A 72089-nucleotide genomic window follows, 5' to 3' on the forward strand; every position below is an offset into this window, starting at 1 on the left:
TCACTGCTTGCCAGGATTAGAGAGAAAACGACTAACAACTCCAACGACATGAGCAATATCCGGCCTGGTGCAAACCATAGCATACATCAAACTGGCAACTGCAGATGCGTATGGAATCTTCTTCATTTCTGCTTTCTCTTTCTCACTTGTAGGACATTGCTGTGAACTCAGCTTGAAATGACTAGCAAGTGGAGTACTAACAGGTTTGGAATTACTCATGCTAAACCTCTCTAAAACCTTCTCAATGTACTTCTGCTGCGACAACCACAATTTTTCATTCTTCTTGTCACGAGTGATACTCATGCCAAAGGATTTTCTTTACAGGACCCAAATTCTTCATAGCAAAGGATCTGTTCAAGTCTTTCTTAAGACTTTCAATCTTCTTAGGCCCAGTTTGGATAAATAACTTAATTAAGTTACTTTTGAAGAAATAGCTTAAATAATAAATGCTTATATTAAAAGTAGCTTATAAATAAGTTATTTTGTGTTTGATTTTTTAGTTCTAAAAGTACTTATTTTAAGAGAAAAGTGATAAAAAGATTTTTATTATGAGAGAAGTCATTTTTTTAACTTCTCCTTAAGCACCAAAATAGCTTTTTAGAAAGTTGCAATTTTATTTTAAAAATTGTACCAGACATTAATACTACACCTTTTCATAAGTTAAAAGTTAAAAAAAGTCACTTATGAACCTATCCAAACGGGCCCTTAGTGTCATGACCAACAATCAACATATCATCAACATAAAGCAAGAGAATTATAAAATCACCATCAGAGAATTTCTTAACATATACACAATGATCAGAAGAAGTTTTACTATACCCATGACCTTCCATGAAGGAATCAAACTTCGTGTACCACTGCCTTGGCGCTTGCTTCAACCCATATAAGCTCTTCTTCAACTTGCATACAAGGTGCTCCTTTCCTTTAACCTCGAAACCCTCTGGTTTCTCTATATAAATTTATTTATCTATGTCACTGTGAAGGAATGCAGTCTTCACATCAAGCTGCTCAACCTCTAAATTCAAGCTAGCCGTCAATCTAAGCACAACTCGAATAGAGGACATCTTCACAACTGGAGAGAAAATCTCCTCAAAATCAATACCTTTCTTTTGCTCAAAACCTTTCACAACCAATCGAGCTTTGTACCTTGGTCGTGAGACATTTTCATCCGCTTTCAATTTGAACACCCATTTATTCTTGAATGCTCTCTTACCCTTCGACAACTTCACCAATTTAAACGTATGATTCTCATGCAAGGATTTCATTTCTTCTTGCATGGCCTTCAACCAATATCCTTATGCTCATCAAATATAGCTTCCTGGTAGCTCTCTGGCTCTCCAGTCTCAGTGTTCATCACATACTCATGAGGAGAGTATTTCGAAGAAGGATGACGCTCTCTAGTAGATCTTCTCAATTTAGTCTCAACTGGTGGTTCAGGTGGAACTTTAACATCTGGCACCTCAGGTTGAGGTGTAGGTTCATAATACAAATCATCACCATCATTATCAACGTGTACATCTCCCCCATCAACAGGAGGTCTAGTGGAAGGACCAGGTTCATCATCAGCAGAACGTCTAACAGTTATTGGCTTATCTGTCTTCTCAAGATCTTCAATAGTTTGGTCTTCAAGAAAAATCACATCTCGGCTTCTAATTATCTTCTTGCTCACCAGATCCCATAATCTGTAACCAAAGTCTTTGTGACCATAACCCATGAAGATACACTGCTTTGACTTTTCATCAAGTTTAGACCTTTCATCTCTTGGAATGTGAACAAAAGCCCTGTAGCCAAACACTCGCAAATGACTATAGGAGACATCTTTCCCTCTCTAAAATTTCTCTGGAACATCACCATTTAGTGGAAATGAAGGAGAAAGGTTGATCAGATCTACTGTAGTCCTCATCGCTTCACCCTAAAAGGATTTAGGCAACTTTGCATGAGAGAGCATACACCTGACTCTATCATTGATAGTGCAATTCATTCTTTCTACAACTCCATTATGTTGAGGAGTCTTAGGAACCGTCTTCTCAAGTTTGATCCCATGTCCTTTACAATACTCTTCAAACAGACCCTTGTATTCACCACCATTATCTGCTCGAACACATTTCAATTTTCTTTTTGTTTCTCTTTCAACACTTGCATGAAAGTGTTTGAAGATACCGAGCACCTGGTCTTTAGATTTCAAAACAAAAGCCCACACTTTTCGAGAATAATTATCAATAAAAGTAATAAAATATGATGCACCATGAATCTGAAATCACTCAACAAACATATCAAGGCATCGAATGAAATTAAAGTGAATTAAATCTAGCTATTTTAAGCCCCAAAAAGCATGTTTTTACACTTAAGCACAAATTAAGGGAGAATTACAAAACCATGCTATTTCATTGAATAAATGTGAGAAAAGTTGTTAAAATTCCCTAAATTAAGCACAAGATAAACCACAAAATTAGGGTTTATCACACCACCTAGTGTCTTAGCATCCATAGTACAAACATTAGTGTGAACTAAATCTAGAACATGTGATCTCCTATGAGGTCCAGAACTATGAAATGATACTTTAGCATGCTTTTCAACAAAACAATGAGTGCAAGTATTTAAAGTTGTACCTTTCACGGGAAGTGAGTGTTTCTTGGCTAAGACGCTTAATCCTTTCTCGCTCAAGTGGCCAAGACATATGTGCCACAAATCAGAAGAGGAATCATCAGCTACATTCACCTCTTCTTTGCACAACTCTGCTTGCAACCGATAGAGAGTAGTGAGACTATTGTCTTCTTTAGTAACAATGAGATCCCCTTTGGTAATCTTGCATTTTTCACTACCAAAGGAAGTACAATATCCCTCTTGATCCAATGCCTTCGCTGAAATGAGATTGAACCGCATATCTGGCGCATGCCTAACATTCTTCAACTGCAACTTGCATCCCATGTTAGTTTCAAGCCACATATCACCCATACCAATGATATCACACACTCCTTTATCTCCCAATTTGATCTTGCCAAAATTTCTAGCAGTATAGGAAGTGAAAAATTCACGTTTTGGAGTGACATGACATGAGGTACCAGAGTCCAGAATCCAAGTAGAATCATCACAGACAAGATTCACATAATTTTTATCATATGTGATAAGAACATCTTCATAAACAATAGCAGCAGTTTCTTTATCACTATCTTTACCTTTGTCTTTGTTTTTTTCCTTTGATTGTTCTCTTTTCAAGAACCTACAATACCTCTTGATATGCCCCGGCTTGCCATAATGGTGACAAATGAACTCCTTTCTTGGCTTGTACTTTCCTCTTGACTTGCTTCGACTCTCTGACTTGTCAAAACTGTGAGGTTTTCTTCTTTGACTTCTTCCCCGTGACTCTGAAACAAGTGCTTCCGACTGGGAGGAGGCATTAGTCAAACTTCACTCTCTTCTTCTGGCTTCTTCATTTAACATGCTCTCTTTAACCATTGCTAATGTCAACTTTTCATTTGAAGCTGAGTTAGTCAGTGTCACAACCAGAACTTTCCAACTATCAGGCAAAGAGCTCAACAACAACAAGGCTTGCAATTCATCATTCAAAGTGATTTCATTATTTGTCAGTAGGTTCACCGTCTCCTAAAAAATGCTCAAGTGCTCCAGCATTGATTTACCTTCAATATACTTCATATTGACAAGCTTCCTAATCAAGAATGCTTTGTTTTGCACATTCTTTCTCTCATATAACTCCTTCAATTTGTTCTACATCTTCTCGACATTCGTTTCGGTATCAACATGTGGATACATGCTAAGATCAAGCCATTGCCTAATCAAAGCAACTGCCTTCCGATTCAGCTTCTTCCATTCAGCATCGGATTTAGTACCTTTGGATTTATTTCCCTCCACAGGATCATACAAGTCCTTTCTATACAACATATCTTCCATGAGGGTCTTCCAAATTAAATAATTTTGGGAATTCAATTTGACCATATTTGGTCCATGAGTATTTTTCTCCATTTAATTAGCACAGAAATAAACAACCAAAGCTCTGATACCACTTTGTTAGGAAAACTCAACAAAGGTTCAAACAAGAACCTGTCTAACAGCAGAAGCACCAAAAATAATTTTTTCACAACCTGTGCGATTAAATAAGCAATACCAAAGATACTCCAAGCAACAAATATAATGGTAGAAATTAAATAATCAGACACAAGAATTTTGACGTAGAAAAACCCCCAAAAGAGGGACAAAAAAACCCACGAGACCTAGTCTAGAAAAATCTTCCACTATCAGAATAATGGTACACAAATAGTCTTCCTAGTAGCACTAGGGTATCTCAACAATCAACAAAATACATCATCAAAACTGATGGAATCAACATAAACCCTCTACAAAGTGGGTATCTCAAATCATCCAAAAGAGAAGGTAATACAACTAGCAAGTTATATCCTAATGTTCATCTCTACACCAGGAATAACATACTAAAATTTTATAAGAAATGGAGCAAGTTTACCAGTTCAATCGGATCAAAGTTGGCTTGCCCTTTTCCCCCAAATTCTTCTTCTCCTTTGACGACTCACTGTTCCCTTTTTTATTTTGTTTCAAAATGAAAGAGCCTTGCTCTCGTTCTCTCTCCCTCCGTGGCTTTTTAGCCACTTCTTTCATTTGTTTTAAAAACTGTGAGTCCCACTTAGTTGGGGACCCACCAACAGTAATCTTCAATCTAATATACCAAATATCACTCCTATCTCAGGAACACATATAAGCCTCCCTCCCATTGATCCTAATGGTAATCCAAATCAACTTTATAAATTTCCTCATGACAATACCTCTAACTGATAATCATCATCCCATGCTTAGAAGGTCTAAAACTAAAAATTCTAAACCAAAAGCCTGTATCACTAAGACATTTTCTGACGCCTCTATAAAACAGCCACCTAAAAATTCCTCTACTGCATTAGCCATTTCACATTGGAAGAATTCTATGCAATAACCTAACACATTAGTCATAGTGAGTTCAGTAGTCTAATCCGTTTAGTCACCACTGAAAGAAATAACCTAACCTAATAGATCAATTAAACGTTAAATTATTTTGTTGGACTCTATAATTATACCAAATTTATAATTAGGTCTCTATATTATTTTTTTCTTTTAATTGGGTCCTTATTAGTTTTATAATTATTTTGTTGGTCTCTATAGTTATACCAAATTAAGTCACAACAGAATATTTTTTGCGTAAAGTAAACATATCTATAATTAAAAATCTAATTAAATATCTTACCACATATTTTTTGGGAGAAATATTCTATTGCTTTAAACATTTTTGACACAGAAATAATTCTAATTATAAAATTAAAAAATAGTATAGAAATTCAGTTAAAAAAAAATATACAACGTATTTGAAAACTTGTAATGGTATAGAATTAAATTTCAATATTTGGAATGAATTAGTAAAACTACAGAATTGAATTGAATTCTAGTGTTTAAAATGTTTACCAAATAAATTAAAATTTTGTAGCGGACAACTTTATCCTTTATTAACATAATATCATATTAAAATAATAAATATGCTTATTTATTAAATTATATATAAAATAATTAAAAAATTGTATTTTTCAACTAACATTTTTTTCAACTAAAATTTGTTCATATCTTTTAAAAAAAACAAAAATTGACTTTGATTAAGTTAACCTCTTCAACAAAAATAAACAGATAGCAAAACTAACTATAAATACAAATTCTAGTTGTTTTACAAGTCCATTAAATTGAAAACATCATTAGAAAAATACTTTAATATAATTACCAATTATAAGAGTCTCAGATTATTTTCGAGTTATCACTTGAGCATGAATATCCAGAAATTATATTGTCATACCAAACTCTACAATTGATTCTATATATAAGTTGACCTATAAAAATCAACAAGTATACAAAATAGAAAAATAGATATTGTCTTTATTTTAATTTTTTTTATTTTTATTCTTCTCAAACAGGTTAAAGAAAAATAGGTTCACATATTTAACCAATAGCTGTAAAAAAAAATTCTCTACTAAAATTAGACTATACTAAATAATAGACTAAGTTTATTGTTTGCTATGGTACAAGTAATTGAATAAATATATTCAATTTTAACTAAAATTTAGAAAAGCACGCACGCATACAAAATTAACGTTGTATATATAATTGTGTTCTTGCATATATAGCATTGTCAGCACTGAAAATGACAATGTAAGATATTTTCTTTTGATATCTTGTATTATCCATATAGTTTTTTGGAAAAAAAAATTCACAGGAATCTGAGTATTTGCCACTTGAGATTTTTTTTTTTATTTGAATATATGTATCTTTTCATTTGTTAATGGTATTCGTGGCTCTGTGCAACAAAAACTGAATTGAATAATAAGAAAAACATAAACTCAAAACAACGAGAGTTGTTCTTAAAACAGGATTGAATAATGATATTCTAGCTCTATGTGGTTTTAGAGTTGTTCTTGCTTGAATTTTTTTTATTTTTATCATTATTGTCCATCATGCCTCACCAAAAGAACGAATTTTTAAAACTTAAAAAGAAGATACTATGAACAAAAAAAAAAAAAATGGAGATAGAAAAAAAATATACGAAAAAGATAAAGATTTGGAAGTTAGGATTTTATAAGTGTAAACGGATGAATTTGAATATTTTAGCCAAATTTTGGACACAATTTGAATTGAAATTATTGTGTGTCCACATCAGCATGTATCAAACTACCAACTTAAAACTTAGCTGTTCACATCCGAGACATTTAAACTTCTAGTAACTTTTGGACTAACGAAAATTCACGTTTTTTATAGTAGGGAATATATTTGGTCATTTTAAAAAGTGATATTTTATGCAAATTGAAAATTACAGGGACTATTTTAGGTATTACCTTTAATTTTAATATACATGTAATATAATTAATGTAACACCCTAACTTCTAGCATCACGATCGTACCAAAAGTAAGGCGTTATTAACCTAATTCCTTTTATTATCTATTTAATATTGAGCCTTTACGCGTAAATCTATCGATGGTTTTACTAAAACTATAAATTTTTCAACAAGTGCAAACAACACATATTCACATACTTAATATTAATAATACGTTATAGTAGTGTTATATACAAAAGAATTTACAAAACCTACCCCTCTGAATAAAAGTCTAACTAATAAGGCGAGGAAAAAAAAAAGTTCTAACAACTCAACTCGTAAACATATTCCTCTGTACTCCTGCAACTTCGCAATAAGCCTTCACACCTGTAGTTGAAAGGGGGTGGAGATAGGGGGTAAGAATTGGGGAGTTCTTAGTAGGGTCGGAGTTAGGAGTTAAGTTCGTTTCATTATGTTCTCAGTCAATAATAACAGTCAACAAAGTATAATCCAACTCAGCAATTACAGAATACAGAATCCAATCACAAGCACACACAATCATAGAAAACACAATCACAAACAAATATGCGCAAACAAATATGATGCATGTCTAGTCCTATACAGGCCATGAGCTCATGTGTCAGTTTGTTGCCCGATTTTCGACACTGGTCCTGAGATAAGCGTTTCGTACTGCCGCCCTTATCTCAGCCAACGTCCCCTCCATGAGCGTTACGCATCGCCGTCCTCACGGGAGAAACCTTCCTTTCGGTCTCCACTGAGCGTTACGTATCGCCGTCCTCACTGAGCCGTCCTTATAGTATCAAGTGAGCGTTACGTATCGCCGTCCCCACTAGACACTTGGCACTAAAGCCCAAACAGCACTCAATTTCTTTTCAAACTTTGCTCTCTACTCTACTGTGGCAGATTCCTTTAATTAATATATTCCCTTCTCTTATATTCTCTGCTCTCATGTGGTAGAGGTTATTTAGTTTCTTTTATTCTTTTAATTCTTTTGTTCTCGGTTATTTATTAAATTATATTTTTACTTAACTCAGCAACCTTTGTCTGCGTTTGGCTTCCAGTGTCATAACCTTTATAAGCAACCTCTGTCTTACAGGTGCGAATCTCTTAAGCCTATGCATGCAAAAAAAACCTCTATAAGCAACCTCTGTCTTACAGGTGAGACTCTCTCTAGCCAATGTATGTATTGATAACCTCTGTAAGCAACCTCTGTCTTACAGGTGCAACCATTCCCTGGAGTAGCCGATGTATATCTGGAAAGCGAATCTCAGTGGGCTCACCACCGTATCTTTACTTATCTCATTTTATTTTCGTTCTTTCTTTCTTTTTTTTCTTTCTTATCATTTCACAATATAAATTGTCTTTGCATTATTCCCCCGCCTTTCCCTAAGTATCTTATAGAAAGAGTATAAATGGTTCTTAATTTAGATTTGTCTTTCTAAAGTTTTTAGGACAGTTTTCTACTTACCCTTTTAGTATATCATAAATAAAATAATATATTTAAATAAAATACTAATATATAATATATTTCAAAAATACATTGATAATAATCTTAATAAATTAATAACAATAATAATGATTTTTTTTATTACCGAAAACTTATTAAATTAAGCTTTGTTCTTAATCTTTTATAAATTATACGGTATCTTTGAGCTTCCTAAAATATTTATATTCTTACCCCAACACATTTTATATTTTATTAAAATATTCTTACATATAATATAATTACCAAAATAACCTTAAATCTTTTATAAAATATCCCTTTTATTTATAAACTTTTTAATTATTACCCAAAATATCCAAAAACGTATATAATTACAAATAGTACCTCAATTTTTATATACAAATACAATGTTACCCTTCAAAAATAAAATTTAATTACTAATCTTTATTTTATACCAAAATCGGAACCCTTAACCTTTTTCTCTTAAAATATTACTTGTGCTTAAATCCATTCTCGAATTTTTCGATTACCGATTTTTTATAACTTTTAATCTTTTCTCTTGGCCATCAAATCTCACCAAATTTATCTCAAAATACCATACCACAACAGCTCCAAAATCACCAAAACACCCCAACTGGCTGTTCATACATAGCCGACCCAACAAATCACAAGCGACAACAATAATTTAACATAAACTCATTTAAATTTAAACAATAATCAACCAAATCAACATTCACTTATCAAATTCACATTTAATTATTCTAAAGTTACCAAAATCCTACCTCCGTACGAAATCAAACCAACAGAATCTTCGAAAAAGTTTTTTGACCAAGCCGCTGATGAAGAAGAAAACGTCAGGAATCGTCTGCGCATCCTAGAACTCCAATTGACTAAACTCAAAGAGATACGGAGCTACGTCACTGTCAACTTCTACTGGATAAAAGTAACGCCAATGTATAGAGAAGAAGGATACGAATACTTTTACCAGATTAGATTTTTTATTGGAGTTACGAATCTCAAAAAATTAGAGCCGGAAAGTCATAGCTTCCATGGAATCCCACACGGCCTTCTCTCTTTTTTTTTTGTTTTTCTTTCTTCTTGCTTCGCGGTTAAGAAGAGAAAACGAGATGTTGATGGTGATGATTAATGAAAAGGGGGTTATGTGTCATAATATTTATTAAGGGAATGGATATATATACATATGTGTCATTGTTATATTAATGCATGGGCATATATTTACATTACTAATCTTTCTTTTTCTTTTACTATGGTTCGGTCATGCAATAGTGATCCTAACTAAAGCATGATGATTAGATGTCAAAAGGTTATATATATATATATATATTAGGCCTACATTTTCTTACTTCTTTCCTTTCATTCTTTTATTGGCTTCGGCCAACTAATCTAAATGGAACAATAATAATAATAATAATAATAATAATAATAATAATAATAATAATAATAATAATAATAATAATAATAATAATTTTATTTATTAAAGTAATTTTTAATAAATAGTTTAAATTAATAAAAAAATAATTAATTTAAATTTTAATAATTATAAATTAATTTAATTATTTTTAATAAATTAATGTTTAAAAATAAGAGACTCTAATTTATAAAATAAATTATAATTTATTTATATTTATATTTTAAAAAATGTGGATCATTACCATTAAAAGAAGTATTCTTAGACTTGTTTAAAGTGCAAGATTTGAATAGTTGAAAAAAAAACAAATTCAATGGTTGCAAATTATATAAATAGTTATGCCTATATTTATTGTCATGTTAAAATCTGATAGAATTGTTTTTTCATATAAGAAAAATTAATATTCTAAATTTTGTTTTCCAAATATTCTAATTTGTGTACTTTTGTTTCTCTGTCACCAAGTGCCAATTATATTGTTCTAACTATGCACAAATCATTATTTTTGTGCAAACATGTATATATTATAACATAATTCTTCTCTTGTAAATAAATCCAGTTAATTCTCAAATTCATCTTTAAAAAATAACTAATTTTTAAATTAATCTTTAAAAAAATTTATTAGTCATATTAGATTTTAAAAGACATAATCATAAGTTAGATCAATTTTTCAATCAATTAGATAATGATATTACGTTAAACATTACGGACATCACAGACATGATGACAAAGTTAGTTAGATAATAATGCATCACATTAAGTATCTTGTATGCCATGATGACAACAGGTTAATACCACCTATCAAAAAATGATTGATTAATATGTCATGTCAAGTTAAAATATAAGAATTATTTTATGACATGTTAACCTTTCATGCACTACAAGAAAAACACACATTCAGGTACATTTGAAAAGTGTAGCCAAAAGTGAAAAAAAAATGATTTCTTAGGCTATGGCTACGCTTTCTGGGCTACGGCTATGTTTTTTGGGGTGATTTCTATTCGACCGTTGCCTATTCTCAAAGGCTATGCTTTTTTGCACCAAGGGCTACGCTTTTGGCGTTTGGGAATAGGGTGCGTTTTTCAAGTGATGCTGTCCAGGACCAAAGGCTACGCTTTTCAGCTTCTATTTTTGCCAGAATAGGCTACGCAACGCTACTGCATCACTTGTAAAGCGTAGCCACATTGTATACCATGGCTATTTTTTTAAGTGTAGCCTTAAGTCTCGTTATATATATATATATATATATATATATATATATATATATATATATATATATATATATATATATATATATATATATATATATATATATATATCTAATAATTATTAATACAACATAATAGTTAATATGATTACATGTATAATAATTCTGTATTTTTATTTAAATGAGTTGAATATTATAAAATAAAAATAAATACATAATTATACTAAATAATTTCTTTAAATAATAAAAATTATCTCTAACCAAAATATATTTATAATAATGATCCAAAAGTACTAGAATGAAGTTAATTGTAAAAATTCATACATCTCACAAGGACATTTTTTCAAGTACACAAGGACAATGGTGATCATGCACAGCCTACATGAGTAATACAGAGTGATAAAGGTTCAGTAGAGTTTCTACTTATCATATCACCAAGATGATGATGACAAACTATTACTTAACACCAAACAACATCAATCTCACATATGCTTAAATTCCACGCTAGGAGTGAACTTTCATTTACTTCCATATATCACTATCATTGACATACAACATCTGCACAAAAGCATTGGACAGTATCTGCTGTTAAAACTGAGACTTGTCAAGACTGTCAAAGTAAGGATGATCAAGTGCTGCCTTGGCAGAGATTCTCTCAGCAGGATTATACTTGAGCATTTTTTGCACGACAAAATATCTAGTATAGTCAGTCCTAAGTTTGTACAGAAGATAAGTAAACGTATTATTATAGCCAAATTAAAGGTAACATGAATTTTAGTTATTTCAAATGCTACAATAGATAATACTTCCCAAGCAACACCTTGTGAGCTACTTCAAATAACTTATAAAACTTTAGATATATTACTATGTAGAGTACTGTTTAACAAATGCTATTCAAGTACAGTCCAGACCAGTTCAACCTTTAAACTAATATTAGAACTGCGAGTTTCTACCGCTATTAGAATGTAAAGTGAGAAAGTGAGAAACTAATCATCTTGCACCCTTGCATCAATAACTTCATTGTGTTTAGGCCCTAACATTGTTGCTTTACAGTTATCTGTCCTCACTTTAGAGGATCCTATTCTTAGGAACTCATTAGAATAATGCTTTTATAGAGGAACACAAACCGTGAGAAGGTCTACTCCATCAGGTCCCAAAGTTGGCACAGTCCTCGCCAAGTTCTGAGGTTCCCACTTTGGGTAGGTATGCCAATCACGAAGCAAAGTAACTCCTGGCCATTGCTTCTCAGTTGGAGTTCCCAAAATCCTGGAAAGATCAAATTCAAAAAAAAGTAGTTAGTATGAGAGTGAAAAAACAGCAGAAAAAATTTTCTTTTCCTATGATCACCATATATTTCAGAGCAGATTTCTTTAACACTGGTCTATTCAAAGTTGTTATTAGATTCTTGTACATAAGGCTGAGTAAAAGAGCAGCAATGTCAAGCGGTTAATATTGCAATCTGGCTTTTCCACCAAGTAAGTTTCAAAGAAGTACATAAAGATATTAAAATCCTATATGTTTCTGACATGTAATATTATCACAGTCATACACAGATTAAAATCATTTTCAGATGGGGCACATGACAACTCAAAGTTTCTTTCCATTTCATTTTAATTTCGTGCATCAGTAACTTGCAAAGTAGTACAACACGAAATGAAAAATCTGAACAGACAATGAGTCTAACTCATTTATTGAACAAATTTTGGCATGAAACTGAAATGCAGAAACCATAATACCTGACTTCAATTTCTCATCCGGCCCAGTCAAGGGCTTTCTGAGCTGGTTCGGTCAATGGAGGATGCTCGGGGCTAAAGAAATACAAGTCAGATTTCCCAAGTAGCTCTGTTATTTCTTCTGGTACTTTGAAAAGAGAAATTCAATTGGCTCTCAAGAATTTTGCAGCTTTACTTGTTCCTAAAAGAATACAAAAAAAAAAAATTATTTTAGTGCTTATGAGTAGAAGAAAGGCACAGAGCTATAAATTTAGAAAATGGATTCATTCAACTTCATGAAATCAAGATGGAAGGACATTGCTGCAAATCAAATTTCATTTAGTATCTAATCTAAATTCCGACCTGATCTTCCCACGATCTACAACCATAAAATTTTAAGCATATTAAAATTCTAAACTTAATCCACCAAACTTTTAACTATAGCTGATGCATCTGCATTACTCAATAGTAGTCCAAGTTTAAAACTATTGCTTATTTAAGCATCCACACAACATAAACCACTAATTCACAAATGTGGTATAAGGATATTAGATAAACAAGCTAATATTATGAAATATTGAGTGTATAAGCATAAGGCCATGGCAAAAAAAGAACTAATAACTATGCAAATGAGCAGTTCCAAAAAAGGAACAAAACAATGCATCCAGCCATCATGATCAGATCAGAGTAAAGAAAAATAAGAGTCATAAGAGCAATGCACAATTTTCTAATAATCTGTTCTCATGAAGGCTCTTTAAAGGAAAATGATTTTGCACTCAGTTAATTTTTGGGTGGTGGGGAGGTGAGATAAAAATCGAACACAACCCTCGGATTTCATGGCCAAAAGCAAATTCATATACAGCTTTTGCAGCAAGCTTTATGTACATCCTTTGTGCACCATTTACAACCAGCAGTGAGGATCATTAAACGGTAATTGTAGATATGGATTCAAGTTAGATTCAGAATTCAATTATGTAATCTACAAACCAAATAAATTGAAGCTTGCCGAAGACCCCCCAACAAAATTCACATGATTAAATTTTTCAAAAAACTCTATTTTACTCTGTATTATAATTTAGATTTGAAACAATAAAAGTAGCATGCATAGCAATCACCAATTAAAAATTTCTTAGCTAAGACTACAGAAATTTGCTGCTGAAACAGCTAAGCTAAGACAAAATTTTTCCCATCAATTGTATGTTAAATTAGTCCGAAACTCTGTTTCAATTCCATGCTAAAGTTTTGCAAAAAAATCCTAAAAAATAACTAAAGTACTATCTCTAATTCCAGATAAAGTACTAGTAAGGAATGGAAGTATTAACATCAACAAAACACATTAACTTTCTGGTTCAAATATAGAACATATAATTTTAACCAAGCCTAACCACAACACTATCTCACATCTCCTACCCAACTTTTCAAGAAAACAAGACAACACATGATGATTTCATTTGTTTTATGCCCAAAATTCGAAAACAAAATGCAAAATCAACAAACCCTAACAAAGAAAGATGCAAAATCATAAAGCAAAATGCAAAATAAAAAAGAAAACTCTAACATAGTAAGAAGCAAAAATTACAAAAGATTGTAGAACTCCAAAAATCAGAACAACAAACCCTCAAAAAAATCACAAAACCAGAAAATTCATACACACCATTGTCTCGGTTCATCGTCACTACCATATCAGTTCTCCATCGCGGTGAGTGAAGATGAACCAGTTACAAACAAAGAGTGGGGAAAGAGGCATACCAACAGTCTCGTTGCTGCTTGATGTTTTGATTTGAGTTATCTCCTCCGCTGCTTGATACACAAAATCGCAAGAAAAGACAATAGACGAACGAACCTGGGGCTTGTGGTGAACGAACCTAGAAGAATGAGTTCTCCTATGCCACAACACAAAATCACAAAATCAATTCATGAGTTCACAGATTATCGTACCAAACCCCCAAATTGAAACCCTAAAATTGGAACCCTACATTCTCAAATTTCAGAAAACCAAATGAAGGTGGATGCATACCTTCTCGACGATGGTGAGCAAATGAAGAGAGGCTTTCAGTTGAGCGCAACGTCTTCCTGATGTGAGCGCACAACGAAGAGAAGCGACGGTGCGGTGAAGATGAGTGACGGCGTGGTGAGTGGTGAAGATGAGTTAGTGTAGAGTCTTCCTGGAGGTGAGTGGTGACGCCGTGAGTGGTGTGGTGATGGCGGACCCTTTCTCTGATTTGGGGTGATGAGTGGCGCGAAGAAGAAGGGAAAAGCTAACAAGGGTGATGATGAGTGTTACGTTTCATTCGCGATTTGGTGAGGGTTTTCGCGATGGTGAGGGTTTTCTTCTCTGAAAGGGTGATGATGACGAGCTTTGGAGGGAATGGGTAACAATTTCACTAAGTTAAGAGGGAAAAAATGTGAGCTGGGTGTGCGTACTTGCGGGGAAAGTTAAGAGGAAAAAAATTCACTAAGTATCAAATTTTTTGTTCTAGATACATTAGGCATCACTTTTAAAACGCACCCAAAACTTAACAAATAGGCTACCCTCTAAAAGCGTCCTCTTTGATACGAAAAGTGAACCTATAGATATCAACCTACGGCTACGCTTTATAAGTGATTTCTATAATACCTAAGGCTACACTTTTTAAATGATGCCGCAATTGTGTATCCTTTTCTCTTATAAAAAGGCAACACGGAAAAAAGCGTAGCCTATTCATAGAATAGGCTACGCTTTTCAAATGTAGCTTAAAAAAGTGTGGCTGAATAGGTATTTTTCTTGTAGTGTCATGTCATCGCACTACTAAAAAAGTTAGTTTTAGCGACAAATTTTTAGTGGCCATAATACAATAGTTACTATTAATTTTATTTAAGTTATGTTTTAGTGGCAATTATACATTTGTCGTTATTATTATATTTTATAATTGCAATGATACCTATTGCCACTAAATTATTACTATCTTTTTATTTTAGTTCTAATTTTTTTACATCAACAACGGCAATTACCATTATTGCCGCTAAATTTTTTATTTTATTTTTATTTTTATTTTCATCGTCTTCTTCCATCAATTGCCAAACATACTAAAAAACTCTCCCACCCTAAATCAGAAACTCACAACAGCACAACCTCAAGCATTCCCTTTATCGCCGACCACTGTCGCAGACCCTGCCATCGCCGACTTCCGTTCATCATTCAAACTGCATGGTTGTTCCTATTTTCATCCTCCGCCTCAGATCCGCATTGCTGTCTTCATTTCTTCGTTCGTCTCAGATTTATGTCGCTACGGCAGAACTGGCAACACTTTCATCTTGGCAGCAAGGAAGTTCGATGCGGAGGTTGAGGAGCTTCTTGATTGGATGCTCGCTGCAAAATTCCAAGCTTGAGCCCTTGTTCTCCAAGCTTCTTCTTCTATGCATCTCCTCCAATTTTGGCGCTGCATGTTTGCGAAAAGGTTCAGCAGTTTCTCTTCTCCTCTCTCTCTCTTTCTCAATTTTATTTGTTAGCAATTTTGAGTGTTTTAGTATTCAAATTTGAAGATGCTACTGCTAATTTATTGAATCTGTTTAGTTGATTACATTTCACTTTTTGCAACCCTAATTCTGATGTTACGCCACTGCTATTGTGAGTGCAGGATTTTGATGACATGGATAAGCGCTTGAAGGATATAGAAGATGAAACTGCTGCTATTAAAGAGATGCAAGCCAAGGTCAAGAAGGAGATGGGATCTGCTCAGGGTAGCTATTTTAATTTTTATTTTGTAAATGATTTCTCGTTCTGCATTGATCATAGCTTGAGATTTGTCATTTTTTGATAAATTTATCAAAAAGGAAATGAAACTTGCTAATGATAAATTTGTCATTTTTTGATGATATTGTATATAGATGCAGGTAGTAGTGTATGTTATTGAGAGATAAGCTAAGATCGATCAAGGAATCATTCATCAATAATAATGAACTAATCTTCAAACAATAATAACTGGCTTTCATTCCCTCTTTCACCAACTCATCATCAAGTCACTACTCATTTGTGCTATTCTTTAACATTTCATTGGCATGTTTCTATGAATTGTTCATTCCTTCGTTAATGATTGCTTCACTAAGTGAATCAAAACCTAGTAGTTCAACAATTGAGGCTCCACTGACTATACATGCTCCAATTTGTAATTCATCTAAAACTTCTAACAAGGGCTCACAATCCTCTAGTTTGATGCATGGAACAAAGATTATTTTTCTGATTACTATTAAGAGACAGACACTGCCAGCTGTATCATTGACAGATAATATTGAAAGCAAGGGATTAGATGGTAGCAACATGGCTTCCAAAAAGAGGAAAATAGCATGGTCAGAGAAAAAGGACAATCTGCTACGAGATGTTGTTCAAAGATTTGGTGAAGGGCATTGGGCTACCATTGCAAAAGGAGGCAACTTTCCTGTTAAGAGAACTACTAAACAGACAGATCAAGTAACTATTTCAACTTTAGCTTGCAAATTATGTGATCTTTATATCAACTGTTGTTATTTAGTTTCCCAGTATGCAAGTGAATGTTTAATTCAGTGTAAAGCAACATGTATGTGCAGAAGAAATATGTTATTAGAAGTGGCAATGGTTGGAGACAATAACAGCAGCCTGTATGTCTTAGTACTACCACTGTTACTACACTTTGATCTATGAATATGTTATTGTTGCAAAATACAAATGGCGTGTGATTTAAAGTTGAAAAGAAAGTTGGTATCTTTGATGCAGGATGCTGATGTGGAAAGATGGGTTCTGCCAAGGAAGGAGTGCAAGTTTGGTAGAAGACATGGATAGAAGAGGAGAGGATCCAGTGAAAAAGGCCTTCAGCAAGATGTCCATTCAGTTATATAATTATGGAGAAAGATGGGTACTGGGTAGGTCATTGTTTTGTGAAAATCTCCATGTTGTGTCTGTCTCTAATTGGGTGTCAACGAATTAATCTTAATCTTAATCTTAAAGTTTGGGTGGAAACAGATTGATGAAAAAGTTGCATCGCATAAGTGCCACAAGTGGGTCTTTAAAGAGCCCACAAAATGTGAGCCTAATATCTCCAACTAATGGCAGAGCTCCTTTGATGCTCTCTCGCTCTCATTATTTTCTTCTTTGCTTTTAGCTTCAAATAAAACAACATAACCCACCATTTAAATCTTGTTTCTATTGTTTATGTGTACCTATCTCATAATTGATTGATTGATTCATCCCAATTTTTTTTTTCTTTTTGGCCTTATTTATTACAACTTCCTCCTGAATAGACCAACCAGTTTGATTCTGTCATTCAGGTCACTCCACAATCATTTTTAGGCTTCCCCTTATTATTGCTCCTTAAACATTTATTTTTAATTTACCAATAAATTTAGTTTTTTTTCTCTGATTCTTCTTGGAGAGACTATTGTTATAATTCAAGCTGGACATGACCTTATAAATTGTGGGAACAGGTAATTTGAAGTGATTTGCTTACTAGAAATATTCGATAAGATAATTAGTTCAAAGAGGTTATCTATTCATTTATTTTTGCAACTGTTATGCCAATATTGTACTACAGTGTTGCCATGCTTTTGCAATAGATAAATTCCTATCATTTTAAGATCTATTAATTCAAATAATACGAAGAATAAACATGCACCTCATACTTTGCAGTTAAAATGCATGAAATGTGGAGGGAAATATGAGCGTCAGGAAAGGATGATGGATCTTACCGTTGAGATAGAAGGGGACATAGCAACTCTGTAGAAGCTCATTTTGAGTTCATAGACTTGTAGTATTTTTTGTTGTTTAGATTTGTAATATGATTTATTATTTTTCAAGAGAAATTTGTGTATCAATATTTTGAGTTTAATGAAATATCTCATTTTGTATTAATTAATTTTAATATATTTATATTATGCACAACAATAATCATTGTTAGCAAAAATAATTGAGATTCTAAAAAAAAGGTAGTTCGTTGCTTCTAAGAAAAAGAGTATAATATAACTAAAAAAAGTCTTAAGATTTTAGCGGCAATAGTAATGACCAGTAAAAGTGAATGAAATTATAATTTTAGAATTATTTTTAGTAGCTATATAAATTGCCGGTAAAATGGGTTTTGGCGGCAATAATAATGGGCGCTAAAAATGAATAATATTGCAATTTTAGAATTATTTTTGGTGGTCATATAAATTGTCAAGAAAATGGCCGCTAAAAATTACATACTTTTTGCAGCCATTAAAAAAATCTTTACCGGCAAATGTTATAATTGCCGCTAAAACCTTTTAGCGACAAAACATAAGACAGCTAATGTTTAATTGCCAGAAAATGTATTAGCGGCTATTTTTATTGCCGCTAAAAGCAAAATAAATGGCCGCTAAAAGTGATTTTTCTTGTACTGTCGTGCCACGCGACACTTAACGTGATACGTTATCATCTAACTGACGAAAAATTTGATTTGACTTATAATTATATTTTTCTGGGACTAATATAATCAACAAAATTTTTAAAAATAATTTAAAGAATGGATTATGTTTCACCTGAAAATTCAAGGATTAACCCCTCCTAAATCTAAATTACTGTTTACTACATCATTGAATAAGCCTCCTTCTACTAAAATTACGTTATCAAATAATCTTAATCCTATTACATAAATTAATCACAATTGATTACCAACAAATTTAGATCGTGCAATATATTATGATTTTAATTAATATGTGCCATAAGGGTAAATATATTTTAAGATTTTCATTTAAGAAAATTTTATTAAAAAAATATAAAATTTAAGTTTTTTATATATTTATTATTTATTTATTAAAATAAAAATTAATTACCTTATAATATTATCAAACCATCCTACCCTCTGGTTCCCCCCCCTCTCTCGAAAAAAGAGTTCTAAATGTTTAATTAAAATAATAAAAAAAACATAAAGTAATTAGTTAGGAAAATTTTATAATTTTATTATGGTCAACATTAATTAAATAATTGACTATTTTTTTATTAATTAACATTTAATTTTAAATTTGACCAAAAAATATTTTACCCATTATTTGATCAAATCTACATTATTATTAGTTTATTTATGACTGTTACTATTTTTTGTTATTAGAAATATTTTTTTCTTTTTATATTTATGCATACATATTAAGAAGATTTAAAATAAAAAGAAATTTATAGAATAAATATGTTAAACTAAACTTAATTAGGATCAATGACTCAAAATGTATTATAAAAAAAATATATAAAAGTATATTTAACATTTTCTAACATAATAATTAATTATCCTAAGGACATAATTGATCATTGACTAGTATCCCCCCACCCCCAACCCCCAATTAACTACTTATTTTATTTTTTGAATAATTTATTTATATTTTTAAATAAAGATAAAAATAAACGATTTTTGAGAAACACGTCCTGACTAACTTCTAGGAGATGCAGTTGAAGAAATAAAAAATTTGTAAAAAGAATATTATGATTATAAATTTTTTCCTATATTTATAGAAAGCCAAATATATATATTTAAAAAATATAATCATCTAATCACTATACAAATGTGTCATATATATTACAAAATATTATTAAAATAAAATATTTTTAATTAAAATATTATTAGAAGATGGCATGTATATTGTATTCTTTATTAATTTTTCAAAAATACCATGTTGTGTAAAATAGTTTTTTTACTTATGAACGTAACTTTAATTTTTTTTAAAAAGTACTTATATATTTGTTAGGTTGAAACAGCTTAACTATTTTCTATTCTATTAATAAAAAGTGTTTTTGTAAATATATCTAAATACAACTTTTTCCTTTTATTTCTGCTTAAGGTACTTCTTTTAACTGCACAAACAAATACGAACATTATTAGAAAAAAAATGATGAAAGTGGCAAATAATTTAGGGGAATATTATATTTCAGCATTAGTTTTAAAAAAAAAATTAATTTTAGAGAGATATAATTTACTTAAAATATGAAGAATGAGTAAATAGACTCGATTTTCGTAGTTGCTAAACTATGAATAGAATATAATTAAAAATCTAAAATTTAATATTATATATATATATATATATATATATATATATTATAATTTGTTGTTATTAAATTTCTGTATTCATCCAACTCTATAAATATGCATGAGAAAGCCTTAATAGAAGTCATCAAAAGAGAAAATATTTTAATTTGTTTGGTTACTCCAACTTAGGCTTAAATCAAAAAATTTGAAAACATGGTGAAGATTACGGTCAAAATAGCATTTGTCATGATCTTTTTTGCTTTGATGGCCACTAATGGTATTTTCTTTCTCATCTTCTATGTATTTTCTTTTTCTTTTCTAAAAAAATTTGTTAATTATTTTCTTTCAATCTCCAAATTGAGGTCACAAAAAAGAATTCTAGTATGGTATTACATTTTAAAGCCAACTCAATTTTGGTTGATAAAATGTGTTTGTATTTTCTTTTTTTCTCTCTAAAGCAATAAAAACATGCTTTTACTTAAACAAACAACGTGGATCCTTTTTAGAATATATATAAGAGATTTTTAATGAAATATTTTTTAAAACACTGTCTTTTAAGAATAAAATTATTTTTCTAATAAAAATATTTTCCAAAAAAAAAACATTTTAAAAGTCAATCCAGATACATCCATTTTTTTTTCTTCTTCTTCTTCTTTATTTTGTAAATTTTCTACGATATTCTAAATATATTATGTATGACACTTTTTTCTTTTTTTCTTTTTTCATTTTTTTGTAGGATTTGCTCTCCAAAAAACACCAACAAACATGGAGCTTCAAAAAAATAATTGCCCTCGCCATGGTTGCAATTTTTGGCCTGGTGGTTGCGATTTTTTTATAAATACTTGTGCTCCATTTTTTCCTGTGTGTGAGAATGGTTGTTGTACCTGTAGAGGGCCGCCGAACAATGTAAAAACAAAACAAGAACGCCACATTCGCATAGACGGTGAAAAACAAAATTAGTAGGTGCATACCATTACAAATAATGTAATATTAGTCAACATATATTAGCGATGAGTATGTGTGGCTTATGACCTATATATCATATAAAATAAAATATTGAAATTAAATAATTTGTGGTTACTCATGAATGCAAAATTTGGGTTGATTTACCAAAATAAAAAAAATTAATATTGGAAAAAACCTCTAATTTTTTGGATGAGCAATTTTGAAAAAAAAAAATATTAGCCACAAAAAAAAAACATTTTTAAGTTTATCGTATTACTTTTTTTCAGGGGTTGGTCGGATTTCAAGTTGGATCCATAAAAAAAAATGTACTGGCTTATTTAAAAAAAAACATAAGGCATCCGTTTGGCCCAGGAGTTAACCAACTTAATTTGCTATTTTTTCTGATTAATCAAACTAAGTCGTTTAAGTTTGTATTTTTACGAGTTTGATTTTAGAGTCAAATACCCATATATATAAGTCAAGTAAACAAGCTAGTCCAACAGATTAATCTAAGAGTTAGCTCATTTTGACGATCCTAATTAATTTAAGAGTTAGCTCAGTTTAATCTTTATTGAATAAATTCCAAAATAATTTTGATTCACTACTAGAAAACTAGTTATTACAGACGGATATTTCCGACGAATTTTATCCCACGGAAATACAGACGGAATTTCAGAGGATTTTTTGTCGGAAAATAAAAAAAAATGAATTAGCATAAATTACAGACAAAAAAAAAATCCGTCGATAATTCTGTCGAAAAAATTAATTTATTTTTGTGAAAAATAGTTACAGACAAAAAATCTGTCTGTAATTAAATAAACAGAATATTGTGATTTTATAAAATTATTACAGACAGAAAATCTGTGTGTAATTTAAAATAATCCCTCGGAAATATTAAAATAAAGGATTGGTTAATGTTACTCTCAATCCCTCATTTCACTTTTTTTTTACGTTTTTCTTGGATTACTGCCATGGCTTCTCTCTCTCCATCGAAGATTTGACGTCCTCCGCTGTCGCGCCACCGCCGCCGCTCGCGTCGCACAAGCTCCCTCCACCACCGCTCTCATCGCGTTTTCTCCCTTCATCACCATTGTCGCACGAGCTCTCTCCGTCGTGCTCTTGTCTTACGAGCTCCCTCTGCCGCCGCTCTCGTCGCTGCTTCTTCTCTCCTCGCCGGAGGTTTGTCATCGTCTCTTCTCATCACCGTTAGTTCAGGTAGGCCTTCGCCTCCTTCTCATCCCTAACCCTAACCCTTCCATTGTGACTCTGTTCTGATTTCATTATCCCTAGCCCTAGCCGTAGCGCTAACCCTGTCCTTTTCCTATTTTGCTTGAAGTTGAAAATCAAAGAATACGATCCAGGAGAGCTCTTATGTTTGCAAATCAACTGTTGCTGCTGCAGAGAACTGAGTTTCTAAATTCTAAGGTATGAATTTTGTATGTTCCTGTAATTTGTGAAATCTGAAACATAAAAATTTCTATGATTGTGGTATAGAATGAAGTTTGTTTATGAACTATATATTTGAATTGCTAAGATTTTTTATCTGGAATTTGCATGTTCTTGTTCCTTCCAGTTCTTGTTATGACTTATGACTATTGATTTTGGCTCCTCCTTCCTGTTCTTGTCTGAATCTGCTGAATTGCTTTTTATCAAGTTTTTTAAATTTAGATTTCTCTGCTGAATAGTTATATTAGTTCTTTGTTGAATTGCTTTTTATCAAAATTTAGAGTACAAAATAATAGTGAAAAAAAAGACGAAAATTAGTTTTTTGTGGACTCTTGAATGATATATGTTGCATTATTTATTTTAGCTTCTGAGCATTTTTACTTATGCTCTGGCTGCAATTTTGATAGATTTTCTGATTTCCTTGCAGTGAAACATGATTGTGTGTTTGGTGCTGACTTGGATTTAAATGAAATAACCTATGTATTAGGGGTATAAGAAGCTTCTTCTCCCCACTTAGTGCTAAATATCATTGTTGTTCAATGCATTTGAAGGATTTTTATTTTTATGGTTCCGTCTCTGAACTTTTGTTTCATATGTGCAAATATAATGCAGGCCCCAATTTGAAGGATAAATGCATTGAACTATATTGCTATTCAGTGATTAATTAATTTATTGCAAATTGATATGAGGTTCTATATATGAGGTTCTATATATAAAATTCTCTTCAAGTGCTAAATATCATTGTTATTCTTTTCTTTTTACTTAGTGAATATACGAAGTTTGTGTTAGAAGCCCTTGAACTGTTGGATACCATAAAGAACTATGAGAGTCGTGACTCCACAGGATGGTTTGCTCTTAAATCTACATGTTCTTATCTTTCTTGGTACTGATACTAATTTTCTGGTTTGAAGATACTACATGTTTTTGTTACAAATTCTATAGAGATTAGTTTTCTCACAATGATAACTACATGAAATATTGATTTATAACAGAATTTCTATGGTGGTGTATATTAACGAAGCAACTACAAAGATTAGCTGCTGTTGTCTTTCATGGGAAAAACTATGCTATAGTGATCTCTCCAACTGACTTGACACTGCTGCCTCTTACTATGTCATGAAAAGAATTAAATCCCTTGATCATAAAGATGCCATTCAAAGGACAGTTATTGCATCAATCCATCAGCCTAGTGCTGAAGTTTTTCAATTCTTTGATAATCTCTGTTTGTTCTCTGCTGGCAAAACAGTTTACATTGGACCTGCTTCTACTGCAATTTAGGTTAATATACAACTAAGAACCAACTAACTAACTAGTTCATATTTTCAATGCCCATCATTTCTATAATACTATCATAAGAACATCATCTTGTATGTAGTTTTTCGCTTCCAATGGTTTTCCTTGTCCTGCTCTTCAAAACCCCTCAGATCATATGCTAAAAAGTATAAACAAGGACTTCGATCAGGTAATAAGCTTTCCAATGCCTCTTTTCTTTTCTTTAACAATTCATTTGTTCTAAATGAGATTTCCTCTGTCACTTGCATCTCTTTGGCTGCTAAAGTTGAAGAAACTCAAGTGCCTCTTCTCTTGGACCTTCAAGTACGTGTTTTTTTTCTCCTTTATATCAGAAAACTCATCATGACGTTTCTAATAATGTGATTATTTGATCATGAATCATCATCAGGTTGAAGATGCAAAATATGTGTTTGAGTCAAAGACTATTCAGAGAATGGAGCTTCTGATTCTGTCCACCTTGAATTGGAAGATGCACCCTGTGACCCCACTCTCAGCGATTGAAGAATAGGTGGATTTGACACAGCACATGCTGTAGCTAGGTAATTTTGTTATCGGTTCTTTTTTTTTCTTTTTGGCTAATGAAAAATATTTCATGGATTTGAATTTTAGTGTGCAAGTTTGATTTTATTTTCAGGGCATATGGTCGAGCTGCGATCAAGTTCCGTGGCATTGATGCAGATATCAATTTCAACGTCAGCGATTATGATGAAGATATAAAGCAAAAAATATATGTAATTGATTGACCAAATCTATGCACACCTTTGCCAGAAGATATCCACATTGCTTCTTTATTGTTCCAAATCTGTTTCTGCTTATATGCAATAAAATCAATTTATTTCATTGCCTTGGCTTTTATTTCTTCTCCCAAAGTTGTACGATCATATGCAAATAAATCCTCATATATAACAATTTAATTATCTTATCTATTCTATATTTTTCTAGTATATTTTGTGATTGAAAATTATCAACATTATGTTCTCATTTTCTAAAAATATTGAATTCGTAAACTTGTCTTTAAATTATATTAATTTTAAACTTCAATTCAAATTAATAGCAAACTTCCAATTAAAACTTTGCATTAAAAATAACGACAAATTTTTTATCCAATTGCAAAAAAAACCGTTTTTAAGGAAAATCTTTTGATTTGAGTTGTTTGTAAAATTTTTTAGAATTGACATCTTGCTGAAATATTGTAAGTTATTAGTTTTTAAAAATTAACTAGCTAATTATTAGTCACGATTTTGGGATGTAAATTATTCTCTCATACAAAATAGCTTTAGATTAGTGACAAAATTATGACAAATTACATTAGCGTGTTTGGTGTAACACCCTCACTATTAGAGTGTCACGCTTTCGGCTGCGCCACTCTGATAGCAAGAAGTATTATGATGAATTCATATACTTAATAATAAAATAGGAGCCTTTGACTCGAAACCGTATCGCTGTTTTTTTTTTTTTGAAAATCGAAAAAATACTTTATCTTGAAAACAAACAAGCATATACATGTGTACAAAAGTTCTTACATAAATAGCTTATGAATATAATATACATACAGAACATGTAACGCCCTAATATTCAAATTCTTATACTCGAGTCATAAGTCAATGATAATAAGGTGGTACGACTCTCAAGGGGGATTTTTTTATACATAATTATAAGTAAAATTGAAAGGAATATTAATCGAGAAGCCTGAAAAGAGTAAAAATAAAAATCGCGAAGTCGTATCACTCACGCGTCGACAACTAAAAGATAAAGCGTGAAGTCGAAAGCGTTATAAGGATAAAGTCATAAAGAAGAATAAGAGAAGAACAATATATGGATATATGACATAAGTAAATAGCCACTAGCCGCGACCCGCGGAGTTTAGGCCGGCTAGGATACAGTATAAAAGTAGATGACAACAATACCTCCTAATCTCTCCCAAATAAAACACGAAAGCCTCTATAGGCAAGTTTAAAAGAGTTCAATACATAATATAAGCTTTTCAAAATAAAGGTGGAGAGATTCGAAGCAAAATATAAAGTAGAGAATATAAAGATCTTCGCCATATCTCAGATGAACCACAGCTCACTTCTAAGGACCTGGACCTGTATCTGAAAAACAAGAGATATATATGGAATGAGAACCCCCAACCCATGGGTTCCCAGTACGGTAAAAGTGCCAAATAAATACAATGCATTGTAATAAAATCTCACTAAGCATCCTAGACTTCCTTTCACCAAACATTCACCCTATGTCCTCGCTAATCCATAAATAGACAACTGTCATAGGGAATGCTAAAGCTAATTCATCTTCCTCATGCTTCTCAACTTCCTAACTCTCCAACGAATCAGAATCAGAATCATAAACAAAACCATCACCAGTTATTTTGTCTCAACAATTCTATATCGTTACTTCATATCCTCACCTGGAGCAAGTGAAATCACTTCACCGCGTCTACCCAGGAAGCTTAAATTATCTCATTTTTTATCTGGAGCAAGTGAAATCACTTCACTGCGTCTACCAAGGGAACTCAAATTATCTCATTTTCTACCCGGAGCAAGTGAAATCACTTCACTACGTCAACCTAGGGAACTCAAATTATCTCATTCAATAATCATCATTTTAAATTACTCATATCATCATTCCATTCCAACAAGAACAGCCCTCAGCGTCAACCAACACCAGCATGAAGGACCTCTCAGTTGTACAATCACAAGCAATACAGACAAGTAATATACAAATAAGGTACAAGTAAAGCAAGTAGCATTTAATCAGGTAGCATAGTATATACGTACAATTTAGCAATACAAAATAGATAGGCAAACCCAAACAAGTCAAACATATGCAAATGATGAATGCCTACCCTATGGCTGATGAGTCTCATCTGTCGGTTATAAAGCCAACCCGACAAGTCCTGGTAGCTAACCATTGGACTGTCCCTCTGTCGTGCATCCCCAACTCAAGTTATTCACAATCATATTCATAATCACACAACACCCACACTGGTGTTTATCTTCACAGTGTCCGGCCACACTTACGACATAGGGTCAACAGAATCTCGGATCTCAACCTGGAGCAAGTGGAGCCAACCCACTGCATCTACCCAATGAAATCCGAAACTCAGATAATTTCACAAATCTCAAATCAATCTCGACTGGGAGCAAGTGGGGGCTAACCACTACATCTACCGAGGAGTTCATACCAAACCCGGAGCAAGCGGAATCACTCCACTGCATCTACCCAGGCAGGTGTTTAAAAGCTAAACCTGGAGCGAGTGGAATCACCACTACTACCGCTACTACCCAGGCGTCACCATCTTTGACCTGGAGCAAGTGGGACGAACCACAACCCTTGCTACTACCCAGGCATCTCAAACATACATTCATTCAAGACTACATAATTAAACTCATTTTTCATTATCCTCCTTCCTCATCTCGTACCCGGAACAAGTGGACAATGTCACTGCCTACTACCCGGGGTCACACATCACATTCAACATTTTTCATCATTATTCATTTACCATATTTAATCATTAATCATATACATATACATACTCAGCCATAATTCAATTCTTATCACAGCCATCCAGCTCATACTATACATAGCACTTCCACCATCATCCTCAGCAACTCATACAATTATCATTACTCATCATTCATAATTGATTCTCACTTTACTTCATCCACAAGTTACCACATGTCCTAGCTTCTTTTCATTACTAGGCATATTATAAAAATTTAGGACTTAAAGGATGAAAGTGGAGGCTTAGAAGTCTGAAATTCGGCTTTAAAACTCAAAAATCAATTTTTGCCGAAAACAAGGTCACACATGCGCGTCACCCACGCGCACGCGTGGAAGGCGAAAAAGTAGGGTGACGCATGAACATCGCCCATGCGCATGCATGGAAAACAGAGAGGTAGTGTGACACGTGCGCGTCAGTCACGCGTACGCGTGGGTGCGTTTTATGCTCCTCGCACAAAACCGGCACAGTACCAGCGCAACTCTCTGGATTTTCTACTAAGGCATCTACATCAATACAGCGACGCGTACGAGTCGGCCAGGCACACGCGTAAGAAAGTAAAAATCGTGAGTGACGCATGCGCGTTGGCCATGCGTGCGCGTCGGAGTACGTTTTCTTAAAAATTTTACTAAGTCTGAAAAGCTGCAGAATTTCATTTTCAGACCTCAAACTTCCGCCACACATAACTTCTTCTACAAAATTCCTTTTTCATCCATTTTTGAACCGTTGGAAATATCGTTGAATAAACTTTCATAAAAATTCAAATTTGAAGAATTCCTAACTCCGAGGGCCGAGTTACTGACCGCCGAAGTTGGTCAAAAATCAGTTTTTACCCAAAAACAGAAATCACCAATTTTTCCAATGTTCACAAGCCAAATTCATTTCCACTCATCCAAATGACCACAACCCAACCACATTCAAATAATAACACTCAACCAAAACTAAACCTACCTCATCTACACAATTCAATTCCATTTCGTCTCCTTCCACTTCTAAATTTTTAATTTCTTATTATTCCACATTCCTCCCATTTATTCACACACTCAATATTCAATATTCATTCAATCTCATATGACATCACACAATACACATATCACCTACCTTCCTTACCTCTTTTTGGCCTCCGACCCAAATTCACAATTTAAATGCATATTCCACAAACCAATATTCGTTATCCAATTCATTAAATTCTCAATACACCAAACATGCAAATTCACACAATTCTCATCCCAATCATTAATTTTCATTACATAACAACTATATATCTTAATACCAACTTAATCCTAGGGCATCTATCCTAGGAATTCTCATCACACCACATGATACTTAAATGAAACTTAAACCATACTTCTTGTAGCCAAAATAATTGAGCCTCTTCTTGGAAGTCTCCACCAACCTTAACTCCAAGCCTCACCAAAGCTCCACAAGCAATATCAATCTTTCAATTGTGCACCAAAATCACCCAATACTCTAACATAATCAATTTTCACACTTATAATCAACCTAGGATTTATAAAATTGATAAATCACAAGGGTTAAAGGGTTTTTTACCTTAACTCACTGAATTTTGTGATGAATATCACTAATGGCTCATACTAGAGCACCCCTAAACAACAAAAATCACAAGATTTCCTCAAAACCCAAACCAAATTCAAATTTAAAGGGAAAAATAAAAACTGGGCAGAGGACAGTGGAATACTCACCACAAAATTTAAAATTGTAGAGGATAAGAAGAGAGACACGTGACCGAAAACAGCTCGTCAATCGGAGTTCCGGAGAGAAAGTTATGGTGATTTGAAGTTTGGGAAGCTAGATTTCCTTTCTCTCTTCTCTATATGCGCCCCTCCCTCTCATTTTTAGGGTGAATGAGGTGAAATACTCGTAACTAATATTTATATGTATTGGGTTTTGGGCCCACTTGGGCCCGGTTCACTTGGTTTAGTCCGTTGGCCTAACTTTGGGCCAAAACCTTTAAGATTAGAGTTTTAAATCGTATTTTAAATATTTCTATCTTTCCAAATTATAAATTCTCATTTCTTAACCTTATTCACTTATAATTAATTTCCTCAGCTACAGTACCAGACATTTCTCAGCCGGTGCTACCGGTCAAAGTTTCAATGCGCATTTTTACGCAGAAAACTATGTTTTTCGACTCAGAAAAATTCACTGAGTCCAAATATCATATTTAAATTATCAAATTCCGATTGCTAAATTTTCTAACCATATTCGTTCCTATTTAATTTATTATTTAATTAATTACGGTTTGACTGGGTTTTACATTCTACCTCCCTAATAGAAATTTTCGTCTTCGAAAATTCGATATCAAATCTTCACATAAGCTCTCTCGATAACTAATCAGATGTTACATTCATCTCACCTTTCATAAGACCTTCCCTAAAACCGAAACTTACCACCCTTTACCGTTTCCCTCAAATTAACCTCAATACAATCTCAATGTTTCAATTCACTGTCTTCCAACTCCATCATCCAAAGTCTAATAATTTATCCATCAAAATTTAAGCACGAATTCAATTACACCTCTAGTCATTTATACCGCTATTTTAGAATCAATCTAACCCATAGCCACAATTAAACTTAACTACTTGCGAATCACTATTGGCATCAGCTCACTAAACCTTCCAGGTATTCAAACCTAAAGTATTTCTAATCCCATTTGCAACTATTCTATTTTAATATTTCCACAAACTTTTGCTGCGCCACTCTGGTGTCTCATCTAGTACTAATCCTATCAGTTATTTCCTCAAGTATTAAACCACAACTTAGCATGACCGACATTCATTAGATTTCTATCTATGATAGCCAAAATCAAATACCAACTTAAGCGTATTTTTAACACGTTGTTACTGATCTTTCACTTACCTCTTCCCAAACCGTCGGATCTACGGTATCCTCCATCGTCATAGTGAACACATGACCTGGTTGTTGTCCCTTGGCAGTATTCTGATTGACCTTCTCAGGGCAGTTCCAAGACATGTGTCCAACTCCTCCACAACTATAGCAAAGTCCCAATTCAGCTCGACACGGAGTTCCCAGATGATAGCTTCCACACCGCCTACAAGTCATCTCATTTAGAGGTTGCTTTCCATACCTCCTCCCTTGATGATTGTTGTTGTTGTTCCTTCGGGAATTGTCTTGGGCTTGCTGGGGCTATGGATTATAACCTGCTCTCTTAGAATCTTGACCCTTTGGAGCAAAGTCCCTCCCTCGGTTCTGTTGAAAAGGTCCCCTATGACTCTCTCTTTCTGCAGTGGCCTTTTTCACACACTCTTCAGCAACCCTACTCTTATTCACCAACCCTGAGAAAGTTCTGATCTCCATTGGTCCCACTGAACTTAAGATATCGCTCCAGAGTCCTCCTTCATACTTAATGCACTTCTATTCCTCGAAGTCTCCCATAGCTCCTTGACACATGCGGGAAAACCTAAATAGCTCCTCAAATTTGTTTGTATACACAGATACGGACATAACACCCTACTTCAGCTGCAGTAACTCAAGTTCCTTGGCCGTCCTGGCAGAATTGGGAAAGTACTTTTTAAAAAATTCCTCCTGGAAGGCATCACAGGTGATAGGGTCATCCCCCTGCTGCAGGAGACGTTGGGTTCCCTACCACCAATGCGATGCTTCCCCAGTGAGCAGATAGGTAGCAAATTCAACACACTGCTCCTCAGTACCAACTGCGCTTGTAGTGCTGGCTCCATAGCCTGAAACCAGGTATCAGCTTCAGTCGGATTGGTGGTTCCCTTGAACGTAGGTGGATTAACCTTTAAGAAGGTTGCTAGTGTCATCGGGCCCTGAATTCCATTTCTGCCATTGCCATTATTGTTTATCTGTTGTCCAAGAGCCTCCGCAGTGGCCTGCATAGCAGCAGTCATGTTTTCCAATGCCGGAATAAAGTTTACCAGGATATTCGAGTTGGTTTCCGGTTCTTGAGTACTAGTATGATCTATCTCACGGCCTCCACCGCGTCCACGAGGCGTCATCTGGTTCCTATACACACCAAACAATCGATATCAAGTTGATCAGTCTCAATATCTCAAGTTAAGTGCTTCTATTTACCAAAGGTACACTCATGAACTTCATGCTAGACGTATCAGTCAGATATCCAAACTAGCACAGGCACAAACTCAGAGCATGCATTGAAGCATAAGCAGTTCCATCCCTCAGGCTCACGAGGACGAACTGCTCTGATACCATAATGTAACACCCTAATATTCAAATCCTTATGCTCGAGTCATAAGTCAATGATAATAAGGTGGTACGACTCTCAAAGGGGATTTTTTTATACATAATTATAAGTAAAATTGAAAGGAGTATTAATCAAGAAGCCTGAAAAGAGTAAAAATAAAAATTGTGAAGTCGTATCACTCACACATCGACAACTAAAAGATAAAGGGTGAAGTCGAAACGTTATAAGGATAAAGTCATAAAGGAGAATAAGGGAAGGACAGTATATGGATATATGACATAAGTAAATAGCCACTAGCCGCGACCCGCGAAGTTTAGGCCGGCAAGGATACAGTATAAAAGTAGATGACAACAATACCTCCTAATCTCTCCCAAATAAAACATGAAAGCCTCTATAGGCAAGTTCAAAATAGTTCGATACATAATATAAGCTTTTCAAAATAAAGATGGAGGGATTCTAAGCAAAATATAAAGTAGAGAATATAAAGATCTTCGCCATCTCTCAGATAAACCGCAGCTCACTTCTGAGCACCTGGACCTGTATCTGAAAAACAAGAGATATATACGGAATGAGAACCCCCGACCCATGGGTTCCCAGTACGGTAAAAGTGCCAAATAAATACAATGCATTGTAATAAAAATTCATTAAGCATCCTATACTTCCTTTCACCAAACATTCACCCTATTTCCTCGCTAATTCATAAATAGACAAATGTCATCGGGAATGATAAAGCTAATTCATCTTCCTCATGCTTCTCTACTTCCTAACTCTCCAACGAATTATAATTAGAATCATAAACAAAACCATCACCAGTTATTCTGTCTCAACAATTCTATATCGTTACTTCATATCCTCACCTGGAGCAAGTGAAATCACTTCACTGTGTCTACCCAGGGAGCTCAAATTATCTCATTTTCTACCTGGAGCAAGTGAAATCACTTCACTGCGTCTACCCAGAGAACTCAAATTATCTCATTTTCTACCTGGAGCAAGTGAAATCACTTCATTGCATCTACCCAGGGAACTCAAATTATCTCATTTAATAATTATCATTTTAAATTACTCATATCATCATTCCATTTCAACAAGAATAGCACTCAGCGTCAACTGACACCAGCATGAGGGACCTCTCAGTTGTACAATCGCAAGCAATACAGACAAGTAATACACAAATAAGGTACAAGTAAAGCAAGTAGCATTTAATCGGTAGCATAGTATATACATACAATTTAGCAATCCAAAACAGATAGGCAAACCTAAACAAGTCAAAATATGCAAATGAAGAATGCCTGCCCTATGGCTGATGAATCTCATCTGTCGGTTATAAAGCCAACCCGACAAGTCCTGGTAGCTACCCATTGGACTGTCCCTCTGTCGTGCCTCCCCAACTCAAGTTATTCACAATCATATTCATAATCACATAACACCGACACTGGTGTTTATCCACGGGGGCGAGCTCATCCGAAACTTTCACAGTGTCTGGCCACATTTACAATATAGGGTCAACAGAATCTTGGATCTCAACCTGGTGCAAGTGGAGCCGACCCACTGCATCTATCCAAGGAAATCTGAAACTCAGACAAATTCACAAATCTCAAATCAGTCTTGACTGGGAGCAAGTGGGGGCTAAACACTGCATTTACCCCATGAGTTCAAACCAAACCTGGAGCAAGCGGAATCTCTCCACTACATCTACCCAGGCGTATATATCTCACTATGTCCCGGAGCAAGCGGAATCACTCCACTGTATCTACCCAGGCAGGTATTTAAAAGCTCAACCTGAAGCGAGTAAAATCACCACTACTGCTGCTACTACCCAGACATCACCATCTCTGACCTGGAATAAGTGGGACGGACCACAACCCTTGCTACTAGCCATGCATCTCAAACATACATTCATTCCAGACTCCATAATTAAACTCATTTTTCATAATCCTCCTTCCTCATCTCAAACATACAGGGTCACGTGTGCGCGTCGCCCACGCGCACGCGTAAAAGCCGAAAAACTAGGTTGACGCGTGAGCGTCGCCCATGCGCACGCATGGAAAACAGAGAGGTAGTATGACGCATGCGCGTCAGTCACGCGTACGCATGGGTGCGTTTTGTGCTCCTCGCACAAAACCGGCACAGTACCAACGCAACTCTCTGGATTTTCTACTGGGGCATCTGCATCAATACAGTGACGCGTACGCGTCAGCCAAGCGCACGCGTGAGAAAGTAAAAATCGTGAGTGACGCGTGCGCGTCGGCCATGGGTGCGCGTCGGAGTACGTTTTCTTAAAAATTTTACGAAGTCTGAAAAGCTGCAGAATTTCATTTTCAAACCTCAAACTTCCGCCACACATAACTTCTTCTACAAAATTCCTTTTTTATCCATTTCTGAACCGTTGAAAATATCGTTGAATAAATTTTCATAAAAATTTGGTTTTGAAGAATTCCTAACTCTGAGGACTGAGTTACGAACCGACGAAGTTGGTCAAAAATTAGTTTTTAACCAAAAATAGGAATTATCAATTTTTCAATGTTCACAAGCCAAATTCATTTTCACTCATCCAAATGATCACAACCCAACCATATTCACATAATTACATTCAACCAAAATCAAACCTACCTCATCTACACAATTCAATTCCATTTCCTCACCTTCCACTACTAAATTCTTAATTTCTTATTATTCCACATTTCTCCCTTTTATTCACACACTCAATATTCAATATTCATTCAATCTCATATGATATCACACAATACACACATCACTTACCTTTCTTACATCTTTCCGGCCTCCGGCCCAAATTCACAATTTAAATACATATTCCACAAACCAATATTCATTATCCAATTCATCAAATTCTCAATACACCAAACATGCAAATTCACACAATTCTCATCCCAATCATTAATTTACATTACATATCAACTATACATATTAATACCAACCGTTTACACAATCCAAACTTAATCTTACGGGCATCTAGCCTAGGAATTCTCATCACACCACACGGTACATAAATGAAACTTAAACCGTACCTCTTGTAGCCAAAATAATTGAGCATCTTCTTAGAAGTCTCTACCAACCTTAGCTCCAAGCCTCACCAAAGCTCCACAAGCAATATCAATCTTCTAATTTTGCACCAAAATCACCCAATACTCTAACATAATCAATTTTCACACTTATAATCAACCTAGGGTTCATGAAATTGATAAATCACAAGGGTTAGAGGGTTTCTTACCTTAACCCACTGAATTTTGTGATGAATATCACCAATGGCTCATACTAGAGCACCCCTTAACAACCAAAATCACAAGATTTTCTCAAAACCCAAACTAAATTCGAACTTAAAGGGAGAAATGAAAACTGTGCAGAGGACAGTGGAATACTCACCATAAAACCTAGATAGAATTGTAGAGGATGAGAAGAGCAATGCGTGGCCACAAACCGGCTCGTCAATCAGAGTTTCGGAGAGAAAGTTATGGTGGTTTGAAGTTTGGGAAGCTAGGTTTCCTTTCTCTCTTCTCTCTATCCGCCCCTCCCTCTCATTTTTAGGGTAAATGAGATGAAATGCTCATAACTAATGTTTATATATGTTGGGTCTTGGACCTACTTGGACCCGGTTCACTTGGTTTAGTCCATTGGCCCAACTTTGGGCCAAAACTTTTAAGATTAGAGTTTTAAATCATATTTTAAATATTTCTATCTTCCCAAATTATAAATTCTCATTTCTTAACCTTATTCACTTATAACTAATTTCCTCAGCTGTAGTACCAGACAGATCTCAGCCGGTGCTATCGGTCAAATTTTCAGTGCGCATTTTTATGCAGAAAACTATGTTTTCTGACTCAGAAAAATTCATTAAGTCCAAATATCATATTTAAATTATCAAATTCCGATTGCTAAATTTTCTAACCATATTTGCTCCTATTTAATTTATTATTTAATTAATTATGATTTGACCGGGTTTTACAGAACATACAATTCCGATCCCTCTTTTAAAATACAATATTGATGACGAGAAAAAAAATAAATAACAATTAAACTGGTATAACAACAAAATCATTTAAGCAAAATTGAGATTAAACTCTTCGTAAGCCTCTTCGTTCATCTCCTGAAAAGATAAAGCTGTAGGGGTGAGAACCTAACTACACGGTCTCACCACGAAGTTTCAGAATTGTCATAAGAAGATATTTAATAAGAAAATCATTTTCAAACTCAGTGATTATCGTTGTCTTATGAATCCTTTGAAAACCGATGGTTTAACCATGAAAAATTCAAAACATTTTTAAAAGAAATCAGTTATTTAACTAGAAATCTAAACTCCCTTTTTCAGACAAAAGAATCTTAAAAGTTTTCTAATAGTATGAATGACCAACCTGTTCCAAACATAGGTTCATTAAGTCTATGCTGAACTAGTTTGATATTTCATACTTTACTAAACCACAACACAAACCAATCACGGCCTCCGGCCCATCACATAATCAATCACGGCTTCAAGCCCAAATAGCTCAATCAACATCCAATTCACCACAACCCAACCAATTTCAATCACAAACACAAGTAATGAGGTTCAAACACAATCAAGTGCAGTTACGTTAAGTATAACAATTGGCAATTAAACAGAATTATTCACATAGGCAAACCAATTACAATATGCACACCCAAATAATGTCACATAAATGCATATGATGAATGTCTCCCCCATGGCTAATGAGCTCATCTGTCGATTATACAGCCAACCTGATATGTCCTGCTAGCTAACCATTGGACAGTCCCTCTGTACACGCATCCCGAAACTCAATAAAATCCATGGGAAAAATCCCAAGTTCATCCATGGGGAGAGACAAAGCCCCAATTTCAAATTCATATATATATGCATGCCCATGGGGAATCCGAGAAGTTAAAGTGCCCAGTCACATCTTACGTATAGAGGGTCAACAATTTGTCTCAATTTTGCAAGTCCCACATACTTTTAATTCATTATCATCATCAATTCATATCTCATCTCCAAATCCATTCAAAGATCATACTTTAAAAAAAATCCTCATCATCTTTCATTCAAATGCAATCATCATCATCCATCCCCCTATTCGTTCATCAATAATCCCAATTCAAAATCTAATTCATTCTTTTCTAAATAAATCAAACTTAAAACATATAATCTTTCAAACCAAAGCTTTTTAAATGATTACTTCAAACGAAGCTTCCAATTTTATATAAAATTTCGGCAGCATCTCCTCTAAAACTCGGACTTTGCCACCCCTTTCAGGTCCCATCCAAACATTCCTCAAACCCTTCTCAACCATTTCCAAATCTCAATTATTTTTTTAAATTCAACCAGTTCTAATATCAAATTATTTTCAAATCGAACCAATTCCAATAATAAATTTTTCAAAATCAAACCAGCTCCAATATTAAATCATTTATAAAATCAAACTAATTCAAAACCAAACCGCTTCCAAAATCAATTCATTTTCATATCTCAAATTATTTTCAAAGCCGATTCATTTACATTATCAAATTAACTCCATAACCAAGAAAAACCCTTTTCATAATAATCAACTAAATAACCTTACAAACCAATTTCTTATCAACAACCGCACACCACTCAAGCAATCAGTAATTAAGTCCAACAAACAACTACATCTATAAGACAATCATAATCACTGAAATATATTTTTCACATCAATATCTATTTATAACAACTCTATAATATAAAATCAATTTTAAGAAAAACCCCTACCTCAACTCGTCGAAACTCACAAAACCAAATGCGTCAAAACCCCCTTTTTCCTTGCGGCCCGCAACAACCAAAGCTTCAATCGCGACTCAAAATAATCAAAATTCAAACCTACCAACACCTCAAAACCTTTAACAAACCATAAAAGAATATTTATACGCTAGCGACGAGGATTTCAGAACAAAGATACCTACTATAACGGCAGAACAAGGCAACAACAATTCTGAACCGACCAAGCAGCACCTCCGACAACAACCTCAAGCGATAGCGACGACCAGAAGCTCCGGTGATGGTGAATGTAACAACCACGCAATGACAACGATGCTATAGGAATTTAAAATAACAGAAATTAGAACCAAAGACACCCATTCCGATAGTGGATCTCGGCGACAATAGTCCCGGAGGCATACCTGGCGGTGGCATCTGGTGATGGCGGCGCGATGGTGAAGGCTTCTCCTTCCTCGCGCATTTCTCAGCCGCGAACCTTCTCTCTCTAGCGTGGTTGGCTTGGCGGCGGTTGAACGGGATGGATGGCGGCAGGTCGTGGCGGCGGCGGCGGCACTAGACATGGTCTCCCTCTCCCTTCCAACACAGATCCCTTCGCGCGTGGCACTAACGGCAGTGGCAGTGGCTTCTCCCTCTCAGCTCACCCTTCTTTCTCTTCTCCCTGTCCATTTCTATTTCTCTCTTCTCCTTCACTGGTTCTCCCTCTTTTTGCCTTTTGATTTCTCTGATTTCCTTCGCCGTTCTTCCTTTCTAACTTCCCCTTTCTCAGATTTTCCCTTTCTGAATATAGGTTTAGGGATTTAGGGCAACAAATTAGGGATTTAGGGATCTTGTGACATTAGGGTTAAATTAGGTTGTGATTTAGGAATTTAGAGCTAGAGTAAAATATATATACGAGTAATATAATAATCTTACACGATATTTGAGATAAAATAATAATTTAAAATTCAAATTTAATACTGTAAAGATTACTTTCAAAAGGCATATAATTTTATTCATTAATATATTGATAAGCTCAAATAATTATTTCTAATTTAAATTATAAAATGAAAGTATTAATCACATTTTATAAAATATAATTTTTTATTATTTTCCATCACCAGAACTTTCATACCAATTTATATAAAATAATTAATTATAATAAAAATTGTACATAAATATTAATTGACTTAAACTTAAAGTATTTTTGAAAATCAATTTAATCATTTCTAATAAATTAATCTCTTAGAAATCATATTAATAAAATAAACTATAATTTATTCATAAAAGAAATTATTTTAATTAAATTATATAATACTTCCATTGATGAATTATACTTTTCAAATATAAAATAATCAATTATAAAAATTACACAAGAATATTAATTAACTTAATTTCAAAATTCATAAAACTAATTTAATTACTCTTAATATATTAATTATGAAATAAAGAGTTTAAATTAATAATAACTCATAACTTATTCATATTATAAATTACTTAAATTAAATTGTACAATTCTTTCTTATTTTTCAGTTACTGAAATTATGTAAAATATTTAATTATAATAAAATTACATAAGAATCTTAATTAATTTAAAATAAAATTATCTCCAATTTTATTTAATTATTTCTAATAGAATAATTTCTAAAACTATAAAGTTTAAACTTAATAAGATAAAATCGCAATTTATTTATATTTAGATTTTCGAAAAATGCGGGATGTTACACTTGGCGAATTTCCTTCAAACTTTTCGTGAATTTTCTATGGATCTATATAGAGGTTAGCGGTTAGTAGCAACATGAAATAAGGACAGAATAAGGACTAACATTTTTTCTCACAAACTAGTAGCAGCATGAAATAAGCGAGGAAAGTCTATTAACTGTTAAGCGGTCCTTAATTCCTCACTAAATAATCTTTTCATTGTGACCATTTGCTTCCAAAATTTTCTCGGTTAGCTTTGGATTTGTTATAATTCTACGATGGATTTCCAACGAGATTAGCGAGTAATTTGTTACAAAATAGTTAGGATATAACTTTTTCTTTGTCACAAGATTACATTTGCCAAGTCGCTTGCTAAATTAAAATTGCGACAACTTAGCGACAAATGTATTTCGCCTGCTAATTAGTGACTTGAAATTAGCGAAAAAAGTGTGTCAATTGTTAAAGGATCACAAATTTTTCGCTACTGAGATCCTAGCGCTCAATATCCATATTTTCACTTTAGTGACTAATTAGCAAGGAACACTTTCCTAGGTGAATGATTTATCCGTTGCGACGAGTTAGCGACTACTATTTTCCATCGCTAACCTAATTTAAATTTTACAATATTATGCGACAAATTGGCGAGAAACTAGTTGCTCGCTAAAAATAAAAATTTTGGTGACAAATTAGCTAGAAAATTGTCCATCACAAAATGCGTTTAAGTCTTTGTGACATATTACTTGGGAACATTGTTCCTCACTAATTAGCATTTCAACGCAAAGTTTACTTAGCAACGAATTAGTGTGTGAATTGTTTCTCGCTAATTGTATATCAAACACTTCCGACGGAATAGTGACAACAATATCCCTCACTACTTTCTTTTATTCGATTGAACCCCTAAGTGATTGATTTGCTAGAACATTGTCACTCGCTAAATAATTTGTGACAAATTAGCAAAAAAAATTTGCTCTTTTTTTAGCTACAAAACTCAATTTGCGAGAAACAAACTTGCTCGTGAATCTCTCGCTAATCGGCCGCTATTCTCAAGTTCGGATATTTTGTGACCGTTCATTAATTTTGTCGTTAGTGCGTCACTAATTCATCGCTAGTTAGTGATGGATTAGTGATAAAAAATATTTCTCACAAAATTTTGTTGCAAATTTATCATATTCTTGTAGTGTTTTTACCTTTTTTAAGAGTTTATGATGGTAGTGAGTTTTCATATAAACCTCTACATCTATAGCAATTTATATATAAATTTTGAAATCTCTATATCCTGTAGAAATTTATATAAAATGAATACAGAATCAAAATATAACCATTAAAAAAAATTATAATTGAATAAAACTGATTCATCTTTTATTCATTTAGTAATTTACCCTAACAAATATAGTTACCTCTTTCTTTAGCGTTTTATGTAAACTCTGCTAAAATCGATAAATAATTAGTCGATAAATCGAATTTTAATTAAGAAAATTAAAAATACAAAACTAATGTCAAAATAGAATAGAGCTCTTCAAAAGATGAATTTTGATACCAATTTCAAAAAATTTGGCCTAAAATTAGACCAAAAAAACCGAACCGGTTGAACCGGGATCCAAACCGGGCCCGTGGGTCCAACCAGACCCATAACTTAAAAGAAGCAACAGCTCCTTCTACCACCATTTCACCCACAGTGACACCAAACAGATTGGGGAGGAAGAATAACTCCCTAACCCTCATCAAACACTCTAACGCCCATAACTACCCCGTTTGAGCTCCGATCGCCGCACCGTTTGCGGCCACGCGTCCAGCGCGTCGAGCTCTACATTTCTATCGGATTAATTTCACCGGTAAGCTCCATTTTTGTTCCAGAATCTCTATTTCCTTTCTATTCTTGAATTTGAAATCCTATGGTAAAATTTTGCCCAATTTGGTGTTTTAGGTTCAATTTAGCTTGCGGGGGTTGTTGGGTTCGAGTTGCTACGTGTATGGCTGAGGTAAGAATGCCCTAAATCTTAATTAAATTTTAACTTCATTAGGTAAAATCTGAATTTGGAATATATATGCGTATTAGGTGTGAATTAAGTTCATATACATGCTTTGGAATTGAAAAGTGAACATTTGGAGGCTTGGTGGTGATTGAGGCTAAGTTTGTGGCTGGTTACTCTAAGCTTGAGGGGCTGTTTTAAAGCTTGTGAGGCTGCCTTGGATTAAATAAAGCGATCGGCCAAGGTATGGTTTAGGTTTTGCGCGTTTAATATTTAAGGTGTATTGAAAACTTAGGCTACAGAACCATAGGTTAAGTTGAATTGGTTAAATGTATTAAATGATTAGCTTTGTGGAGATGTTGGATAAAGTTATGGTTGAACTTGTATTGGAGTTTATGATCACGAGTTGTTGCAGTTATTGAATATGTGTTCTTGAAATTGAGCTAGTGTTGGAAGTTATGAGCATGAATTGTTGGTATTGAATATGTGTTCTTGAAATCATTAATGAAGGGTTGATGAAGATGTTGATATATGTTAATGGAATTTAATTGATATATGTTAATGAAGGGTTGCTCATATATGTGATATATGTTGATATATATTGGTGGTTAAGGCTTGTTGAATTAGTTAAAGGTAAATTTGGGAGTGGTTGTTAATGAAATGGGCTTGATATGTTAATAATATGCAGGTTTTATGGGTAGGGAATGTGAATTTGGCGAAAATGAGGTTTGGGTATTATTTGGTAAAAAGTAAATTTTGGTGAACTTTGGAAGTCCATAACTTGCTCCTCGAATTTTGGATGGAATTGTGGTTTGTTTCAAATGAAAGATGGTTTTATAAGCTTTTGAATGATATCAATTTTGTGAAAAACAGAATTTTGTAGAGAAAGTTATGGACGACGGAAGTTTGGTGTATAAAACTATGTTATACAGGTGCTAAAAACTGGTTGTAGCAGCTTTCTGGGCATTCTGCCAATTTTTGGAAAACGTCAATCCATGCGTACGCGTGGCATGGTATTTTAACGACACATGCGCGAGTAGCATGCGTACGCGTGAGAAGCTAATGCGCATGATCACGCGTACGCAAGACTCACACGTACGCGTGACGTGCTGTTCGCTCCACACGTGCGCGTGGCCCACGCACACGCGTGACTATTGTTTGCTGCAAAAACTAGATTTTTGGAATTTTAAATCAGATTTTCACTTCTAATCCTCCATTTTCCTTCCTTTTAGACTTAGGGTACAGTGCTAAATCCAGTAGCTAGTTGAAGCTAGAAAAACAAGATAACTTGGGGATGAAGTAAGAGGTAAAATGATGAATTATATGAAGGAAATGAGAAAGTTAAATGAAGTTTAATGCCATGGCTTGATAAATGATTATATATTGATTATGAAAATGAAATGGCTTATGAATGATGATATCTGAGATACGAGTTTCCCTGGGTAAGAATCGTGGCTTGCCACCACGTGTTCCAGGTTGAATCTCGATACTCTGTTGACCCTACATCGTAAGGGTGACCGGGCACGTATGAATTTTTGGGTTTGGATAGCCCCCATTGAGTGATTACATGATGAATGAATGTGAAATCTATGCATAGACTCTTGCGGATGCGCGACGGGGGACAATCTAAGGTTTTCGGACTTGTCGGGTTGGATGGATAACCGACAGATGAGCCTCATCATCCATAGGACAGGCATGCATCATGTGCATTTTCTGATTTTACCTAACTAAATATATACATCCTGCTACCTGTTATACTTGTTACTTGCACTATTTGCTTATAACTTGTGTGTGAACTTGTTTGGTTGCTTGTCTCTGTTGAATTAAGGATGACGGAGGGACGAAGGAAGGGTGAATTGGTTTGGAGTTATGTTAGGTTTAAAAAGTGAGTAAGTGGTACGAGATTCGTTGTCGGTCTAGAATTTCTCTTGTAGAAATAAGAACTTCGTTGTAAGCATAGCTCCAAACCAACAAACAACTCTCACATCAAATTAAATTTTGGTTTTGTCACAAGTACAAACCCTAATAAAGAATTAACCAAAGTATTTAAACCTCGGGTCGTCTCACAAGGAATTGCAATGAAGTGGGAAATTATTCGCTATGAAGGAACAAAGGGGGTTTGATTGATAAAAGTGGCAATAAAATAAATGGCAAGAAAAGTAAATCAAGCAAGTATTTAAAGAAGACAAGTAATGAAGAGAGATATTCATGGCAAGGGTTGAGAATATAGGCTTTCTATCCTAGTCATTAATCACAATAATACTTAACAAAAATTTATCTTATTTCATCATCCCCAATGTTGGAAGAAGGTGTGAGTTATCTTCCATTAGAGAAAGTCAAACAAGACTAGTTAATCTCAAGTCAAAAATCCTAATCAACTCACTAATTGAATTAGCAAGAGATTAGAGTCATTGAAAATGATATTAACTAACAACTCTAGATCACCAATCTAAATTGGGTATTAATGACTCAAGATTGCCCAATTACTCTTCCCAAATCAAGAATGCTCAAAATCTACTCTAAAGTCCAACCAAACATTTTGTCAAACACTTGGAAGGCATAAAAGGAAAGCATAGTAAAAATTCAAGAATAATAAATCTACCAACTACCAATTGCAAGGAAAGTAAATCAACAACTCAAATCATTAATAAAAGAACATCAAACATTAAATTTCATTAAATGTAAACAAAATCCAACATGAGCATTCATAAATATAAAAGAGGCATAAAAGTAAAATTGACAAGAGAAATAAGAAGAATAGAGTAGTAGAAACAAGAAATTGTAAAGAAAACAAGATGAATTCAGGAAATCATGCCTAGATCTGAGATGGAAATAGCCTAAGAACCCTAATTCTAGAGAGAAGAGGGAGCTTCTCTCTCTAGAAACTAACCTACATGATGCTAAGCTACAAACAATTGCTCCCCCCTTGTCCAAGCTTGAATTATACATGAAATAGCATCAGAAATGAGTTGGATTGGGCCCAAAATGAGCTAGAAATCATTGGCCACGAGTTGCTCTTTAATGAACCACGTGCAACATCGGCGCGTACACGTACAGTGCATGTACGCATCATTAAACGCGAAGCAATTATGGCAAATTTTATATCATTTTGAAGCCTCGGATATTAGCTTTCCAACGCAACTGAAACCGCCTCATTTGGATCTCTGTAGCTCAAGTTATAGTCGATTGAGTGCGAAGAGGTCAGGCTTGATAGCTTTGCGATTCCTTCATTTCTTCATGAGTTCTCCCACTTTGCATGCTTTTTTCCTCACTTCTTCCATCCAATACTTGTCTTATGAACCTGAAATCACTCAACAAACATATCAAGGCATCGAATGGAATTAAAGTGAATTGAATTTAGCTATTTTAAGGCCTAAAAAGCATGTTTTCACACTTAAGCACAAATTCAGGGAGAATTGCAAAACTATGCTATTTCATTGAATAAATGTGGGAAAAGTTGATAAAATCCCCTAAATTAGCAAAAGATAAATCACAAAATTGGGATTTATCAAACCTCCCCACACTTAAACTAAGCATGTCCTCATGCTAAAATCAAGAAAGAAGCAAAGGGTATCAACATTTATTCAATGAAAATTAACTACGTGCAACTTATCTATATGTAACCTATCTAAATGAGTGCAATGGCTTGGTTAAAACAAATCTATTTCCAAGAATACATGTACAAGTACAAGGGCCAAAGCAATAGCAATTAAAGCAAATCCACAATTGAATTGAATCATTGAAAGATTTTACAAACTTGCAAGAAAAGATGATCATGGGTGGAAACATATAATTGAACGATCGAACCCTCACCGGATGTGTATCCACTCTAGGCACTCAAGTGTATAGGGTTGATTCACTCAATTCTCTCCTAATCATGCTTTTCAAGATTTGTTTTTCATCTAACAATCAACAATTATTTCATGCATGCATACAAATATCATGAGGACTTTTCCATAGGTTGTAATGGGGCTAGGGTCAAGGTAGGATGCATATGGTCAAGTGCGCTTGAAATTCGAATCTTTGATTAACTTAAACTTCCCACCTAACCTATGACAACCTATACAATTCTAAACAAACCTAACTACCCATTCTTCACTTTTCCACACACTCATATATTTTCTTTTGATCACCACACATATGCATTGATTTTTATTGAACTTTAAACTTTGGGGTATTTTTGTCCCCTTTTTATTGCAATTCTTTTTTTTCTTTCTTTTTCTATTTTTTTTCTTTATATATATATATATATATATATATATATATATATATATATTTCTCATTTTTCTTTTTCTTCTTTTTTTTTTCAAATTAAAATATATACAAGAACATCAATGCATATGGTTTACACATGATTAATACATGAGTATGTACCCAATTTCCAAGATTCTCAACACAAATATAAAAATACACTTTTATCTCTACCCAATGTTCCCAACTTTCCCGAAATCAAGTGATAAACACTCTCACTAGCCTAAGCTAATCAAAGATCCAAACAAGGGACATTTATTATTTTTCACTTAGGCTTGTAATGTGCTAACATTAAGAACAAATGGGTTAAGCATAAGCTCAAATTGGCTAACAATAGAAGATAAAAGGATAGGCTATTTGGGTAAGTAAGCTATTTGAACAATTGCCTCAATCATGTAAATGCATGTATACACAAGATAATGGACATAAAGAATCAAACAAATCGAAGATTACAATCATAGGACTAGAATAATGCACACAAGAATGAAAATAAGTGGTTATATGATGTAACCACACAATTAAGGCTCAAAACTCTCATGCTTGTATTCTTAGCTCAAAACATGATCCACAAAATATATAATTCAAGCAAGTTCTAAAAAAATTTTTTTTTCGATCAATTGGAGTGCCCTATAGATAAAATCCTTGGAAAATATCATGATTTTGACTAAGCTTAATATATACATATGCAAAATAAGAAAATGCAACTAAAAATCCTAAAATGAAACGCGAAAGTGTTGGGATTAGAAACTTGTCACCCAAAAATGCCGATCGGTCGGACGACCTCCCCACACTTAAATGTTTGCACTGTCCTCAGTGCACTATATGAGCAAAGGGGTACGGTGACTTGCCGAGTTGCCACCTTCATCTGGTAGGTCAACCGGTTGCTGCGTGTTCTTCCTCCTGCTTCTATTTTTGCTTATGGTGCATCGATAATGAAAAACAAAATAAACACCGTAAGATGAAAAAATACAAAAGCAAGGAAGCATGAATTGTTGGAATGAGGTAAGAACCACTAGAATGGAGTGAGTGAATTAGTGTGACAATGATGAAAAATAAGTGTGTGGGTTCTAAAATTGCGCGCGGTTTAGAATACACACACTAGTACAAAAAGTTATGTCACAATTACACAAAAGAAAACATGCACTTCACTCATTCTAGTGTGCTTGAGATACTTTAAAAGACTTTTAGGTTAAGGCAACCACACAAGTAGTGAAGAAGCATAAAAGCATTTAAGCAAAAATCAAGCAATTCTGAAATTGGATAATGAATGACCATTGATTGATGTGTAAGTAAACTTGATGAACAAAATGGTATAGAGAGCTCACACATCAAACAACGACATATATTGAAGTTGTTGCAACACTTAAGTGACATGGAAGTGGAACACATGGATGTTGTGGAACTTAGGGAAAAGAATATGGAAGTGAAAATCAATCACACAGCAAGCATAGTCCACAAAGCTTGGAAAGCTCAAAAATATGTCATTAGGTAAGCTTTCGATCTAATTCCTCAACCACAGAATCTCAATGTATAAAATAAGTGATGTGAATAAGGGTAAATCATAAACAAGCATCACCTAAAAAAATACAATGATAATATACAATTGCCTAACAATGGATGATGAATGCTTGGTGGCCAAAACATGCAATTCAAAAGAGTTAAGAAGCTTAAAGGCAATGTAACATGTACTTGGTATTCAAAAGTGTTAAACATGAAAATTCCAAACAAAGTAACCAAATACAACCTCAACAAAGAAATCCAACAAGTACAATTAACAATAATGATGTTAAACTAACATCCTATTAGTAATAAGCAGCAGTAAACAGTAAACAAGATTAGTAATTCAACACTTATAATGGAAAACAAAAATTAACAACAACTAAACTAACTAACTAAATAAAAAGATATGGTTTTATATGGTGTTTGGTAGTGTTGGATGATGTTTGAAGGGTGGAAAGAAAAGAAGAGAAAAGAGAAGAAGGAAAGGAATAGAAAGAAGAGAAGAAAGGAAGATGATTGATGCAGGGCAGGCCACGCGTGTGCGTCATTGACGTGTGCGCGTGGAAATGGCAAAATGCGAGCGACGCATACGCGTACGGCGCGCGTGCACGTCGATGGGTTATTTCGAGAGTGACGCGTACGCGTGAGGTGCGCGTACGCGTGACCAGCTTTGCGCGTTTCGCACAAAACGTGCGCGTTGTTCACGTGACTCTCGGAAAAATGGCTTGGAGGTGAAAACATGCAATCCATGCATACGCGTGCATGACGCGTGCGCATGGATGGTCGAAATTGCTAGATTCATGCATACGCGTGAAGCACGCATGTGTGTGGATGGTGCTCTGTTTTTCAAAATTGTTCTATGTTTTTGCACCAAACCAAGCATTCCAAACCTCCAAACAGCTACCAAAACATCATAAAACCTTATTTAACCTACTAGACTCCCAATTAAACTCAACTAACTAAACAAAACATGAAATTAAACCTAAATTACCAATATTTACAAAAGAAAAAACGAAAAGAGTTTACCATGGTGGGGTGTCTCCCACCTAGCACTTTTGTTTATTGTCCTTAAGTTGGACTTACGGAGAGCTCCTCATCAAGGTGGTTTGTGCTTGAATCCATCCTTGAACATCCACCAATGCTTGGACTTTCATTGTGCTTCATCATTCAAAGTTAATAACTTCAAGCTTTGATGGAGTTCTTCATAAACCATAGGCTCCCAAAGTTGATCGTCCTTGTGCGATCCGAGATCCCACACTTTGTTTTCACACCCGTCCTTGAGTTCATCATGGTGATTTCCTCCGGGTGGTAAGAGTGATGAATTCTCATGAAGGCACCAAACTACCCTCATAGACCCATCTACTTGAGCACTACACCAATTCGTGCTCTTTAATTTTGAGCTTCCAACCATAATGAGCCTAGACTTACAACACCAACTGCTAAACATCCTCCTTTTACGCTTATTTCCACAAAGTGCCCTAAGTTGGCCATCCATTTCAAAAATACCATATTCAAGTGGGATAATAAATCTAAGAGTTAGAAGTTTTACCCACTCAAATGAAGGATTAGATGACAACCTAGGTGGAGGAGTTCCCAATGATCTTGACAAAGCACGCTCCACTCCCGTCCATCCTCTTCTAGAGGCTTCAACCACTTTGCAAGGTATTTCAAGCTCTACCTCTTGCCAAGCTTCCTCAATTTCAAGCTCTTTTTCACCAATTTCTTCAAGCTCTTCCCCATCACTCAAATCATAAATAGGAGGTTGAGTGAAGCCTACCTCCTCATCAATTCCGAGCATAGTGGGGAAGGATTCTTCAAGCTCAAAAGGATCATATGTTGATTCGGAATCATCATAAATAGGAGGGCTTGTTGATTGGAACCCTTTTTCCAATTCTTCAATCACATTGTGCCTTGGAGGTTGTGCACTCTCCTCCTCAACATCAACTTCAAACTCCATGGAAGAAGGCTCTTCAATTTGTGATTCCTCTAGGTGCTCAACATATCCTAAATACCCAACCACAACTTTCTCTTGTTCAATAATCTCTAACTCCTCTTCTTGTTGCACTTCTTGCTTTAACTACTCTTCTGCACCTTGGGGCTTCAAGTTCACTCCCTCACTAAGCTATTTGGTTGCTTCTCCACATTCAACAATGGAAGTACCTTGATCACATAGGCTTAGGAGGGATGAGACTATGTTGCCAATGGCTTCTACCATGATAGCCATCTTGGCTTCTAGCTCCTTAAACTCCTTTTCCGTCTCCTTAAACCCTTTTTCCGTCTCCTCTTGTTGCCTTAGGATATGAGATTCAAGATCTCTTAGTTCTTGCGCGAGGGCTTCATCGGGGGGCGGTGGTGGAAGAGAAGGCTCATCATTTGAGGGAAAGGTGTTGTTGTTGGAAGGTGGTTCATATTGGTGAAAGTCTTGAGGTGGTATGTATGGAATTTGTGGTTCTTGAGAGTATTGGTGTTGGAATGGTGGTGGCTCTAGATATGGTTCATATGGTAGTTGGTATGCTGGGTATAGATTAAGATCATATAGAGGTGAATAGTGGTATGAGGCTTGTGAGTATGGTTATTGAGGGCTATGTTGGAAAGGGGGTTCATATGCATATGATGGTTGTGGTTGACAATCACAATAGGGGTCATCACATACATTAGATTGGTATGCATTAGGATTAGGAGTATACCCATAAGAATCCGAAGAGTGGTCACGTTGGGGTGGTGCTTGGATGGCTCGGGTGGCATAAAATGCCCTTTGGTCGTTGCGCATCTCCGTGAGGATAATAGTCATGTCCCCAATCACTCTTGCCAAACTTTGATCTCCAAATCCTTGATGCATGTTATCATTGTAAATTCCATCTCCTACAACATAAGTTGAACCACACTCATAGCCAAAGGGGTGAGAATTCATGGTGACAAGAGAAAATAAAACAAAAGTTAACAAGAAACAAAGAAAACAAAGTCCTACAACTAGCAAAAATCAACAAACAAACCAAAAATAAAGCTATTCACAATATATACAATAGCCAATAACATAGCACCATTACAACTCTCCGGCAACGGCGCCATTAATTTGGTACGAGATTCGTTGTCGGTCTAGAATTTCTCTTGTAGAAATAAAAACTTCGTTGTAAGAATAGCTCCAAACTAACAAACAACTCTCACATCAAATTAAATTTTGGTTTTGTCGCAAGTAGAAACCCCAATAAAGAATTAACCAAAGTATTTAAACCTCGGGTTGTCTCACAAGGAATTGTAATGAAGTGGACAATTATTGGCTATGAAGGAATAAAGGGGGTTTGATTGATAAAAGTGGCAATGAAATAAATGGCAAGAAAAATAAATCAAGCAAGTATTTAAAGAAGACAAGTAATAAAGAGAAGCAATTAATAAAGAGAGACATTCATGACAAGGGTTGAGAATATAGGCTTTCTATCCTAGTCATTAATCACAACAATACTTAACAAGAATTTATCTTATTTCGTCATCCCCAATGTTGAAAGAAGGTGTGAGTTATCTTCCATTAGAGAAAGTCAAACAAGACTAGTTAATCTCAAGTCAAAAATCCTAATCAACTTACTAATTGAATTAACAAGAGATTAGAGTCATTGAAAATGATATTAACTAATAACTCTAGATCACCAATCTAAATTGGGTATTAATGACTCAAGATTGCCCAATTACTCTTCCCAAGCCAAGAATGCTCAAAATCTACTCTAAAGTCCAACCAAGCATTTTGTCAAACGCTTGGAAGGTATAAAAGGAAAGCATAGTAGAAATGCAAGAATAATAAATCTACCAACTACTAATTGCAAGGAAAGTAAATCAACAACTCAAATCATCAATAAAAGAACATGAAACATTAAATTTCATTAAATGTAAACAAAATCCAACATGAGCATTCATAAACATAAAAGAGGAATAAAAGTAAAATTGACAAGAGAACTAAGAAGAATAGAGTAGTAGAAACAAGAAATTGTAAAGGAAACAAGATGAATTCAAGAAATCATGCCTAGATCTAAGATGTAAATAGCCTAAGAACCTTAATTCTAGAGAGAAGGTGGAGCTTCTCTCTCTAGAAACTAACCTACATGATGCTAAGCTACAAACAATTGCTCCCCCCTTGCCCAAGCTTGAATTATGCATGAAATAGCATCATAAATGAGTTAGATTGGGCCCAAAATGAGCTAGAAATCGCTGGCCACGAGTTGCTCTTTAATGAACCACGTGCAACATCGACGCGTACACGTACAGTGCATGTACGCATCATTAAACGCGAAGCAACTATGGCAAATTTTATATCATTTTGAATCCCCGGATGTTAGCTTTCCAAAACAATTGGAACCACCTCCTTTGGACCTCTGTAGCTCAAGTTATGGTCGATTGAGTGCGAAGAGGTCAGGCTTGACAACTTTGCGGTTCCTTCATTTCTTCATGAGTTCTCCCACTTTGCATGCTTTTCTCCTCACTTCTTCCATCCAATACTTGCCTTATGAACCTGAAATCACTCAACAAATATATCAAGGCATTGAATGGAATTAAAGTGAATTGAATTTAGCTATTTTAAGGCCTAAAAAGCATGTTTTCACACTTAAGCACAAATTCAGAGAGAATTGCAAAATCATGCTATTTCATTAAATAAATGTGGAAAAAGTTGATAAAATCCCCTAAATTAAGCACAAAATAAACCACAAAATTAGGGTTTATCAGTAAGTTCAGGGATATTTAGGTTACCTACCCCTATTTATGGCTTCTCTTTAGAAATTAAGTTTGATAACTGGATGACAGAGTTCTAGGATTGCCTCTGGCATTCCCAGGACCTTATTTATTATACGTGTGGCACCTTTACCATGCTGAAAACCTCCGGTTCTCATCCTATACTGTGTTGTTATTTTCAGATGCAGGTCAAGAGGCTCCCCGCTAGGTGTCTGGATCTTGAAGCGGAGTAGTCCCTGGGTTATTTTGGGTTTTATGATTGTATATATATGTACCTATGTACTTAGCTTGCTCTCCAAGAAACTTGTTTATTTTATTCCTCATAGAGCTTAAGGGAGAGCTGGGACCTTATTTTGAGTATTTTGGGATATCTGTATATGTATGTATATATATTCTCTGGCCAGCCTTGGCTTCGCAGGCTGAATCAGGAGCTAGCTATGCTATTTTCTTGGCTTTCCTTTACTCTCTTGCTTATCCTAATCATTACCTCTTAGGTTTCTTAGCACGCAAGTAATCCTATTTCTTGAGCGTTGCGCTTTTTATTTTGCGATTTTATTTTACCCATTTTTCAAGGCTCCTAGTATATTATCTCTTTCACCATTATATGTATATTTTATCTGATTAGAGATCCGTAACACCACACTATCTCTGTTCTATGACTTAAGCGTAAGCCACTATGTAGTAGGGTGTTACACTATGGTATCAGAGTAGTTCGTTCCTACAAAGCCTGAGGACAGACTGACTATGCTTCTGTGCATTCTCTGTGTATGTGTCTATGTGCTAGTAGGATATCTAATTGATATATGTGGCATAAACGTTCATGAGTATGCATTTGGGACTTAAAGCACTAGACTTGCGATATTGAGACTGATCAACTTAATATCACTTGTTTGGTATGTATAGGGACCAGATGTCTACTCGCAGACATGGACGCGGGCGAGGTTGAGGCAGAATAGGCAATGCTATGCCTGAAGTGTCAGAGAATACTCCTAACCCTGTAGACTTCATGGCTGCTTTAGGCAATATGGCAGCAGCAATACAAGTGACAGCTGAAGCCTTGGGAAATCAAATTAATAATGGAAACAATAGTAATAATGGCGATAATGGTCCAATGTCACTTTCCTCCTTCCTGAAGGTTAACCCTCCGACCTTCAGAGGAACCTCAAACCCTACTGATGCGGATAACTGGATACAAGCTATTGAGCGGGCATTACAGGCTCAGCAGGTTCTTGATGAATATTGGGTTGAGTTTGGAACGTACCAGCTGCATGGTGAAGCTCAGCATTGGTGACAGGGCATAAGGCGCATTCTGCAGCCTGACGGGGTTGTGATCTCTTGGGAGATATTCCGAAAAGAATTCTATAAGAAATATTTCCCCAACTCAGTTAGAAACCCCAAAGAACTTGAATTGCTTCAGCTGAAATAGGGCCAGATGACCATTACTTACACAAATAAATTTGAGGAACTGTGCCGCTTTTCACACATCTGTCAGGGAGCTCCTGAGAATTTTACTGAGTGGAAGTGCATAAAGTATGAAGGGGCCTTCAGAGTGACATTCAAAGATTTGTAGCACGAATGAAGATTCGGGTGTTCTCTTAGCTTGTGAATAAGAGCAGGGTGGCCGAGGAGTGTGTCAGAAGGGTTGCAGCAGAAAAAGGAACATGAGGATGCCATTCCAAAGGACTACAAGGAGGAATTTTGCACCTAGGGGTAGACAGTTCAAGCGTGGCGGCTTTGTCCCTCAGAATAACCAGGGACAAGGCAACTTCAGGAGGCCTAATACCAATGCTAATCAGGGAAGAAGATAGGGGAAGCAGCTACAATAGGATTTGAGTTGCCATAGATGTAGGAAGTACTATTTAGGGCTGTCCAGGTTTGGGACTGGAGTCTGTTATTCCTGTGGACAGCCTGGACACTTGGCTAACAACTGCCCAGAGAAGAAGAGGTATGAGACAGGCAGAGTGCAGCAACCAAGGAGAGTATATACTACTTCTTCAGTAGGTGCTGAGGGATCAGAGACATTGATCAGAGGTAACTATGAGATGGCGGATAAAACTTTGAATGCTTTGCTTGATTCTGGAGCTACACATTCTTTTATTGCATTTGAGAAGGCTGATGAGTTAGGATTGAAAATAGTAGTCCTGGGGTATGATTTAAAGGTGTATAATGCCACCCACGAGGCTATGGTGACTAGGTTAAGGTGCCCCCAAGTTCCCTTTCGAATAGAACAGCGTGACTTCGTGCATAACTTAATTTGTTTGCCGATGACTGGTCTTGATCTTATTCTGGGATTGAACTGGTTATCCAAGAACCATGTTCTACTCGATTGCTCTACAAAAATAGTGTGTTTTATGCCTGAAGACATAGAAGGGCCGGTTGTGGTGAATAACTACTACATGAATTCCATGACAGTAAACTGTTCTAGGGCCGAATGCTAGGGAATATTGTTGTTAGCTACGGGTGTTTTGGGTGATGATCAGAGCTTGGAACAAATTTCGGTGGTGTGTGAGTTTTCGGAGGTATTTCCCGATGACATTGAAGAATTTTCACCTAACCAGGAAGTTGAGTTTGCTATTGAGTTGGTGCCTGGAGCTGGACCAATCTCGAGTGCTCTTTATAGGATGTCACCTCTAGAAATGGCCGAATTGAAGTCTCAACTGGAGGATCTGTTGGGTAAGAACTTTATCCGACCAAGTGTTTCTCTGTGGGGCGCACCGGTGTTCTGGTAAAGAAGAAAGATGGGAGTATGCACTTATGTGTTAACTATCGGCAGCTGAATAAGATTACTTTGAAGAATATATACCCGTTGCCAGGGATTGATGACCTGATGGACTAATTACAAAGAGCCGGTGTGTTCTCCAAGATTGACCTACGATCCAGATACCATCAAATAAGGGTCAGAGATGAAGATATTCCTAAAACTACCTTCATAACGCATTATAGCCACTATGAATACACAGTGATGTCCTTCGGATTGACTAATGCTCCGGCGATATTCATAGATTACATGAATAGGATTTTCCATCCATATCTGGATAAGTTTGTTGTAGTGTTTATCGACGACATTCTTATCTACTCTAAGACAGAGGATGAGCATGCAGAGCACTTGCGAACAGTGCTGCAAATCCTGAAGGATAGGAAGTTGCATGCCAAGCTATCCATGTGTGAGTTCTGGAAGTCTGAAGTGAAATTTCTTAGTCATGTGGTAAGTAAGCAAGGGATAGCAGTAGATCCTGCTAAGGTTGAGGCGGTGATGAATTGGGAGCGACCAACTTCAGTGATGGAAATCAGGAGTTTCTTAGGTTTGATGAGTTATTATCGGAGGTTCATTAAAGGGTTTTCATAGCTCGCTTTGCCTTTGACCAAGCTGACCAGGAAGGATGTTCCTTTTGAATGGACTCCTGAGTGCGAGGAGAGTTTCCTTGCGTTGAAGCAGAGGTTGACTACTGCACCTGTATTGGTGTTGCCTGAACCAAGAGAACCATTTGAGGTATACTGTGATGCATCCTTGAAGGGTTTAGGATGGGTGTTAATGCAGCATCATAAAGTTGTAGCTTATGCCTCATGTCAGTTAAGGCCACATGAAAGAAACTATCCAACTCATGATTTGGAACTCGCTACCGTGGTGTTTGCTTTGAAGATTTGGAGGCACTATCTCTATGGTGTGAAATTTCAAGTTTTCTCGGACCATAAAAGCTTGAAGTACCTATTTGAACAAAAAGAGTTGAATATGCGTCAGAGGAGGTGGATGGAACTCCTAAAGGACTATGACTTCGAGCTGAACTACCATCCGGGAAAGGCGAATGTGGTGGCAGATGCCTTGAGTAGAAAATCTCTATGTGCCGCTTGGATGATGCTAAGAGAGGAACAATTGCTAAAAGCCTTCCAAGGATTGAAACTGGAAATCAGAAAAGAGTTTGGGACTTTATGCATAAGTCAGTTATAGATTTCAAGCGACTTCAAGACTGAACTAGTAAAGGCTCATCAGAATGACCAAAAATTGTATAAGATTTTGCCGGCAATTGAGAAAGGAAAGCAATAGAGAGTGTCAGAAGATAAAGATGGGTTGTGGAGGTTCAAGGGTCGGATAATTGTGCCAGATGTCAGGGATTTACGACAGAGCATATTGGAGGAAGCTCATAAGAGCGGTTTCTCCATTCATCCGGGAAGCACCAAGATGTACCAAGACCTAAAGACGATGTTCTGGTGGCCAGGAATGAAAAATGATGTGGCATTGCATGTTTTCAAATGCTTAACTTGTCAGAAAGTCAAAATCAAACATCAAAGACCAGTAGGAACCCTTCAACCTTTGGAGATTCCACAGTGGAAGTGGGAAAGCTTTGCTATGGATTTTGTGTTGGGTTTACCAATAAATCGGACATGTTGTGATGCTATTTTGATGGTTGTAGATCGACTGACCAAGTCAGCTCATTTTCTGCCTATTCGGATAAGTTGTACTATGAAGGAGTTGGCTCGGTTATACATAAAGGAGATTGTGAGGTTACATGGCGTACCTTCCACTATTGTATCTGATAGAGATCCTCGCTTCACATAATGATTTTGGGGAGCCTTTCAGCGAGCCTTTGGCACTCAATTAAGCCTAAGTACTGCATATCATCCTTAGACGGATGGCCAATCAGAAAGAACAATCAAAACCTTGGAAGACATGCTAAGAGCTTATGTTTTGGACCAGTCAGCGAGCTGGGATCGATATATGCCTTTGGTAGAGTTTGCTTATAACAACAGCTATCATGTGAGTATTGGAATGGCTCCATATGAAGCTTTGTATGGAAGGAAATGTCAGTCTCTGTTATGTTGGTATGAAGCAGGAGAAAAGAGCCTGATAGGACCTGAAATGATAAGTGAAACCACTGAGCAAATAAAGAAAATCCGTAGTCGAATGTTCATGGCTCAAAGCCATCAGAAAAGCTATGCTAACCAAAGGCGGAAGCCTTTAGAGTTTAAGGAAGGAGAACACGTTTTCTGAAAGGTTACTCCGACCACTGCAATAGGGAGGTCCATCAAAACTAAGAAGTTAAATCCCCGTTACATTGGACCATTTGAAATCCTGAAGAGAATTGGACCGGTGGCGTATAGGATCACTTTACCACCACATCTTTCGAACCTGCATGACGTGTTTCACGTATCGCAGCTTCATAAATACACTTTTGATCCTAGTCATGTCCTAGAACCGGAATCAGTCCAAGTGAGAGAAGATCTGACGCTTCCAGTAACTCTGGTTAGGATTGATGATACCAGCATCAAGCATTACGGGGAAAAGAGGTTTCTTTGGTAAAAGTAGCTTGGAGTCAGGCTGGTATTGAAGAACATACCTGGGAGCTTGAGTGAGAGATGCGGAAGGACTACCCACACCTCTTTTCAGGTAACTCACTCTGAATTTTGAGGACAAAATTTCTAATGAGGTGGGAAGGATGTAAACCCCGCTAAAATTGATAAATAATTAGTCAATAAATTGAATTTTAATTAGAAAAATTGAAAATGCAAAACTAATATCAAAATAGGATAGATCTCTTCAAAACAAGAATTTTGATACCAATTTCAAAAAATTTAGACCAAAATTAGACCGAAAAGGCCGAACCGGTTGAACCGAGGCCCAAACCGAGCCCGTGGCTCCAACCGGACCCATAAAAGAAGCAACAGCTCCTTCTACCCCATTTCATCCACAGCGACACCAAACAGATTGAGGAGGAAGAAGATGTAACTCCCTAATTCGCCTAAGCCTTACCTTGCGTCGTAAAGTAAAGGTTAATCAGAGATTACGGCAGATCTAAGCTCGTACATAGTATATATATATAGAAGGAATATAATAATCTAGAAGCTCGATGAAAGATATAGCTCAAAATCATAGAATTTGAAATGCGCAAATCGTACTAACGAACTACTAGCTTAACGCACAAGAAACAGATAAGATACAACAAAATATAAGTATATAATACCATAGGAAACTAGCCTCGATTCGCGGAGTTTAAGCCGGCTAGCCATATATAAGTATACATGATTATACAGAAAACTGACAGTTCTAAAACAACTTATACAAATTTTTCTCTCATAAACATGCCTCTAGGCAAAACAAAATACAAAAGAGAGATGTATAAACAAAATAAACCAAAAGACTCCAAAGGAAACCAAGATCCTCCGCTCCTGTCACCATCCAAAGCAACTCACCGGGGTGGCTTGCGACCTGCATCTAAAAAACACAACAAAGATATGGTATGAGAACCGGAGGTTCTCAGTATGGTAACAGTGCCCAGTGATGTAGGATATAAGACCCCGGGACGCCAAAGGCAATCCTAAGCTCCATATCCATCACAAGATTCAAGCTTAAAGCATTCTAAAACAAATAAGCATAATATAAACCTCATCATAAACAAACCGGGTGATCTATCTTAAGGGATTTCTAATTCTAAACAAACATCGCTGTCCCACAGCCTTAACCAACCTATCCTCCATGCGATCCCATCGCCACCGCCTTCCGAACCTCCTCAATCCCAGTAGAAAGCACAATTAATAACAATGCAAGTAATTCACAAGTAAAATCATATAAGGCAAGTAGATCAAGTAAGCAAATAGACATGTTATTCAATTAGGCATACAATTACAAGTCGGCAAAGCAAACAAACAGGTAGGAAATGCATATGATGAATGCCTGCCCTACTGGCTGTGATATCACATTGTCGGTTCAACTGCCAACCCGACACATCTCCATGGAGACGTCACCCTTCGGATTTCTCATATGGGAACCCCCGAGATATAGTTCCCGGATCACTGTCCAAGTATCGGCGCATACACACTCTATAGGTCCGAAGGGATGCGAGCGGGATACTCTTGCCACAGACCTCACATCTCAACACAAGCAGGATGAACCACCGCCCTTGCACTGCCACCGCTACCTTGACAGGCGGGATCCAACCGCCGTCTCTGCCGAAAGCATAGCATCTCATATTCTCAGTAAAAATAATATTTCAGTGGTTTTCAGAAAATATTGTCAGTATACAGAGATCCATCGTCTCAATCCGAGTCCTCGACTCACTCAACCACTGTCCCTTTCATAACTCAGTTCCCAAGGTCAAGAGTTCATCATTCCTTATCTCATATATCACTCATCCTCCACCCAACGTCACATCATTCTCAGCACGCCAGAAACCTAAGCCTCCATTTTCTAATTTATCATAAAACTGTGTTCTAGAAACCTTAAGTTTTAAAATGGTGTTTTAGAAGCTTACAACCATGTTGGAAAGGTAGAATAATTGAAAACAAATAAAATTTTGAGAAACAGGATGTGTGCGGCCACACAAGGGTCTGTGCGTGCGCACACTCCTAAGAGTTTTGAAATGTGTGCGTACGCACAGGGGTGTTGGTGCACGAATTGTGAATCACACTTTTCACAACGCGTACCACTAACCAGCAAGTGCACTGGGTCGTCCAAGTAATACCTTACGTGAGTAAGGGTCGAATCCCACGGAGATTGTTGGTTTGAAGCAATCTATGGTTATCTTGTAAGTCTTAGTCAGGAAGTCAATTATGTTTATCAGTTGAATTGCAAATAAACAATAGAGCATGGATTAAAGGTTACTTGTTATGCAGTAATGGAGAATATGTTGGAGTTTTTGGAGATGCTTTGTCTTCTGAATCTCTGCTTTCCTCTGTCTTCTTGTTCACGCACGCACATCCTCCTATGGCAAGCTGTGTGTTGGTGGATCACCGTTGTCAATGGCTACCTTCCATCCTTCCAGTGAAAACTACGCTCACGCGCTCTGTCACAGCACGGCTAATCACCGGTTGGTTCTCGATCCGGTTGGAATAGGATTTACTATCCTTTTGCGTCTGTCACTAACGCCCAGCCTTCAGGAGTTTGAAGCTCGTCACAGTCATTCAATCCTTGAATCCTACTCGGAATACCACAGACAAGGTTTAGACTTTCCGGATTCTCATGAATGCCGCCATCAGTTCTAGCGTATACCACGGAGATTCTGATTAAGAGATCTCAGAGATACTCATTCAATCGGATATAGAACGGAGGTGGTTGTCAGGCACACGTTCATGGTTGAGGAAGGTGATGAATGTCACTGATCATCACCTTCATCACAGTTAAGCGCGAATGAACATCTTAGATAGGAACAAGCGTGTTTGAATGGAAAACAGAAATACTTGCATTAATTCATCGAGACACAGCAGAGCTCCTCACCCCCAACAATGGGGTTTAGAGACTCATGCCGTCAGAGAATACAAAGTTTAGATCTGAAATGTCATGAGATACAAAATAAGTCTCTAAAAGTTGTTTAAATACTAAACTAGTAGCCTAGGGTTACAAAATATGAGTGGACTATGATGGATGATGCAGAGGTCCACTTTTGGGGCCCACTTGGTGTGTGCTGGGGCTGAGATTTAAGTGAGTCACGTGCAGAGGCCATTTGTGGAGTTGAACGCCAGTTTTTATGCCAGTTTGGGCGTTCAACTCCAGTTTTTGATCCTTTTCTGGCGCTGGACGCCAGAATTGGGCAGAGAACTGGCGTTAAACGCCAGTTTACGTCGTCTATCCTTGTGCAAAGTATGGACTATTATATATTTCTGGAAAGCCCTGGATGTCTACTTTCCAACGCAATTGGAAGCATGCCATTTCGAGTTCTGTAGCTCCAGAAAATCCACTTTGAGTGCAGGGAGGTCAGAATCCAACAGCATCAGCAGTCCTTTTTCAGCCTGAATCAGATTTTTGCTCAGCTCCTTCAATTTCAGCCAGAAAAATACCTGAAATTACAGAAAAACACACAACTCATAGTAAAGTCCAGAAATATGAATTTTTCCTAAAAACTACTAGAAATAGACTAAAAACTAACTAAAACATACTCTAAACTATATGAAATTATCCCCAAAAAGCGTATAAAATATCCGCTCATCACAACACCAAACTTAAACTGTTGCTTGTCCTCAAGCAACTAGACAAATAAAATAGAAGACTAATAGGTTGAGAGGCAATAATATCTCAGAGTTTTTGAATGAAGCTCAGATCCTACTTAGATGAGCGGGACTAGTAGCTTTTTGCTTCTGAACAGTTTTGGCATCTCACTTTATCCATTGAAGCTCAGAGTGATTGGCATCTATAGGAACTTAGAATTTAGATAATGTTATTGATTCTCTTAGTTCAGTGTGATGATTCTTGAACACAGCTTCTTTATGAGTCTTGGCCGTGGCCCTAAGCACTTTGTTTTCCAGTATTACCACCGGATACATAAATGCCACAGACACATAATTGGGTGAACCTTTTCAGATTGTGACTCAGCTTTGCTAAAGTCCCCAATTAGAGGTGTCCAGAGTTCTTAAGCACACTCTTCTTTTTGCTTTGGACCTTGACTTTAACCGCTCAGTCTCAAGTTTTCACTTGACACCTTCACGCCACAAGCACATGGTTAGGGACAGGTTGGTTTAGCCACTTAGACCAGGATTTCATTCCTTTAGGCCCTCCTATCCACTGATGCTCAAAGCCTTGGGATCCCTTTTAATTGCCCTTGCCTTTTGGTTTTAAGGGTTATTGGCTTTTTCTGCTTGCTCTTTTTTTTTTTCTGCAAGCTTTTTTCTTTGCTGCTTTTTCTTGCTTCAAGAATCATTTTTATGATTTTTCAGATTATCAATAACATGTCTCATGTTCATCATTCTTTCAAGAGCCAACATATTTAACAGTCTTAAACAACAAATTCAAAAGACATATGCACTGTTCAAGCATTCATTCAGAAGATAGAAAGCATTGCCACCACATTTAGCTAATTAGAATTTCTCTTATTAAAACTCGAAATTTTATTGCCTCTTATTCAAAAGATCTACTACTTTATTCATGTTTAATGATGATGAGAAAAATAAACTATAGCTTAATTGGAGATAAAATCAAAATAGATACTAATTACTATTATATGACTTCTAAGGTACTTTTATAAGGACACTGTCACAGAGTTAAGGCAGAAATTGGAAATTAACAACCTTTATTCTGGGGGTATGGGGGTTCCTCTGATCCTTGGGAGGCTTGGTATCACAGAAGACTTTTGGCGCTTCAGTTCCCTTAAGTCACGTCCCTGCTCCTCTTGTTCTTTAAGCATATGGGTCAGCATTTGACTGTGTTCCTTCTGTTGTTTTATTATTTGCTCCATAGCTTCCTGTATCTTGGTGACAGACGTCTCAAGATATTCCCAATATTCCGCTTGAGGAATCTCTGGGAGGAATTCCTGTGCTCTCTTCTTGATATGATCCTCCTGTGCTTGTTGTCTCTCCATTGATGCTTTGGTGATTGACTTTTCAATTAGGATATATTCAGTTATTCCCATCTTGACTCCAGCGTCCTTGCAGAGCAGAGAAATCACGCTTGGATAAGCCAACCTGGCCTCTCTTGAATTTTTGTTAGCAATCTTATAGAGCTCTGTTGAAATCAGCTGATGAACCTCCACTTCCTTTCCCATCATGATGCAATGAATCATCACTGCTCTTTTAACTGTGACTTCAGAACGGTTGCTGGTGGGCAACAGAGAACGCCCAATGAAGTCCAGCCATCCTCTGGCAACTGGTTTGAGATCCTCCCTCTTGAGTTGATTTGGGACGCCCTTTGTGTGGGTGGTCCACTGGCTCCAGGGATACAGATGTCCTCTAGAATCTTATCCAGGCCAATGTCTGCTCTCATCATCCTCCTGTTGAAGGAGTCTGGATCATCCTTTAGCTGAGGTAGCTTTAGTATCTCTCTGATCTTGTCAGGGGTGGTATGAACAATTTTTCCCCTGACCATGGTCCGAAATTCGTAGCAGGCAGTTCCAGATAGTCTTTGCTTGTCAGTCTGCCACATATTAGCATAGAACTCCTGGACCATGTTCCTTCCTACTTTCGTTTCAGGATTAGCTAGGACTTCCCAGTTCCTGATTCGAATTTGCTCCTGGATCTCCGGATATTCGTCTTCTTTCAGATCGAATCTAACTTCCGGGATCACTGATCTCAGACCCATTACTTTAAGATAATGGTCTGAATGTTCTTTAGATAAGAACTTCCCTTGATTCCAAAGTGGTTTTGGAACGCTCTCTTTCTTGCCTCTTAGAGTGTATTGTTTCCCTTTGGGAGCCATGATCTTAGTGATCTCGGAAAAACACACCAAACTTAGAGGTTTGCTTGCCCTCAAGCAAAAGAAAAGAAAGGAGAGGGATAGAAGGAGATCGAGGTGCACTTGTTGATGGAGGAGGGGGGAGGCCGAACCCAATTTTAAAGGGGTGGGGGGGGTGGCTTTTCGAAAAAAAAAGGAAGAGATAAGATAAAAAGATTGAGTTGAAAAAGATAAGATAGAAGATAGAGTTTAATTTTGAAAAGATATGATAGATTTTTGAAAAAGATAACTCTGAATTTTGAAAAAGATAATATGGATATTTGAAAAAGATATGGATTAGTTGAAAAGATTTTTGAGTGAAAAAGATAGATTTGTTTTCAGAAAAGATTTTGAAAAGAGTTGGATTGAATTTGGAAAGATGGATTTTTAGAAATTAGGGATTTTAGAAACCAGGGTTCTTGATATGTTCATGTAAAAATCATGCATTGAAGCATAAAATTTGAAATTAAAATGGAAATACGTGTGGGATTACTGGATTTGGCTCCTCCCTGTCCTCCTGGCGTTAGAATGCCCAAACACTGCCTGTTTTGGGCGTTCAGCGCCCAAATGCTGATCTCCTGGGCGTTCAGCGCCCAGTTGCTGCCATTCCTGGCATTCAACGCCCAGTGGGTGGCCATTTCTGGCGTTGAACGCCCAATTGCTGCCATTACTGGCGTTCAGCGCCCAGTGGATGCCCATTTTGGGCGCTGAACGCCCAAAATGCCCCTTTACTGGCGTTTTCTTGCCATTGAGCTTCCAATCTCTGTTTTGTGTGCAAATTCCTTCTGTAACCCTGTAAACTTATGCAATTGATCCTTTACCTTAGTGTCAGTAAACTTTATATAAACAAATAAAAAAGAAAAATAGGGCAAAATGCTTAGAGGATTAATGCCCCATGGCTGGGTTGCCTCCCAGAAAGCGCTTCTTTATTGTCTTTAGCTGGACCTTGCTGAGCTTTTAATCTAGCTTCAGCCTTGAGCATTCTTGCTCAATGTTGCCTTCAAGATAATGCTTGATTCTTTGTCCATTGACAATGAACTTCTTATCAGAATCAATATCTTAAAGCTCCCCGTAACCATATGGTGACACACTTGTAATCACGTATGGTCCCCTCCACCGGGATTTCAGTTTCCCGGGGAATAGCCTGAGTCTAGAGTTAAACAATAGGACCTTCTGTCCTGGTTCAAAGATTCTAGATGACAGCTTTCTGTCATGCCATTTTTTTTATTTTTCTTTATAAAGCTTGGCATTTTCGAAAGCTGTGAATCTGAATTCCTCTAGCTCATTTAGCTGGAGCAATCGTTTTTCTCCTGCTAATTTGGCATCTAAGTTTAGGAATCTAGTTGCCCAGTAGGCCTTATGTTCCAGTTCCACGGGCAAGTGGCATGCCTTACCATACACGAGTTGGTATGGAGAGGTCCCTATAGGGGTCTTGAATGCTGTTCTGTAAGCCCACAGAGCATCATCCAAGCTCCTTGCCCAATCCTTTCTACGGGTATTTACTGTCCGTTCCAGGATTCTCTTTAATTCTCTGTTGGAGACTTCAGCTTGCCCGTTGGTTTGTGGATGATATGGAGTGGCCACTTTGTGGCGAATTTCATACCGAACCATGGCAGAGTAAAGCTGTTTATTGCAGAAGTGAGTGCCCCCATCACTGATTAACACTCCAGGGACACCAAACCTGCTAAAGATATGTTTCTGGAGGAACTTCAGCACTGTTTTAGTATCATTGGTGGGTGTGGCGATAGCCTCAACCCATTTTGATACATAGTCAACTGCCACTAGAATATAAGTGTTTGAGTATGATGGTGGGAAAGGTCCCATGAAGTCAATTCCCCATACATCAAACAACTCTATTTCCAAGATTCCTTGTTGAGGCATGGCGTAACCATGAGGCAGATTACCAGCTCTTTGGCAATTGTCACAATTACGTACAAACTCTCGGGAATCTTTATAGAGTGTGGGCCAATAGAAGCCACATTGGAGGACCTTGGTGGCTGTTCGCTCTCCTCCGAAATGGCCTCCATATTGAGATCCATGGCAATGCCATAGGATTCTCTGTGCTTCCTCTCTGGGGACACACCTACGGATAATTCCGTCTGCACATCTCTTAAAGAGATAGGGCTCATCCCACAAGTAGTACTTTGCATCAGTAATTAGTTTCTTTTTTTGTATTCTATTGTACTCCTTGGGTATGAACCTTGCAGCTTTATAGTTTGCAATATCGGCAAACCATGGTGCTTCCTGAATGGCAAATAGATGCTCATCAGGGAATGTCTCAGAGATCTCAAGGAAGGGGAGGGACGTCCCTTCCACTGGCTCTATCCGGGACAGATGATCAGCTACTTGGTTCTCTGTCCCTTTTCTGTCTCTTATTTCTATATCAAACTCTTGCAGAAGCAATACCCATCTGATGAGCCTGGGTTTTGAATCCTGCTTTGTGAGTAGATACTTAAGAGCAGCATGGTCAATGTACACAATCACCTTTGATCCTACTAAGTAGGATCTGAACTTGTCAATGGCGTAAACCACTGCAAGTAATTCCTTTTCTGTGGTTGTGTAATTTTTCTGGGCATCATTTAAAACGCGACTGGCATAATAAATGACATGCAGAAGCTTGTCATGCCTCTGTCCCAATACTGCACCAATGGCATGATCACTGGCATCACACATTAGCTCAAATGGTAATGTCCAGTCTGGTGCAGAAATGACTGATGCTGTGACCAGCTTAGCTTTCAGCGTTTCAAACGCCTGCAGGCATGCTGTGTCAAACACAAATGGCGTGTCAGCAGCTAGCAGGTTGCTTAGAGGTTTTGCGATTTTTGAAAAATCCTTTATAAACCTCCTATAGAATCCTGCATGCCCCAGAAAGCTTCTGATTGCCTTAACATTGGCAGGTGGTGGTAATTTTTCAATTACCTCTATTTTTGCTTGATCCACCTCTATTCCCTTGTTTGAGATTTTATGCCCAAGAACAATTCCTTCAGTCACCATGAAGTGACACTTTTCCCAGTTTAAAACTAGGTTGGTTTCTTGGCATCTTTTCAGAACAAGTTTCAGGTGATCAAGACAGGAGCTGAATGAGTCTCCATATACTGAGAAGTCATCCATGAAGACTTCCAGAAATTTTTCCACCATGTCAGAGAAAATAGAGAGCATGCATCTCTGGAAGGTTGCAGGCGCATTACATAGCCCAAATGGCATCCTTCTATAAGCAAACACTCCGGATGGACATGTGAATGCTGTTTTCTCTTGATCCTGGGGATCCACTGCGATCTGGTTATAGCCTGAATAGCCATCCAAAAAGCAGTAATAATCATGACCTGCTAGTCTCTCTAGCATCTGGTCTATGAATGGTAAAGGAAAATGATCCTTTCTGGTGGCTGTATTGAGCCTTCTGTAGTCAATACACATGCGCCACCCTGTAACTGTTCTTGTAGGAACCAGTTCATTTTTTTCATTATGAATCATTGTCATGCCTCCCTTTTTTGGGACGACTTGAACAGGGCTCACCCAGGGGCTATCAGAAATGGGATAAATAATCCCAGCCTCTAGTAATTTGGTGACCTCTTTCTGCACCACTTCCTTCATGGCTGGATTTAGCCGCCTCTGTGGTTGAACCACTGGTTTGGCATTATCCTCCAATAGGATTTTGTGCATGCATCTAGCTGGGCTTATGCCCTTAAGGTCACCTATGGACCACCCAAGAGCTGTCTTGTGTGTCCTTAGCACTTGAATAAGTGCTTCCTCTTCCTGTGAATTTAAAGCAGAGCTTATGATCACTGGAAAAGTGTCACTTCTCCCAGAAATGCGTATTTCAAGGATGGTGGTAGTGGCTTGAGCTCGGGTTTAGGAGGTTTTTCCTCTTTCAGAAGAAAGTTCAGAGGCTCTTTCATGTCCTCTGAATCCTCCAAATCAGGCTGAACATCTTTAAAGATGTCTTCCAACTCTGATTCGAGACTCTCAGCCATGTTGATCTCTTCTACCAAAGAGTCAATGAGATCAACTTTCATGCAGTCTGTTGATGTGTCTGGGTGCTGCATGGCTTTGACAGCGTTCAACTTAAACTCATCATCATTGACTCTCAGGGTTATTTCCCCCTGTTGGACATCAATGAGGGATCGTCCAGTTACTAGGAAGGGTCTTCCTAGAATGAGAGTAGCACTCTTGTGCTCTTCCATTTCCAGCACAACAAAGTCAGTGGGAAAGGCGAATGGCCCAACTCTGACAATCATGTCCTCAATCACGCCTGATGGGTATTTAGTGGAACCATCAGCAAGTTGGAGACATATCCGGGTTGGTTTAACTTCTTCAGTTAAGCCAAGCTTCCTGATAGTGGATGCAGGTATCAGGTTGATGCTTGCCCCAAGATCGCATAAAGCTGTCTTGGTGCAATCACCTTCTAATATGCATGGTATCAGAAAACTCCCAGGGTCTTTAAGCTTTTCAGGAAAGCTTTTCAGAATGACTGCACTGCATTCTTCAGTGAGGAGAACTCTTTCTGTTTCTCTCCACTCCTTTTTATGACTCAAGATCTCTTTCATGAACTTGGCATAAGAAGGTATTTGCTCAAGTGCCTCTGCAAATGGAATCTTTATTTCAAGAGTCCTTAGATAATCTGCAAAGCGAGCAAATTGCTTATCCTGCTCCTCTTTCCGGAGTTTTTGAGGATAAGGTATCTTGGCTTTATATTCCTCAACCTTAGTGGTTAAAGAAGCCTTTTTAGAGGGGTTGTTATCAGCACTTGTGTGTGTCTGATCCCTCACTGGCAATTGAGTGCCAGAGTCAGAAGCTGGAGTGACGTTAGACGCCAGCTCACTGTCTGTTCCTGGCGCCTGAACGCCAGAAATGTACCCATTTTGGGCGTTCAACGCTGGATTCTGCCCCATTTGGGCGTTCCACGCCAAATTCTTGCCCATTTCTGGCGTTGAACGCCAATCCTGCCTTGTTTCTGGCGCTGAACGCCAGTTTTGGGCATGGTCTGGGCGTTCAGCGCCAGCCTTCCACCCATTTTCTGGCGTTTTAGTGCCAGAATTATTTTTCCCTAGGCTCTTACTGTCCTCAGGTGAATCTTTGGTGGGTCGCTCATTTCTTGAATTTTTGATGCCTTGAGGTGGGGTATTTAATGTTTTTCCACTTCTTAATTGAACTGCTTGGCATTCTTCTGCTATTTGCCTTGATAGCTGCTTCTTTGTTTGCTTAAACTGTTCGTCCATATGTATATTAGCTATCCTTGTCTCCTGTAGCCTGTCCTTGAATTCAGCTAGCTGCTTTGTTAGAAAATCCAATTGCTGATTGAATTCAGCAGCTTGTTTTACAGTACTGAATTCAGCAGTTACTGTTTTAACCTCTTCATTCATGGAAGGGTTGCTGCTTAGATACAGATGCTGATTCCTGGCAACTGTATCAATGAGCTCTTGAGCCTCTTCAATTGTCTTTCTCATATGGATAGATCCACCAGCTGAGTAATCTAGAGACATCTGAGCTCCTTCTGCAAGCCCATAGTAGAAGATGTCTAACTGAACCCACTCTGAAAACATTTCAGAGGGGCATTTTCGTAGCATCTCTCTGTATCTCTCCCAGGCATCATAAAGAGATTCATTATCTCCTTGCTTAAAGCCTTGGATGTCCAGCCTTAGCTGTGTCATCCTTTTTGGAGGGAAATACTGATTCAGGAATTTTTCTGTCAGCTGTTTCCATGTTCTTATGCTGGCCTTAGGTTGGTTATTTAACCACCTCTTAGCTTGATCTTTTACAGCAAATGGAAACAGTAATAGTCTGTAGACATCCTGATCTATTTTCTTATCATGTACTGTGTCAGCAATTTGTAAAAATTGTGCCAGAAACTCTGTAGGTTCTTCCTGTGGAAGACCGGAATACTGACAACTTTGCTGCACCATGATAATGAGCTGAGGATTCAACTCAAAGCTACTAACTCCAATGGAGGGTATGCATATGCTACTCCCATATGAAGCAGTAGAGGGGTTAGAATATGACCCCAGAGTCCTCCTGGACTGTTCATTTCCACTTATGTCCATGATTGATGTATGGATATAACTTGGACTGATTTATCTTTTTATTTATTTTATTTTATAAGAAGTAAACACTTAAATAAAATAAAATAACTAAAAAGAATTTGAATTTTGAAATTAAAAATTTTTTTTTTTTAAAAGATAAAAATAATTAGTTAAAAAAACAGAAATTTTTGAAAAAGAGGGAAGATATTTTCGAAAATTAGAGAGAGAGAGAGTTAGTTAGGTAGTTTTGAAAAAGTTAAGAAACAAACAAAAAGTTAGTTAGTTAGTTGAAACAAATTTTGAAAAGATAAGAAGTTAGGAAGTTAGAAGAGATATTTTGAAAAGATATTTTTGAATCTAGTGAGGAGAGAGAAAAACAATAAGATAGTACAAGATTTAAAATTTTTAGATCTAATGCTCCTTGTTTTTGAAAATTTTGGAGGGAAAACACCAAGGAACACCAAACTTAAAAATTTTAAGATCAAGACACAAGGAAAACTCAAGAACATTTTGAAGATTCACAAGAACACAAGAACATGAAGAAAGAACACCAAACTTAAAAATTTTTAGAAAACCACCAAAATTTTCGAAAACCAAGGGGGATTCAACAAGAAAACACCAAACTTAAAGTTTGGCACACAATTTAATAGAGAAAATATTATTTATGAAAAAGAAGGTTTTGAAAAGAGTATAAAAGATTCTAACCCAATTACCAAGAACACAGATTAACGCTCTAGCCAAATGAGTTATGGAACTTTCGAAAATTTTAAGAAAGATTATTTTTGAAAACACCAAACTTAAAGTTTGGCACAGGATTTAATAGAAAAAATTATTTTTGAAAAAGATTTTAAAAAATATGATAGCCAATTACCATGAACATAAACACCACGTTCTAACTAATTGAGCTATAAATTTAAAGTGTTTTAACAAGGGATAAATAATAAAAGACTCTAAACAAAAAAAGGAAAGATTTTTCCTAATCTAAGCAACAAAATAAACCGTTAGTTGTCCAAACACGAACAATCCTCGGCAACGGCGCCAAAAACTTGGTGCACGAATTGTGAATCACACTTTTCACAACGCGTACCACTAACCAGCAAGTGCACTGGGTCGTCCAAGTAATACCTTACGTGAGTAAGGGTCGAATCCCACGGAGATTGTTGGTTTGAAGCAATCTATGGTTATCTTGTAAGTCTTAGTCAGGAAGTCAATTATGTTTATCAGTTGAATTGCAAATAAACAATAGAGCATGGATTAAAGGTTACTTGTTATGCAGTAATGGAGAATATGTTGGAGTTTTTGGAGATGCTTTGTCTTCTGAATCTCTGCTTTCCTCTGTCTTCTTGTTCACGCACGCACGTCCTCCTATGGCAAGCTGTGTGTTGGTGGATCACCGTTGTCAATGGCTACCTTCCATCTTTCCAGTGAAAACTACGCTCACGCGCTCTGTCACAGCACGGCTAATCACCGGTTGGTTCTCGATCCGGTTGGAATAGGATTTACTATCCTTTTGCGTCTGTCACTAACGCCCAGCCTTCAGGAGTTTGAAGCTCGTCACAGTCATTCAATCCTTGAATCCTACTCGGAATACCACAGACAAGGTTTAGACTTTCCGGATTCTCATGAATGCCGCCATCAGTTCTAGCGTATACCACGGAGATTCTGATTAAGAGATCTCAGAGATACTCATTCAATCGGATATAGAACGGAGGTGGTTGTCAAGCACACGTTCATGGTTGAGGAAGGTGATGAATGTCACTGATCATCACCTTCATCACAGTTAAGCGCGAATGAACATCTTAGATAGGAACAAGCGTGTTTGAATGGAAAACAGAAATACTTGCATTAATTTATCGAGACACAGCAGAGCTCCTCACCCCCAACAATGGGGTTTAGAGACTCATGCCGTCAGAGAATACAAAGTTTAGATTTGAAATGTCATGAGATACAAAATAAGTCTCTAAAAGTTTTTTAAATACTAAACTAGTAGCCTAGGGTTACAAAATATGAGTGGACTATGATGGATGATGCAGAGGTCCACTTCTGGGGCCCACTTGGTGTGTGCTGGGGCTGAGATTTGAGTGAGTCACGTGCAGAGGCCATTTGTGGAGTTGAACGCCAGTTTTTATGCCAGTTTGGGCGTTCAACTCCAGTTTTTTATCCTTTTCTGGCGCTGGACGCCAGAATTGGGCAGAGAACTGGCGTTGAACGCCAGTTTACGTCATCTATCTTTGTGCAAAGTATGGACTATTATATATTGCTGGAAAGCCCTGGATGTCTACTTTCCAACGCAATTGGAAGCATGCCATTTTGAGTTCTGTAGCTCCAGAAAATCCACTTTGAGTGCAAGGAGGTCAGAATCCAACAACATCAGCAGTCCTTTTTCAGCCTGAATCAGATTTTTGCTCAGCTCCTTCAATTTCAGCCAGAAAAATACCTGAAATTACAGAAAAACACACAACTCATAGTAAAGTCCAGAAATATGAATTTTTCCTAAAAACTACTAGAAATAGACTAAAAACTAACTAAAACATACTCTAAACTATATGAAATTATCCCCAAAAAGCGTATAAAATATCCGCTCATCAGGTGTGCGTACGCACAGGTGTAAATTTTTACAAGGATCTGTGCACTCGCACAACCTGTGCCAGCGCCCCCAACAGACTGACCTTCCCGACGCGTGCGTCCGCATAGGTTGAAGTTTTTCCTTAGATGTGTGCGCGGACAAGCTGTGCTGGCGCTGCGAACAGAATGCACTTTCCTGCCTATGCGTGCGCACAGATGTGTGCGTTCGCACAGGTTGAAATATTTGCAGGATGTGCGTCCACACATGGGTGTGCGCCCGCACACATCAAAAATCTTGAAATTCTGCAACTTTGCAGAATTTCAGATTTTTAACACCAACTTTGAAGGATCATAACTTCCTCTACAAAATTCCAATTTTCACAAATTTTATATCGATCTAAAGAGTTTTCAAAGATATATAATTATAAATAAATTTCAATCAATTTTGAAAACCGAGGCAAAAGTTATGATCAAGCAAAGTTCACCAAAAAC

General features: G+C 36.3%; 2 protein-coding genes and 1 long non-coding RNA gene across 5 annotated transcripts; all 3 read left to right on the forward strand.

Moving 5' to 3' along the window:
* The first annotated feature begins 20789 nt into the window (after positions 1–20789).
* On the forward strand, positions 20790–21710 carry LOC148581834 (uncharacterized). The gene is made up of 2 exons (XR_015892434.1): positions 20790–20917; positions 21377–21710. It is a non-coding gene; the product is annotated as an uncharacterized LOC148581834 (long non-coding RNA).
* Positions 21711–22518: 808 nt separating this feature from the next.
* Positions 22519–25248, forward strand: LOC107624214 (cyclin-D3-1-like). 3 transcript variants are annotated; one of them, XM_088483645.1, is made up of 8 exons: positions 22519–22800; positions 22922–23010; positions 23459–23520; positions 23644–23914; positions 24407–24493; positions 24590–24627; positions 24713–24863; positions 24959–25248. In XM_088483645.1, exons 4-7 carry the CDS (start codon positions 23854–23856, stop codon positions 24830–24832), a joined length of 306 nt encoding a protein of 101 aa, XP_088339771.1. In that variant the 5' UTR covers positions 22519–22800; positions 22922–23010; positions 23459–23520; positions 23644–23853; the 3' UTR covers positions 24833–24863; positions 24959–25248. The 3 variants fall into 3 exon arrangements, with proteins under 3 accessions (XP_088339771.1, XP_088339774.1, XP_088339766.1); XM_088483648.1 differs by having other exon boundaries at positions 23798–23914; XM_088483640.1 differs by lacking the exon at positions 23459–23520 and having other exon boundaries at positions 23798–23914.
* A 27603-nt stretch (positions 25249–52851) lies between these two features.
* On the forward strand, positions 52852–55833 carry LOC148581835 (uncharacterized). The gene is made up of 5 exons (XM_088494007.1): positions 52852–53174; positions 53761–54298; positions 54368–54560; positions 54848–55092; positions 55234–55833. Exons 1-5 carry the CDS (start codon positions 52852–52854, stop codon positions 55831–55833), a joined length of 1899 nt encoding a protein of 632 aa, XP_088350133.1.
* The last annotated feature ends 16256 nt before the right edge of the window (positions 55834–72089 follow it).

Source organism: Arachis ipaensis, chromosome B10 (assembly GCF_059453495.1).
Source record: "Arachis ipaensis isolate K30076 ecotype BB chromosome B10, ASM5945349v1, whole genome shotgun sequence".
Lineage (NCBI taxonomy): Eukaryota > Viridiplantae > Streptophyta > Magnoliopsida > Fabales > Fabaceae > Arachis > Arachis ipaensis.

Coding starts and splice junctions, on each gene's coding strand:
- LOC107624214 (XM_088483645.1), top strand. CDS start 23,854: ATGAGAGTCGTGACTCCACAGGATGGTTTGCTCTTAAATCTACATGTT. Junction 24,494..24,589: donor TAAACAAGGACTTCGATCAG/GTAATAAGCTTT, acceptor TGGCTGCTAAAG/TTGAAGAAACTCAAGTGCCT. Junction 24,628..24,712: donor CTCTTCTCTTGGACCTTCAA/GTACGTGTTTTT, acceptor AATCATCATCAG/GTTGAAGATGCAAAATATGT.
- LOC148581835 (XM_088494007.1), top strand. CDS start 52,852: ATGCCTGAAGTGTCAGAGAATACTCCTAACCCTGTAGACTTCATGGCT. Junction 53,175..53,760: donor CATGGTGAAGCTCAGCATTG/GTGACAGGGCAT, acceptor AGGGCTGTCCAG/GTTTGGGACTGGAGTCTGTT. Junction 54,299..54,367: donor ACTACATGAATTCCATGACA/GTAAACTGTTCT, acceptor GGTGATGATCAG/AGCTTGGAACAAATTTCGGT.